Here is a 71632-nt window from a genome sequence, read left to right on the forward strand (position 1 = left end):
CCATCCTGAAGCTCAGGTACAGTCCAGCTACGTCCAGAAGGCCCCAGAAAACACAAATTCACTACGCAGTTCAAGGGGTGCCAGGCTGTTCCCTGTCTCCACAAACGAGGCAGAGCCTCAAGAGGCAGGTGTGGGTACTTTGCGCTCCAGGTCGGTCGACTCTAGAGTCACCCTGGGATCCTCTCGGTTCCAAGCTGCAGCCTAGCCGCTCTTCCCGCGTGGGGAGAAGAACGCGAGCCGGGGTGGGCACCACGCCGGGTCCGGAAGGGTTTGCTCCGCGGGGACGGGGCTGCAGCCCCTGGCGCTGCGAGACAGCAGCGGCGCAACCACCCAAGTCTGCACGTGGCGCGGCGGCGGCCGCTGTCCGGGGGCACGCGGCTGCGGAGGGCGGCGGGGCGTGGACTACAAGTCCCGGCATGCCTCGGGCAGGGGCGGGTCGGCGCCGGAGCCGAGCCCGGAGGCCGGCCAGGCTCAGGCGTGCGCAGTGGTTCTCGGGAGTGGCTGGGCGGGCCCTCCCAGGCTGTCAGCTGTGGCCCGGGGCGCCCGGGCGGCGGTGGTCGCGGCCATTGGCGGAGAGGCGGGAGGGGCGGGGCCCTCGCGAGCCGCTGTGGGCAAAGCCGTGGGCGCGGAGGCAGGCGGGCGGCCGGCTGGGGAGGCACGGGCCGGGCTGCTGCGTTCCAGCCTGGCGATGGCAGCGGCTCCCCTGAAAGTGTGCATCGTGGGCTCAGGGAACTGGTGAGCGGCGGCGGGCCGGCGGCGCGGGCTCCGCCTCCAGGAAGCCCCTCTCCCGGGCGGGCTAGGGCCGCGCGTCCCCGCCGCAGCGTGGGCACCGGGCACCGCGCGCAGGGAGGCGGGGCGGGCGGCCTCGCGGCCGGGCTGGGCACGGCGCGCCCGGGGAGGCCGCGCCGAGGCACTGGCCCGGGAGGCCCTGGGCCCGCGTGCCCGCGGGGGGCAGCGCGGCGAGAGGGCACTGCGCGTCGGCGGGCACCTGTCTGCGCTCTCGTCACCGCGCGGCGGGCGCACGGAGGCCACCTGCTCGCCACGCCCGGGTGTCTTGCGCACCATTCTGAGAGCGTTCTCCATTCTCCTCGGCGGATCGCCGGGGTGGAGGAATTGGTGGAGACTCGAGCATTTTTACTCTAGTTTCGTTGTTGAGGAAATCAAGGCAGAGGGGGGGGGGCTAAAGGGCGCTTGCCACCCAGGTCGTGGGCGGGACCAGCGTTGCCCTTCCAAGTGCGGGTCTCGCCCACCGCTTCTGATGCGTCCTGTATCTCAGTAAGGTTGTACAGATAAGAAAATCCAAGTTCCAACAGGCCTGGCTCCCGGAGTAGTCCAGCGGCGTTGGGAATTCTCGGGAGGCATATTTGCGAAGCTTCACGTCTCCGTTAGGCTCTATTTGACTTTTCACATTTATACCAGCACTTTGTGACAGGCGCTCTTCTAAGCACTTTGTAAATGTCAGCCCTTTTAGTTCCCTTTATCAAACTTTGCTTCTCTCATATGTTGGGTGAGTGTAGAGGAAAGTGGGGCCAGGTGGGAGGGAGGAAGCGGAATGTAATACAGCCTCTGATATTTTCAGTTACTTTCCCATTGTTGTGAACTTTTTTTTTCCCCCGTACATCCGAGGGACTGGTATAGAATAAATAGTACAGAGTTGTGCCCTTTCAGTCCTTGAAGTAAACCTTATCTGGTTCTCCACTTTTCCATCCCGGCAAGGCCAGTGGCCTCTCTCGGTGCCACCCCCCCCCCCCCCGCCCCCCATCACCCATAGTAATGATTTATTTCATTATCTGTTTCCACCCCTCCCTATCCAGCTCTTGAGGACAGCATCTACCCTGGTGCCCGGCATATGCTAAATAAAAATTAAACGAATGTTTGAAAACTAATTTTTAAAAATGTAATTATATTGATTATGTAATATATTCACATTCAAAAACCAGAAATTACCAAACACCCTGCAGAAAAACCTAGTGAAATATCTTACACTCAAACTTGTTTCCCAGGTTATCTCCTGGAGGAAAATCAGTATTATCAGTTGCTTCTGGCCTTTGTGAAGAGACCCCATCAGATGCAAGTGAATGCTTACATATGGCCCTTTCCTTCTCTGCCCTGCAAATACTAGGGTATTATGACTTTTTCTGTAAACTCCCTTTTTCGACCAACCACAGGGTTCTACGCAACATTTATTGGAGTTGGTACCTATCCACTGCAAAGCTTCATTTGGACTTGCAGGTTGGCTTTGCCAGTTTAGATCCCAAGGTCACTTGAATGAGATTACAGCGGCCCTGTTGGCCATGGGACTGGAAAAGCACTGTTAGCACGTGTTCTTTTGACACTGGTTTCCTCTTCTGTAAGAGGACACAGAACCACGGGTGACAGAGCCTTTTCCTAATTTGCAAGGTGCCGAAGTAGCACAGCTTTGCCATGCTGTGTTTGGGCCTGGAGCTGGAGGAGTGAAGCAAACCTCCTGCCCCCTCCAGCGGGATTTGGCTACCTTCCCACGACTTCACACTGATGTACTTGACTGTTTTCTTGGCCCACTTCAGCCCAAGGAAATGGAGTAGAACTTGGCTGGTGACCTTAGAGCACAGCAATTGAGAAATGTGCCATCCTGATGGTTTAGGCCAGCTGCCCAGCTCCATTAATTATGGGATCAGACAGGAGCATTGTTGCTTCCCTTCCACTGCCCTGGGTGCGGAGCCACTCCAGTCCTAGAGAGAGGATCGCGACCTCCCCGGAGAGATTCAGAAATTCAGGAACTGAAAACAGCTGGCGGAGGCTCCATAGGGCCTGTGGGGCATTCAGCTCTCTCTGGTCAGTAGGCATGTGTTTGCCCCATGTAGGTCCTGTGGCCTTTCCACAATTGTACATAATCCCTGCCTGAAAGGAATTTACCTTCAGGGCTGAGATAAGTTGGAAGATAAATTCAAAAGAAACGTAAAGTGGAATGAAATATCTGTCACAAGGTTAGATGTTACGTTTTAAATAGTGTTTCTTAAAATGTGGTCCAAAGACCACTTGCATCAGAATTATCACCGAGGCTACTACCTACCCTTGATGACTCATATTCCCTGCGGTGGGGACAGATTTTTTTTTCCTTACAGGACTTTAGCCTTTTGCGAATTTTAAAATATTATCTAGAAGATGGACCTGCCCTTCCAGATTTGATCCTTACTTGCAGAATGTGAAGTGGCTTAAGCAGTGTTTAAACTTGGGACTTGGCAGTAGCTGAGAGAGCTTATGTAAGTAAAGGTGTTGTCACATCTAAACCCAGAGCTGTCATCCTCACATTCGAGTGCCTCCCCCACGTAAACGATCATTAATTGCAATATAGACAACGGAAGACTGAATCTAGCTGACTTGACCGGGAGCTTCAGCCAGGAATGACATGGGAGTCACATAAAGGGGTTGTATAACATGCCCCTGTCCTGTCCTTTGGCACCTCCTTTCCTGTAGACAGGTCAGAGACAGCAGGTCAGAGACAGGAGGCCAGAGGCGGATGCAGGGTGGCGCTTCCTGACCTGCATGACGTTGCATGGCCCTGGTAACTCAGAAAAACAACAACAAAACAAAACAAAACAAACCCCAAAGCTTCCTAAGTTCCTCCAAAGATGAAACAAAGTTTCTTTACCAGAAGGTTGGGAAAATCACCCAGACACAGGGCAAGATTCGGTGCTAGAACTAAAACCTCAGGGCTGTATTTACACCCAAACCTCTGGGTGGTAGGGAGCATGTGTCCAAGTCCCAAACCTCCTTTGGAGGCAGTGTGGTACAATGAGTGGTCTAAGGAGGGGCTTGGGATTCCCACTCCTTGGGTTTCAGTCCTGGTCCCCTATTTGGCAGCTGTAAGGTCTTGAGCAAACTGTGTCTTCGAGAATCCTTGGTTATGATATTGGTAGCTGCTATCTAGGATTTTGGTCAGGATTAAATGGCATGACTCAGGAAGAGTACAGAGAGACTGGCACTCAGTAGACGTCAGCTACCGTTATCACTGTGTTTATTGGATCAACCTTGACCGGTACCATCATTAAGTCACCAAATGATCCGGTTGGACTCTGACCAAGAAGCAGAGGCAGAGAAGGGAGAGAAGGTAAAAGACAACGAGCGTAACTGATATGCAGCTGGAGGAATTTGATGAGTTATCTCTTGCCCTTGTTTTCACCATCACCCCACAGCTTGACTGAAGGTCAGGGAGAGCTTTGGCCTACTTTGGACTGAAGACTGAAGCTGAATGTGTGTGACTCTATCTTTTTTTGGTCTGCTGGAACCATCTGGAATGTAGCTCTGTGGCCCTTAGCCCACTTCTGTCACCCTTTGGTCTGTGTTACTCAGTTTCTGTGCTGAGTTTTGCTACATGCCCACTCAGAGGCCATCTGAGTGGCTGTAAATTAGCTCCTCTGGGGTCAGAAATAAGCCCTTCCCTGTCCACAGGTGGCACTGATGTGCCTCTCTGCTTTGGAAGCTGGAGGAACAGTTTAGTGACAGGCTGGGTGGGAGTTGAACTGAGAAAAGATCCAGAGTTCCTCTGTGAACCAGAGTAAGAAGTTTGTACGGCTAAAAAAGAGAAAACCCTGATACTTAATCTCCTATTTCCATCACCTCTTAACTGAACCCTGTTCAGTACAGAAGGTCCCCAACGTATGATGGTTTGACTTGCACTTTTTCAACTTTATGCTTTGTAAGTATTCAGTAGAGGGGTGCCTGGGTGGCTCCGTCGGTTAGGTATCAGACTTCAGCTCAGGTCATGATCTCACGGCTCGTGGGTTCTAGCCCCGCGTCAGGCCCTGTGCTGACAGCTCGGAGCCTGGAGCCTGCTTCGACATCTGTGTCTCCCGTCTGTCTCTGCCCCTTCCCTGCTCATGCTCTGTCTCTCTCTCCCTCCCTCTCAGAAATAAATAAACATTAAAAAAAAAAATATTTATGAGTATTCAGTAGATACCATCCTTTGAATTGTGAATTTGGCTCTTCTCCAGGGCTGGCGCCATGCAGTGGATCCCCTGGCATGGTGCCAGGCAGCGGCTACAGCCCCCGGCCAGCCACCGGTCACGAGGGTGACCAAGCAGTACGTGGACAGCCATTCTGTATCCACATGGCCATTCCGTTTGTCACGTTCAGTGCGGGGTTCAGTCATTTACTTGAGCTAGTCAACGCTTCTTTGTGAAACAGGCTTTGTGTTCGATATTTTTGCCCAACCACATGTTAATGGAAGTGTTGGGGGCTTGTTGAAGCTATGGTGTTTGAGAGGTTAGGGATACCAGGTATTTTAGGATATTTTAAACTTACAATGGATCTATTGGGACATAACCCCATCATAAGCTGAAGAAGATCGGTATAAAAAATCATGGCTACTTGTTAGGGGTGTGTCAGAAGCCCTCAGTTCTCTCTGACCTTTCACCTCTGCCAGCCTTATTCTATTCCGCTTCCTTCCCTCCCTGGGAGGTCATTTTCTGTATGTCAGGTGTGTGCATTTCTTCATTTAAGCCTCCTAACAAGTCTGTGCAGTACTATATTACCCCTATTTTAGGTGACAAAATGGAGATCAAGAGAAGACCATTTGAGGTCAGTGGTTCATAAGGTGGAGTTGAAGCTTCGATGCTTAATGGCTGTGTTTCCATAAATTCTTGTCCTTTTCAGCGAGAAGCATTCGTGTACCTGAGGACAAACCTCACTGTCGTGGAAATATTGACTATCTCCTATCTGACCCTCCCAACAAAAGTTAATATAACAGTATTCCAATCAAGAGAAATCAAATTGGGGGTGCCTGGGTGGTTCAGTCGGTTGAGCGTCTGACTCTTGAAATCAGCTCGGGTCATGATCTCACGGTTGTGAGCTCAAGCTCCACACTGGGTGTGAGGCCTATTTAAAAAACAGGTAAAAAAAAAGAAAAATCAAATTGAGGGGCACCTGGCTGGCTTAGTTGGTAGAACACGGAACTCTTGATCTCGGCGTTGTGGGTTTGATCTCCACGCTGGGTGGAGAGATTACTTAAAAATAAAATCTTCAAAAAAGGAAGAAAGAAAGAAAGAATGAACAGATTGAAACGACGCCTTGAAAACCATTGTTTCCCCCCAGAGCAGGCACTCCCCCTCTTGTACACATGGCAGATGATCATAGTTTACTATTTTTAAGGCAACTCGTCTTCCTAAAATTAGTCTAGCAAATTGTTAGAAAAACCTTACATCTGAGTGAAAAATCTGTCGCTTCCAACTTTCACTCCTTAATCTCTGAGCATTGCCTTGGTGAACCCACTCTCTTTTCTTAAATTTCGGTTGCCATCATTCTCTTTTGGGGCTCAGTCCCTTCCACATTTGGGAGCTGGGAACTCAATCCATTTTTTTTTTTTAATTTTTTTAAACATTTATTTATTTTTTGAGAGACATTCATGATTCTTGGGATCAACAATCCGAACTAAGCTGGGAACTTCTTCTGCTGGTCTAGCCTGGTCTCACTCATAAGGCTGCAGTCCAGTGTTGGGTTGCCTGGAATTCTTGGTTCTAGGTGACGTCCTTTGTGTGTCTGGCAGGGAGCAGGCTCCTGCCAGCTGACAGGAGTGACTGGGCTGTGTGTCTCTCATTCGTCAGCAGGCTAGTTCGGACTTCTCTATTTGGTGGTTAGATTCCACCAGCAGCAAGAGGGAGTTCCTATAATTATGGTACCTCGTGTAAGTGGGACCATACAGTATTTGTCTTTCTTGTAGCTGGCTTGCTTCACTTAGCATAATGTCCTCAAGGCTCATTCCTGGTGTAGCGTGTATCAAAATGTGTTTCCCTTTTAAGGCTGAAAAATATTTCACTGTTTATGTAGGACATTTTGTTTATTCATTCATCCATTAGTGGACACTTGGGTTTCTTCCACCCTCTGCAGATAGTACAGAACCCTGTAAATACTGTGTTCTTTCCTCTACGTATGTACCAATGACAAAGTTTAATGTATAAATTAGGCACATTGAGAGATTAACGATAATAACGAATAGAATAGAACAATTATAACGAGACTGTAATAAAAGTTACGTGAATGTGGTTCATCACTCTCAAAATACCTAAGTGTCCTGTCGTCGCCTTTCTTGTGGTGATGAGAGATGGCCGGCTATCTGCCCACACCAGGGACCTGGCACCCGGGGGGGGGTGGGGGGGGGTGGGGGTAGGGGGTAAGTGAAACCACAGAATGGAAAGGGCAGATGAGGGGGACCACTGTAATGCTGCTCTGAATATGGGTGTGCAGACATCTGAGTGCCTGCTTTCAGTTCTCTTGGGTACACACCGTGAGGTGGAAATGTTGGATAATACACTAATTCTATTTTTGGTTTTTTGGCCAACCACTGTGTTGCTTTCCATAACAATTGCCCTGTTTTACATTCCCGCCAGCAGTGCACAAGGGTTCCAATTTCCGCACGCGTTCACTAACATTCGTTATTTTCTGGGTTTGTTTGGGTTTTTTTTTTCCCCTGTAGTAACCATCTTAATGGGTGCGAGGTGGTATGTATTTTGTTAATTGCCCGTCATGTGGAGTGTACAATTTTGCATTCTTTTTTTTTTTTTTGGTTAAATGTAACATTCTACCTTAAGCTTTTTCTTCGGCCCTTTTGAATTTTGATAGATGGAAAGGCTTTTTTTCATGTTTCCCCCCTCCTCTTCTTTGTGAAGTTGTTCACATTGATCTTTTTCCCTCTGTGGTTTCTTCCTTTGATTTTAAGCTTAGAAAGCTTCCCTATCCAGAGATCAAATGAACATTCACCAAGTTGAATCAGTTTTTAAAATACTTCATTTTTCACATTTGCATCTAATACTCTGGCATTTGATTGTACTTTAAAAAGCCCTTGAACGCAAAGAATTACACAAAATGTTAACAGTAGTTCTCCCTGGGTGGTGAGATTATTCATAATTGTCTTTTCATCTTTCATGTATTGCTTTTATGAGTATAAAAGCAGATGTTATTTAAAACAAAATTGACCACCCTTTTCTGTTGGTTCCATAGTTAGGATCAGCTCTAGAAGAGACTGGGGCATGGAATGTGGAAAATCTGGCTGAACCCTTGTTAATTCTTCTCGCTGGGCCTCAGTTTCCTTAGTAAAAAGAAGGAGGGACTGGAGGGTCCTTTCTGGCCAAGAAGGATTTTGCACTCTGTGAAGAATTCTGTCAAGTTTGCTCCTAACTTGATAGGTGGCCATTCCTTGGCTGATGGAGCACATCCCCAGCCTGCTGAAAATACTCAGCTCTTTAGAGAAGAAGGGGCCAGAAGGCAAGAGAGTGAATGCCAAGGGGTCAGGTGGGCATGCCAAGCTGGAGGTTAGGACCTCCAGCAGGTGGGTGTCTATCCAGCTGGGACCCAGGGAGGGAGAGCAGAGTGTTGAAGACATGGCCTGGAGCGTGACTCTTGGTCTACCTGGGTGGTCTCTGAGCTTTGGTTTCTTCATGTAAAAAATGGGGATAATAATAGATGGATATTGTAATATATGTAATACATATACTATGTAATAATCATTATATATGATGATAATATCAACTTCCTCAAAGGGTTGCTGAGGAATGAAACATAATATGGGTAAGATGTTTAAAGTAGTGCTTTGGTGGTAATATTGCAGTATATAAATGTATCAAATCAACAAGTTGTACATCTTAAACTTACACAATGTTATATGTCAATGATATTTCAATAAAAACGGCAACAAAAACCAGTGCCTGACATCTGGTAGGCCTACCCCTTTCTGGGCTGGCCCCCACCCCTGCCCTCTGCACCTTCTCCTCCCTCCCCTGCAATGCCACCCTCTCCCTCCCTTTCTCCCCCACTGTCTCCTCCCCTGTCTCTCCCTCTCCTTCCTTGACCTCTCCCCTTCCCCCTCTCCCGCTCTTTCCTCCTCCCCCCTCCTCCTCCTGTCCCTACTAGTGTTGGTTCCAGGGAAAAGCAGAAGATAATCTCTGGGCCCCACCTGTTCCTGCACCTTTGCTCCAGGGCCTGGAAGGCTCCGCACCTCCCCACGGTGAAGCCCTCTCCCCGCCGCAGAGTTCAGCCCTAGTTGTGCTTCCTCCCAGCTCTCCCTGACCTCTCTGATGTGTCACCGCGTCATCTGCTTAGCCACTTTGGTCACCGTGGCACAGTTACTCTTCTTTGTGCGCGTGCCGCAGCGACGCCAGTTTCCATTCACCACTCTCCAAACTCCCTGAGGGTGCGGACTCGCCTAGCAGTGTCTACACTTGTTAGGTGTGCACCGTGCATTTTCAACAAAGGATGGCTCTGCACCAAGGCAGATATAAAATGGCGGAAGGCGTGGGCTTTGGAGACAGATCTGGATCAGAACTGCTGGCTCTGGATGGGCAGCGTAACCTTTGGGTAACTTACTGTCTGATCCTCAGCTTATTCACCTGTGAAGTTAAAGGGGATAATGAGGACCTCTCTTGGGGCTGCAGTAAAGATTAAAGGGAGATCTTAAGTCCCAGTAGGTAGCAGGCACAGGAACATCCCTCCTCATGCGTGTCCCTTCTAAACTCATTTGCATAGCATTGTAGAAGTTGCAAATCAGTCTCCATGATCTATCTTTCTTTCTTTCTTTTCTTTTCTTTTCTTTTCTTTCTTTCTTTTCTTTCTTCCCTTTCTTCCTTTCTTTCCTTTCTTTCCTTCTTTCTGTTTATTTATTTTTGAGAGTGGGGGAGGGGCAGAGAGAGGAGACACAGAATCCGAAGCAGGCTCCAGGCTCCGAGCTGTCAGCATAGAGCCCGACGTGGGGCTCAGATTCCGTGAACCACGAGATCATGAGTTGAGCTGAAGTCGGTGGCTTAACTGACTGAGCCACCCAGGCGCCCCTAGTCCGCACAGTTTCGCGGGAAATGTGACTTTATACATCTAGGTAAAGACTCAGGACTGGCCGCAAGCAGACCTGAGTCCCTCTTCCAGTTCTGCCAGTACCTGGTTGCATGATAGAAGGTCAGAGTGACTCCCATCCTCCCTGTCTTAATCTTCAAGGTGAAAAGTTTGGACAGGATTAAACTTCTGTGTTGCAGGCTCCACCCTTATGGCTTTGGCTCTGCTTCACCCCTGCGTTATTTGCTTATTACACTTTGTTTAAAAGTTGACTTTAACGGAAAACCTTCTATCACTACTGTAAATATCACAGGTAGGAGGTGACAACAACCAGTAGAACGAGAACAGAACAGCGTTACGGATTTCTTGCCAAATGCTACTTCTCCCCTGCCAAGGCTCAGAGTCTGAGGCACTTGGCGACTTTGTGAAGAAGGGAAACTAGCACATGCTAGAGAGATGGGGACAACACAGCAGCGCTTAAATGAGACATTCTGCACTCTCTCAGAGGGCCATAGGAGTTGAAAGGGCACAAGTGAGTCAGTGTCCTTTGGTGGCGTGTGTGGGAGTAGCACTCAGCCAGCCGGGGGTACCCCTGTTCCTCACCTTGGAAGACACTGGACGCAGTCATAGACCCCGGAAAGGACCTGGAAGGTCGCTGTCCCACCTGTCGTTTAGGAGACGAATGAGCCGGGCCAGGTGTGGAAATGGCCGCCTGCGCCCTTGACCCCTGCAGTGGGAGATCCGTGCCTGGCTATGCTTGTGCCGTGGCACAACACTGAAACAGGGAGAGCTCCGCCAGTGTGGCTGGGGAAGCCCCGCTCCAACCACAAGCAAGCCACGTACGAACTAACTGCCTTCGTGGACTATAGCCAGTACTTTAGTTTAAGCTCAGTTCTAGTACCTGTGAGTGTTTTGGGACCGGCTCTCTGCAGGCCAGCTCCCTTTTTGTTTGTTTCTTCGTGTGGTTTGTTGTGTGTTTTTTTTAGAACAGGGTACGTCACTTGCAATAGCCTCCAGTCCCTTCCAAACGCTCAGGTTCCTCCAGACCACTTCGTTTGCTCTATTTGATCCTGTTCCTTCATGTTGGTGGGAAGTAGGGGGCGCCTGGGTGGCTCAGTCGGTTAAGCCCGTGACTCGACTTCTGCTCAGGTCGTGATCTCACGATCCGTGGGTTCAAGCCCTGCGTCAGGCTCTGTGCTGACGGTGCAGAGCCTGCTTGGGCTTCTGTCTCTGCCCCTCCCCTGCTCATTCTCTCTCTCTCACTGTCTCTCTCTCTCTCTCTCTCTTCTGAAACAAATAAACATTAAAAAAAAAAAAAAAGTAGTAATAATACCTATGGAATGAACAAAGCTAGTATCCTTTCAGAGTCACAAAGGAGTTTGGGGTGTAGATTATACATACTTCCTTTTTAAAAAAAAAACAGCTTTTTTGAAGTGTAATTGATACATAAAAATCACTGGACATATTGTGTGCAGTTTGATGGGTTTGGAGATATGGATATACCTGTGAAACCACCACAAATCAAGGTGATAAGTATCTTGGATAAAAATGAAAATTACAAAATAGAAAATAAAAACAAATGATAAACATTTATTTCCTAAAATAAAAAGCTTCTGACTGCCCCCTTTCCACATTTTTGGTGGTGAGAACACTCAGTATGATGTCAGCTGAGGGTTCGTCATATATGGCTTTTGTTATGTCAAGGTGGATTATACTTTTGGTGGTTTTGTAAACAATACTGAAGAAAGGTGGACAGCAGGGGCACCTGGGTGGCTCAGTCAGTTAAGCTTCTGACTTAAGCGCAGGTCACGATCTCATGGTTCATGACTTTGAGCCCCATGTCGGGTTCTGTGCTGACAGCTCAGCCTGGAGCCTGCTTCGGATTCTGTCTGTCTGTCTCTCTCTCTGCCCCTCCCCTGCTTGCACTCTGTCTCTCAAAAATGAATAAATGTTAAGAAAAGAAAGCTGGATAGCAAACAAAATATTTGGTTCAATGTGGAGATTTTACCAGATTATAAAAGAGCTTAAAACAATAAAATACCGTGTTTTAAGTACTGATCTTAAAAACAAAAGCAGATTATTGTGTAAGTTAATCAGAAAGAACAAGACGAGGCCTTACAGACACCCCAGAATGTTTCTGTTCTTCTTACTACATTTGTCCTTGAATTAAACTCCATGCTTCTTCCCACGATCCCGATCACCTTCCCTTTCCTAAGATAAATGGATAAACCAAGCTAGTTGTTCTCAACTTTGGCTGTAAATTAGATTACCTGGGAGCTTTAGAAATCCGGAGTCCCGGGCCACACCCCAGACCAATGAAACCTGTACTTCCGGAGTCAGATCGGGCCTCAGTAGTTTTTAAAGCTCCACGGGGACTGACGGGGCCGCCAGCCTGGAGAACTGCTCTGCACCACAGGCCCCGGACTTTGGTGCTGCCCTCCCTCACAAAAGAAAGCAAAGCTCTGTAGCTTTACCTGTGAAATTCTTACTCGAGGCCAGCAGGACAGTTTGTTAGCTAAATACCTATTAATCCGATTCTCCTGACGCTTTGTAGAAGAGAGGCCAAGATTCTCCCCACGATCACTATCACCCTCATGCTAATCTGGGAAACAGCTGCTCGTGAACTCCCGTGGCGGTCACAGCTCAGGCTCACAGAGGCGTTCCTGGGCATTGAGTAACTCCCACAAGGTCACAGAGAGCAAGTGTGATTCTGGGCAAGTGAGCAAACTGACACGGGGCATTGGGCACTAGGAATCCAAATGTAGTAAATCCGGCGGGAAAATAAGCCAGAACCACTAGATCCCTCTGTGTGATCTTACTGGAATACATTTGCTCCTGTCTTTACAAACTCCTCTTGGGGAAACCAAGCATCTGCAGCCAAAGGCAAACCTGTAGCATCTGCTGAAATGAGTTAGTTCCGAAAATTCAAATGACTGTTGCAACTGTTAAGCACTAAGCCCATCAGACCATGTCTGTACATCCTTTGGGGTTCACTGGTGCTGAAAATGACAAAAATAAGTAGGGAAACTCCAGTTACATCACACGCGAGGTCATCCAGGGATCTTGTTCTGCCTCCTCCCTGGTCTCACCAATAACTTCATCCAATCACCCATGCACTCATTCATCCCCGTTATCACATATTTACTGGGCGCCTACTGTGTATAACACATTGGGCTAGATGCCAGTGATTCAGTAGAGAAAAGGTGATGTGTTCTCTGCTCTCAAAAGCTTACCACCCACTCAGAGAAGTGAACGAGGTAGAAGGACTTGCTTCCCGCACCAGGAAAGTGACTTTCTCCGTTCACAGTCATCCCGGCCGAATCAGCCGCCCGTGGCCCACTGTGCACTCAGCGTCGTGAGATGGGCACAGAGATGCCTGGGCTGACCAGGAACAGAGCTGCTGCGGTGGCCACCAGCCCCAGACCCGTGTCCGTTGTCCAGACGACTGGTGTCAGCTAGTTGGAGTGCCTTCTCTTCCCCTGTGGCAAAGCCTGTGGGATGCCAATTAGTTACCAGAATGTGCTTGGGGAACAGAGATGCAGGATAAACCGGGAGTTTGTTGGGCGAGAGGCCGGCTGGGTGGACGTCTTCTGGGGGGACCAAATACCCAGGCATCTGAGCCTCGCGCCCTTGCCCTGCTCCTTTTCTGGAAGTCACTCAGGTCCTTGTCTTTCCATTACGACTGTAACTTAGGCCTTTGCACTTCACCAGAACACAATTTGTTCTACGGTAGCTACATTTTAATCTCGTGATGGATGTGAAACAGAGCCTGGTAGCCTCGGAGGCTTGGGGTACACTCCAGGTTTTATTTTTATGTCGTCTTCTAGGTGGGTTTCTCTTCTGCCTGTGATACTGTCTTCCAAGATAGGTTGATGCTTACTAGTTTCAAGGGGTGCTGTTTTTGACCTTGTACCAAATGCTGGGGTCTTTTCTGATCACGGGGGGTGGGGAGGGTGTTCCTTCCAGGTGAAAACAACTACGCTTCCAATGGCTTGTGGCTGATAGGACATCGCCTGTTAAGTTATAAACCCAGTGCTTGAATCAGAGTCAGAACAGGATTCTTCTCAATTATAATTGAATGCTTTATCTCTTCTGCCCAAGTGAGTTTAATTTCTTTCTTCTTCACTGTTTCTTTTGTAGGGGTTCAGCTGTTGCAAAAATAATTGGTAATAATGTCAAGAAACTTAAGAAGTTTGCCTCCACAGTCAAGATGTGGGTCTTTGAAGAAACCATTAATGGGAGAAAACTGACAGACATTATAAATAATGACCATGAAAATGTGAAATATCTCCCAGGACACAAGCTGCCAGAAAATGTGGTAAGACTTTGGGATAGATAGTACTTTGGGTCAATTCTGAAAGTTACGCTTGGCTGAGTTCGCACTTGGGGCTTGGGGGAGTGGGAAAACTATTTCCTCCCTTCCTCCTTTGTTCCTTTCTACCACCAGCTTCTTGGCTTGGTCAGTTTTGGTTTGCCTGACTCTGAAGATGGGCTTTCTATTCGTTTGCTAAGGCTGCCGTAAGAAAGTACAATAGGAAAGGTGGCTTAAACAACAGAAATTTATTTCCTCACAGTTCTGGAGGGTTCAAGTCCAAGATGAGGGTGTCGCCAGGCTGGTTTCTTTTGAGGCTCTCTGACTTGGAGATGGCCGCCTTCTTCCTGCACCTTCACATGGCCTTCCTTCTGTGTGTCTGTGTCCTAACCTCCCCTTCTTACGAGGACATGAGTCATGTTGTATTAGGGCCCACTCTAGTGAACTCATCTTGATGTAATCACCTCTGCAATGACTCTGTCTTTAAATATAGTCATATTCCCAGCTACTAAGGTTAGTAATTCAACATATGACTTTTGGGGGGAGGGGACACAGTTCAGCCCATCGCAGGCTACTCTCTTGGCATTCAAAGTGTCGGTCCCATCAAAGATGGAGCTAACAACCTTTGCCTTCTGCCACTTGTGATGCCCCTGTCCTGATATTCCCTTTCTAAGTACATAGACTTGAGTCTGCTTGTGAGGACAGCTAATGCAACGGTCTGTAATTAAAATTAGGGTCAAGGCCTAAATTACAGAAGGAGATTGGAGAAAATAGAAAATTGTAAGACTGACAGTTTAAAATTCAGGCTTATTAGGCTGAGAGGGAAAAATACAGGTTAATTGCCTGGCCTCATTCCAGGGACTTGGAGGAAATGGGGGGAGGAAGAAATGAGCAAGAGGAACAAAAAGCGTGCACTGTGCTGCTAGCCTGAGATGCGTGGAATCTGTGAACTTTGTTGCCAGATTCGCCCCTTGGTGGTTTTCTGCAGTAGTCTGAAAAGCAGACCATTGTGACTGCCCGATTCCTATCTGCCTGATTCTCCGGTTAACTGGAAAAACTCTACTTTGTTAATGAAATACTCCTCCCTACGTATACTTATCAACATTTATGCGCATGTACAGCTCTTGCAAAGCACAGTGACAGTTGTCAGAGACGGGAAGGGGGAGAAGATGACCGACCAGACCAACCGCAGCTTTCCTCAAGGAGCCCAGCAGGGGGACAGATTTGTAAACTGATACATGCCAGGAAGTTTGGAGATGCAAAGACCTTGCTCACTAAAGATTGTTGTTTGGCTTGTTTTTTTTTTTTTTTTTTTTTTTTTTTTTTCCCAAATGTTTATTTATTTTGAGAGAGAGAGAGTGCAGGAGCTCAAGCATGAGTGGGGGAGGGGCAGAGAAAGAGGGAGAGAGAGAGAGAGAGAGAGAGAGAGAGAGAGAGAGAGAGACAGTCCCAACCAGGCTCTGGGCTATTAGCACAAGGCCCGACGAGGGGCTCCATCTCACGAATCGTGAGATCATGACCTGAGCGGAAATCAAGACTCAGATGCTTAACCGACCGAGCCACCCAGGCGCCCTTGATGTTTGGCTTTTGGTTATAGGGTACACTGCTATTAAGCACTGTGCTAAGTAGTTTATATATCTTGTCTCATTTAATGCTCTCAGTAACCCTCTTAGGTTGATACTATCGGTTTTCCTATTAGAACGATGATGTTGACTTTATGGCGGAAGAGACTGAGGCTCAGAGAAGTTAATGAACCTGCCCAGGGTCACATGGCTAGAGGCTAGGGTTTGATTCCTGGTGGACGCATCCTGTTGGATCCATTGTCTTTTGGACAATGAGAACTTTCTGCTCCGTATCACTACGCTGGGGCCGGGCAGTTATTGGTGTTGTTGGCAGGGAGAGAAAGGATCCCTACGGTTCTGAGCTCAGAAGTTAAGTTGTCCAAATATCCGAGGGGAAGAACAAAGGGAGCCTCTGTTCCCACTGCCGTGAAAGGCCTCTGAGGTCATCTCTGACCCATGCTTGGAGGAGGAAATTCCCGAGTTTCATTTCTCATTCTTGTCAGATCGATGGTTCCTTCCCTTCTGTAAACCACATGCTTTATCAGTACGTCCCGTCCACTGTGCTTTGTGCCAGGCCCTTATGTACCTGTTCACTCCTGAGTGCATGAACCTGACTTTCTAGTTTTCTGTTTTTCCGCAGTTCCTGGTGCAGTGCTCAAGGAGTGCTGGGGAGGGGAACCTGCCAAGTAGGTCTGTGAAGCTGAAGCCCTTACCTGGGAGCGTGGGAGCCAGGAGGGAGGAGGAGGGGAAAGAAGTAACCTAGAGGAGTCAACAGCCATTGCCACTCAGAGCCCGACCCCCACACTGACTGACTCCACCACCCACCCCTGTGCCTGTGTGTGGACAGAGGGAGGAAAGGAAGTACCAGCTGCTCCCAGGACTCTGTTGATATCTGAAGCCCTGTAAGTTCGTGAAAGTGAATGTATCCATTCTCTGGTATGGACATTGGCACGGTTTCCAGCGCTTTGCTGTCATGGCCCGCGTTCGTAGGGGTGGCGTCGCAGGGTCACTGGGAACACACAACTATAATTTCACCACATCACACCACTGGTTTCCAAAGTAGTTGTACCAGTCTGGACTCCCTCCAGCATGTTTGAGGATTCACATTTTAAAAGAATGTTTGTTTATTTATTTTGAGAGAGAGAGAGCGTGTGAGTGCAAGCGGGGGAGGGGCCGAGAGAGGGAGACACAGAATCCGAAGCAGCCTCCAGGCTCTGAGCTGTCAGCACAGAGCCCGACGAAGGGCTCCAACCCATAAACTGTGAGATCATGACCTGAGCCGAAATCGGACGCTCAACTGACTGAGCCACCCGGGTGCCCCTCATACATCTGCAGTTTTGACAAGTTCCCAGGTGGTGGTGATCTGTTGCTTCAGGAACCACCCTTTGGGCACCACCAGTCTACATAATAAGTTCATATTTACTGGTGTAGTATTGGGGAATCCAGGCGGTTAACGGCTGTGTTTCTCTAGAAGCAACCTTACTTACCAGCAGTGCATATTTATGTAACACTCTTCAGATAAGGTTGTCTGTATCTGAGGATCATTTTTCTGAATGTAGAGCCAAGGACGTAAATTTCACTTACGATCTTGGCCAAAATGCAGATTAGAAGAACAGGAGGGAACCATAATATTTTTGAACCTCTGCTGTGTGCCAGCTACGACTTCGCTATGTGTGTTACTCACATGCTGTTGTGTTTAACCTAAATACTCGCTCCCTCAAGAATGTAGGTGGGTTCCCTGTGGGTGTCCGGTTAGCTGACCAGAGATCAAGCTAGGCCAGGGTGTCCATATACTGGCAGTGATAACTAATCCGGGGGGATACAAGAGAACCTTTAGGCTTCTCCACATACATTTTACCAGCTCGGTCTTAAATGATTTTATATATATATATATATATATATATATATATATATATGTACATATATATATATATATATGAGATATGAGATATATATGTGTGTGTGTGTGTGTGTGTGTGTGTGTGTGTGTATAAAAGCTTGGACCAAGAGCCCTGGATCCCTGAAAGTCTGAACATTAAGTGGACCAACCATGATGCCTTGGTTCTGATTTGATTATTTTTCCTCCTTACCTAGGTAAGGCAAGCCCTTTTGTTCTGAGTTGTCTTTCTGAATGTATTTCAGGATCTTTAATGGTGGACACCCCCAGAAAGATTTTGACAGAAAGCCTGTGAACTAGGTCAGCATTTCTACAAGTGTCTTGATTTTGTTGAGAGGAAAAGATAGGCAAAGTCTTAGCTAAAGGTTTTATTCTGCAAGAAGGTATTCCAGTTACCAGGCTAGTTGAGGAGAGCTCTTTTTTTTTTTTTCTAATATATGAAATTTATTGTCAAATTGGTTTCCATACAACACCCAGTGCTCTTCTCAAAGAGGAGAGCTCTTTTGATACTGTGCAAGAGGAATAGTGTTCTGTGAATGGACCATGTGAACCATACAAATATAACTCGCACTACACATTGCTTCTGTGGGCTAAACCCTCAGCACTCCACCGAGGAGAGTGAAGGAATGTCTGTACGTGCTAAGTGAGCCCCCAGTCCCATTGCTCTAGAGACCCATCGCATTCCCAGCCAACTACAAGTTGTTTGATTTATTCAAGAAGGAAATGTAAGAGACAGAAAGAAATCCAGACCAGCTGGCAGCTTCCTTGCATGTCTTTTAACAAGAGACACAGGGATGGGTGGAGTCCTTAAAAGGTAAGAATTTGGAGCATCTGGGTGGCTCAGTCGGTTGAGCATCCGACCCTTGATTTTGGGTCAGGTCATGATCCCAGGATTGGGGGATCAAGCCCTGCATCGGGCTCTGCGCTGAGTGTGGAGTCTGCTTAAGATTCTCTCTTTCTTGAGCCTAAATGTCCATCACCTGATGAATGGATAAAGAAATTGTGGTTTATATACACAATGGAGTACTACGTGGCAATGAGAAAGAACGAAATATGGCCCTTTGTAGCAACGTGGATGGAACTGGAGAGTGTGATGCTAAGTGAAATAAGCCATACAGAGAAAGACAGATACCATATGGTTTCACTCTTATGTGGATCCTGAGAAACTTAACAGAAACCCATGGGGGAGGGGAAGGAAAAAAAAAAAAAGAGGTTAGAGTGGGAGAGAGCCAAAGCATAAGAGACTGTTAAAAACTGAGAACAAACTGAGGGTTGATGGGGGGTGGGAGGGGGGGAGGGGAGGTGATGGGTATTGAGGAGGGCACCTTTTGGGATGAGCACTGGGTGTTGTATGGAAACCAATTTGACAATAAACTTCATATATTGAAAAAATTAATTAATAAAAAAAAAAAGATTCTCTCTTTCTTGGGGCACCTGGGTGGCTCAGTCAGTTGAGTGTCCGACATCAGCTCAGGTCATGATCTCACAGCTTGTGAGTTCGAGCCCTGTGTGGGGCTGTGCTGACAGCTGGGAGCCTGGAGCCTGCTTTGGATTCTGTGCCTCCCTCTCTCTCTGCCCCTACCCTTCTCATGCTCCATCTCTGTCTCTCTCTCTAAGATAAATAAACGTTAAAAAAAAAAAAAAAAGATTCTCTCTCTCTCTCTCTCTCTTTCTCCCTCCTCCCTTCTCTCCCACTCTCTCTCTCAAATTAAAAAAGAAATAAGGTAAGAATTTGTGGGGAGCAGGTAGATTTTTCTTTTTTTTTTTTAAAGCAGGTAGATTTTTTGATAAATAATCTCTTTCATATCATTTTGAAGTGCTGTCATTTATATTACTTAATTTGAAAGGTCTCTGTGAAATATCTGGGCAGGAAAAGTGATTTTTATACCCCTTTGTATATGGGGTGATTAAGGTCAGTGAAGATACATCACTTGTCCAAGGTCACACAGCTGATCATTTGCAGATATGGGACTCAAATGTACATCTTTTCCATATTTTCTCTTTGGTTCTGGTGTCTTTTCCATTTCACCATGTTGGAAAATGCCCTGAAAAGGCAGACACGGAGGTGTGTGCACATGTATGCATGTGTGTGTGTGTGTGTGTCTGTGTGTGTGTGTGTGTGTATGTTGAGGATGGATGGGGAAGAGGAGGATCAATGGGTCTAGAGAAGAAAAAAGATTTAAACTAAAATTCAGGCTGCCAGGCGCTGTATGAGGGCGTACAGATTAAAAACCCCCTCCTAAGAAAGACTGGTAACCCTAGGCGGAGTGAAGGACCGGAGTTTTTACAAAGGCTGGGAGGGCACTGGGTGGGACCACAGGCAAATAAATGTAAGAGCATAAAGTGCTCTGTCAGTCAAGGACAAAGCAGCTGGGAATTGGCATTCGGAGGCTAATGGGATTGATCAAGAAATTGCTCTTTTGGAGGAGGTAGAATCTCCAAATGCAAGGGAGCTTGGTCTTTGGCCTGTGTAACTGCAGGGGCTGCTGGGAAATGTAGTCTCTAGCGAGGTGACTAGTGACCAGCTTCCAGCTCTGTGATTATGGAGGAAGGCAAGAAGGAATTTTGGTGAGGAGCTGGCGGTCTCCATCACAACGCCCAAACTAGATTTCCCAGGAGGCTTAGCCATCCCGAATGACGCTCCTGTGGCCCGCAGCACATCCTCAGAGAAGAATCTTCCTCCAGTCGCTTCGTTTGGGGAACCAGCAATGCTTAATGGGAGTATCAGTTACAGTCCGGTTCAGGTACATGTGACAGAAGACCTATCATAGCAGTGACCTAAGGAAAGTAAGTACTTGCTTTTTCCCGTCTCGTGTTAAGAGATGTTTATCGTATTAGTGATGTGTTAATGGTGTCAGGGACTCTTGTGATCCTCCTGTTCTGCCATCGCAGCATTTGGTTTCTTCCTCATCGTCCAGCCATCTCTTCACGTTCCCCCCTGACAAAAGGGATTTCCCAGAGGTCACAGTGCTTCCACTGACACCCCGTTGGTCAGAACCTAATCACACGGGGCACCTAGCTGCAAGGGAAGCTAAGGAATGTAACCTTTCTGGGCATTTATGAGCCTGGCTCCAAACTCAGGCTTCTTGTGCTGAGGAAGAAGGGGAGATCAGACATCGGGGAGCAGTGAGCAGTCTTCTGCTAAGGGATCACGTGGCCCCATGTCCCCGCCGGTCGCCTTTACTTCCGCTCGAGTGTGTGTGTGCGTGTGCGGGCGCGTGCATGTGTGTTTCTCTGGCTGTGTCCAATTCTAAAATCCATCTTCATATTCATCTGAAGGGAAGCAATCGCCATAATAGCTGATGGGGATGGAGCGGGTACCAAGCGCCCAACACTTACTATTCACCACAGCACTCTCAAAGTGCCTCACCTAGGAGACTGGTGCGGGACTATTTATAGAGCTATGGTCAGGGTCGAGGAAACCAAAAGGTCTTGCTGGAGCGCTCAGAGTTTAGCAACAGCAGGAAGTCATAACCACCTCTGAAAGGGCGAGGGGGCAGAGCGGTCTCACCAAACCAGCCTGGCCAGAGCTTAGGGACATGGAAGAGGGACTGCCTGCCAGGAGGTTTAACTAGAATGAAGCCAGGGCAGGAGTAGCCCCGGGAGGCTGATAAATACCCTGACCTGTCTCTCCTCCCAACCTTAGATCTCCTGACGGTGCCCCACTTTGGCTGAGGCCAAGTGGAAGGCAGAGAGCAAGGGCCTCCAGGGAAAACAGTCCACAGAAAGCAGCCTTCTGGGGTGGGGGTGGGGTGCCTGGGTGGCTCAGTCGGTTGAGCATCTGACTCTCGATTTCGGCTCAGGTCGTGATCCCAGGGCTGTGGGATTGAGCCCCGGGTTGAGCTCTGCACTGAGCATGGAGCCTGCTTGGGATTCTCTCTCTCTCTCTCTCTCTCTCTCTCTCTCTCTCTCTCTCTCTCTCTCTCCCCCCCCCCCTCCCCCGCTCATGCCCTCTCTCTTTGAAATTAAAAAAAAAAAAAAAAAAGCAGCCCCCTGGGGAACAGAGCAGGGCAAAGAAAGGCAGAAAATGGAACTGGGGGAAGCAACCCATACAGCATTATTATGACTCCCTTTTACAGGTAAGGAAATTGAGGCATGAAGAAGGTAAGTCACTTGCCCACCTGCTAAGCAACAGAGGGAGCACCCCCCTAGCTTCAGATGGGTGTCCTGAAGGAGAAGGCAGAGCGCAGGCCCGCGTGCCTTTCCCGTCTGTCTGCGCGGCACTCTGCGCACAGTAGGCATCTGATAAACGGTCAGTGGATGAAATCATTGGGCGAGGCATATTTTGGTGTGGGAGTAACTGTTTCCTCCTCACCGCTGCAGATTGCTGTCCCAAACCTCAGCGAGGCCGTGCAGGATGCAGACCTGCTGGTGTTTGTCATTCCCCACCAGTTCATTCACAGAATCTGTGATGAGATCACCGGGAGAGTGCCCAAGAAAGCCCTGGGAATCACCCTCATCAAGGTAACGTGCCTCTGACCCCAGGCAGGGAAGGGGCCGGATGTCGGACTTGGGTTACAGGGGAATTTCACATCCTCTCACGTCCATCTGTTGGAAATAGGATCTGAAAGGGAGGTTATGGCAGTTTTTTGTTTTCTTGTGTTTTTGTTTTAAAGATGCCTGGAAGGGAATCAATAACACATCCCAGGAGGCTAGCTGAGCTCAGCGTTGGGGGTGGGGCGGGGGGCGCTCTCGATCACAGCGGGTTTTAGCGGTGGCAGTGATGTGAGGGTGAGCTCCTCCTGATGAACCTTCCTGTCCAGGACGTGGGTCTCTGCTGTGTTCTAGAAATCACTGGTGGTTTGTGTTGCTGGGAAATTAATCCTCATTTGTTTCCACTCCTGGATATATTCCCCAAAGAGGGAGTTTTTAACTAGAAGTCCACAAACCACCCCCAGAGGTCCACAGACAGAATTCATGTGGGGAGGAAAATTACGTTTTTATTCATTTTAACCTGTGACTAAAATGGGCATTTCTTTTGGTTTTGAATGCCAGCCACAAAGCCAGGTTTTCGGTCACAGTGGCATTAGGCAGTGCCTGTGGCCCTGCTCTCAGTAGAGGTCACGGGTATTTTCCTACCACTGTACAATGGCTTCAGCTATCTCCAGGTGTCATTTATGCTGATCACTACCTTGAAATTACGGTAATTGTTAAACCTGCCGCATCATCTTTCTAATTGCGTTAATAAAATAGCATGTATATTACTTTGTCACAAATTTGGTTTTGTTTTTTTAACACTTTGATAACTAAATTTCAACGTAATTGGCTTCCTGGGTAATCTCCTGCATTTTGCTTTATGCATATCAGATTCTGAGAATGAGTCCATAAAACGATGCGGGGCCACATGGTAAAAGGTTAGGAACCTCTAGAGAGACTGTGTTTTAGAGTGGTTCGTGGATGAATGTTCATGAAAGCAAACTGGAACAACTCACACGTCCGTCATCAATAGAATGGATAAATGAATAGTGGTAATACTCCATGGTGGTAAATAGGAACAAACCAGAGCATTCATGTAACCACATGGATGAATCTCTAAACTAATAATGTAGCACCAAACAGCACATCACAGACCAAAGGTACAGTTGCACTTACAGCCTTTCAAAAGCAGACATAATGGCCTCACATATTTAGGGATAGCTTTATGTGGCAGAATGGTCAAGAACAGAAGGGAGCAGAGTATACAGCCTTCAGGATAGTAGGGGTGAGGACCAGTAGTGAGAAGGAGGATGAACTTGGGAAGGGACACACAAGGCTTCAGTGGTGTAGGTCATGTTCTGGGTGGTTACGTGTGTTTATTTTCTTTGCGTTTTATTGTTACTCTTTTAACACTGTATACATGGTGTGTATGTTACTCTTGTAAGCGCTGTTTTTTTTTTCACATTGCATACGCCATTGGTTGCCTGAATCTGTTACTTACAAAAGTGACCGTGTCATCCCTCTTTCGTTCGGTCGTTTGTTTTCCCCTAACTCGTTGACATCCTTACAGGGCATAGACGAAGGTCCTGAGGGGCTGAAGCTCATCTCCGACATCATCCGGGAGAAGATGGGCATTGACGTCAGCGTGCTCATGGGAGCCAACATTGCCAGCGAGGTGGCTGCAGAGAAGTTCTGTGAGACCACCATCGGTGAGGTTGGCTGCAGGGCGGGGAGGGGCTGGGAGCCCAGACATTCGGTGTTTTAAAACATACATTTTCGATTTCTGTTATTTTTTGTAGCGGACTCTTCCTTGCCCCCATAACATTCCTGAAGTGAATATTCAGTGGGGTGGGGGTTTTATACAGGGAGGCCATTCTGGGCTACAAAAATGTTTCACCAGCCTCCAGAATGAAGGAAAGCCAGGAGGCCGTTCTGACCTGCCATGATCCAAAAATGCAAAGTTGCTTACACAGACAAACAGGTGATTACATCCATGGTGGGGCTGTCCTGGCATTAGAAAACCCAGATTTTTTTAATTCACAAATGCCAGTATCTGGATCCTCATTGGATTCCACTGCTCAGTTCGACAACCCATATACCAAAAATTGGAATGATAAAAATTGGTGGGGAGAATCCCTGTTTTCAGGTGAATAGTCCAAAGCTCAGTGAATAAGTTACCTGCCCCATGGTCACATAACCAGTAGAGAACCCAGGCACGAATTTGGCCGTCCTGTTTCCTGAAATAGAAAGCTCTTTCTACTCTTCTACAACATTGGGGTTGTGAAGACTTTCACTTCTTTTTAAAAGGGCTTTGGAATTCTCAGGTGCCCACGTACCACATTAAAGGACTCGTAGAAAAGTAACAGGGCCGGATTTGCAGATGCCTTGCGCAAATTTAAGCTTATCTACCACTCCAGAACTTAATTCAACCCTTGTCAAACATACCAGCAATGTGAATGATTTCTCCGTGTGGCTTTGTAAAAGGAAGCTCTGAGAGGGATCAGGCATGGGAAAAGATAGCTCCAGATTCTTTCTTTTTTTTAATATGAAATTTATTGTCAAATTGGTTTCCACACGACACCCAGTGCTCATCCCAACAGGTGCCCTCCTCAATGCCCATCACCCCCCCACCACCACCTCCCACCCCCCATCAACCCTCAGTTTATTCTCAGTTTTTAAGAGTCTCTTATCGTTTGGCTCTCTCCCTCTCTTAACTTTTTTTTTTTTTTTTTCCTTTTCCTTCCCCTCCCCCATGGTCTTCTGTTAAGTTTCTCAGGATCCACATAAGAGTGAAACCATATGGTATCTGTCTTTCTCTGTATGACTTATTTCACTTAGCATAACACTCTCCAGTTCCATCCACGTTGCTACAAAAGGCCATATTTCATTTTCTCTCATTGCCACGTAGTACTCCATTGTGTATATAAACCACAATTTCTTTATCTACTCATCAGTTGATGGACATTTAGGCTCTTTCCATCATTTGGCTATTGTTGAAAGTGCTGCTGTAAACACTGGGGTACAAGTGCCCCTATGCATCAGCACTCCTGTATCCCTTGGGTAAATTCCTAGCAGTGCTATTGCTGGGTTATAGGGTAGATCTATTGTTAATTTTTTGAGGAACCTCCACACTATTTTCCAGAGTGGCTGCACCAGTTTGCATTCCCACCAACAGTGCAAGAGGGTTCCCGTTTCTCCACATCCACACCAGCATCTGTTGTTTCCTGAGTTGTTCATTTTAGCCACTCTGACCGGCGTGAGGTGGTATCTGAGTGTGGTTTTGATTTGTATTTCCCTGATGAGGAGTGACGTTGAGCATCTTCTCATGTGCCTGTTGGCCATCTGGATGTCTTCTTTAGAGAAGGGTCTATTCATGTCTTCTGCCCATTTCTTCACCAGATTGTTTTTCAGGTGTGGAGTTTGGTGAGTTCTTTATAGATTTTGGATACTAGCCCTTTGTCTGATATGTCATTTGCAAATATCTTTTCCCATTCCGTCGGTTGCCTTTTAGTTTTGTTGATTTGTTTCCTTTGCAGTGCAGGAGCTTTTTCTCTTCATGAGGTCCCAATAGTTCATTTTTGCTTTTAATTCCCTTGCCTTTGGAACCAGATTTTTATAGATGTCTGCAACTTAGGACATTGTTACTTCTTTTTCTTTTTCTTTTTAAGTGCATAGACATTGTGGAAAATAGGGATAATCAGACAAAGAACTCACAAAAAAAGGATATGAAATATAATAACATATACCTAAAACAGGGAGGAGAGGAGAGAAGAATGGGTTCAAACTTAAATGACCATAAACTTAACATAGACTGCCGTATGCAGATGTTATATACAAACCTAATGGTAACCATATATCAAAACCACGAATACATATGCAAAGAATAAAGGGAAAGAAATCCAAATATATTACTAAACAAAATTAGCAAAACATGAAAGGGAGAAAAACAAGAAAGGATCAGAGAAAATCTTCAGGAACAACCACAAAACAAGTAATAAAATGGCAATAAATACATATCTATCAATAATTACTTTGAATGTAAATGGACTAAATGCTGCAGTCAAAAGACATAGGGTGTCAGAACGGATAAAAAAACAAGACCCATATATGTTGCCTACATCGATATGCAGATCTAAAGACACCTGCAGACCAAAAGCACGGGGATGCAGAACCATCTATCATGCAAATGGATGTCAAAAGAAAGCTGAAATAGCAATCTTATACTGGACAAAATAGACTTTAGAACAAACACCCGTAGGAGCACCTGGGTGCCTCAGTTGGTTGAACTTCAGACTTCGGCTCAGGTCATGGTCTTGCAGTTTGTGAGTTTGAGCCCCACATCAGACTCTGTGCTGACAGCTCAGAGCCTGGAGCCTGCTTCGGATTCTGTGTCTCCCTCTCTCTCTCTGCCCTGCCCCTCCTTGCATGTGTGCATATGCGCTCGCTCTCTCTCTCTCTCTCTCTCTCTCTCTCAAAAATAAAGAAACATTTAAAAAAACATTTAAACCAAACACTGTAAGGGGTACCTGGGTGGCTCAGTTAGTTGAGCATCTGACTTCAGCTCAGGTCATGATCTCACTACTTGGGAGTTCGAACCCTGCATCAGACTCACTGCTGTCAGTGCAGAGTCAGCTTTGGATCCTGTGTCCCCCTGTCTCTCTGCCCCTCCCCCACTTGCATTGTCTCTCTCAAAAAATAAACATTAAAAAAAAATCACTGTAGGGGCGCCTGGGTGGCGCAGTTGGTTAAGCGTCCGACTTTGGCTCAGGTCATGATCTCGCCATTCAGAGTTTGAGCCCCGCATCAGGCTCTCTGCTGACAGCTCAGAGCCTGGAGCCTGCTTCAAATTTTGTGTCTCCCTCTCTCTCTGCCCCTCCACCGCTCATGCTTTGTCTGTCTCTGTCTCTCAAAACTAAATAAACATTAAAAAACAAACAAAAAAAAACCACACACACTGTAATAGGACACAAAGAAGGACACTATGTGTCATAAAGGGGACAGTCTAACAAGAAGATACAACAATTGTAAATATTTTTGTACCCAACGTGGCAGTATCCATATATAAAAAACAGCTAATAACAAACAACTAATTGATAATGATACAGTAATACTAGGGGGCTCTATCAGTCCACTTACATCAATGGACAGATCATCTAAACAGAAAATCAACAAGGAAACAAGGCTTTGAATGACACACTGAAACAGATTGATTTAACAGATGTATTCAGAACATTCCATCCTAAAAGAGCAAAATACACATTCTTTTCAAGTGCACATAGGACATTCTCCAGAATAGATCACATATTAGCCCACAAAACGGGCCTCAGCAAATACAAGAAGGTTGATATCGTACCATGTACCTTTTCTGCCCACAACACTATGAAACTAGAAGTCAACCAGAAGAAAAAAATCTGGAAAGACCACAGATACATGGAGGTTAAATAACATACTACTAAACAAGGAATGGGTTAACCAGGAAATCAGGAAATGAAAAAGTATGTGAAAACAAATGAAAATGAAAACACAAAGGTCCAAAACCTCTGCAATGCAGCAAAAGCAGTTCTAAGAAGGAAGTTTATAGCAATACAGGTCTACCTCAGGAAGCAAGAAAAATCTCAAACAACCTAAACTTACACCTAAAAGAGCTAGAAGAACAATAAACAAAACCTAAAACCAGCAGAAGGAAGGAGATAATAAAGATTAGAGCAGAAATAAATTATATAGAAACTAAAAAAAAAATCGGTAGAACAGATCAATGAAACCAGGAGCTGGTTCTTTGAAAAAATCAATAAAATTTATAAACCTCTAGCCAGATTTATCAAGACAAAAAGAGAAAGAACACAAACAAAATCACAAATGAGAGGGGAGAAATAATAGTCAACACCACAGAAATATAAGCAATTAGAAGAGAATAGTATGAAAAACTAAGTGCCGACAAATTGGACAAACTGGAAGAAATGGGTCAATTCCTAGATGCTTATAAACTATCAAAACTGAAACAGAAATAAGTAGAAAACTTGAACAGACCAATAACCAGACAAGAAATTGAATCAGTAATCAAAAAACTCCCGTGGGGCACCTTGGGTGGCTTAGTCAATTAAGCCTCCGACTCTTGATTTCTGCCCAGATCATGATCTCACAATCACAAGATAAGGCCCTGCGTTGGGCTCCACACTGACAGCATGGACCCTACTTGGGATTCCTTCCCTCTCTCTCTGTCCCTACCCCCGTGTGTGCCCTCTCTCTCTCTCTCTCTCTAAATTAGTAAATAAACATTTAAAAACAAAACCCACCTCCCAACAAACAAAAGTCCAGAGCCAGTTGGCTTCAGGCGAATTCTACCAAATATTTAAAGAAGAGTTGATATCTGTTCTTCTTAAACTACTCAAAAAAAAAAAAAAGAAATGGAAGGAAAACTTCCAGATTTATTCTATGAGGCAAGCATTACCATGATACCAAAACCAGATAAAGACACCACTAAAAAAGAATTACAGGGGTCCCTGGATGTCTCAGTCGGTTAAGCATCTGACTTCAGCTCAGGTCATGATCTCGCAGTTCATGAGTTCGAGCCCTGTGTCAGGCTTTGTGCCGACCACTCGGAGTCTGGAGCCTGCTTTTGATTCTGTGTGTGTGTGTGTGTGTGTGTGTGTGTGTGTCTCTCTCTCTCTGTTACTCCCCTGCTTGCACTCACTCTCTCAAAAATAAATAACGATTTTAAAAAATTGAAAAAAGAGAGAACTACAGACCAGTATCCCTGATGAACATAGATGTAAAAATTCTTAAGAAAATACTAGCAAACCAAATTCAACAATACATTAAACAGATTGTTCACCATGATCATGTGGGATTTATTCCTGGGTTGCAAGGGTGGTTCAATATTTGCAAATCAGCCAATGTGATACTTCACATAAGTAAGAGAAAGGATAAGACCACATGGTCATTTCAACAGGTACAGAAAAGCACTTGACAAAGTACAACATCCATTCATGATAGAAACCTCAAGAAAGTAAATTTAGAGGGAACATACGTCAACATAATAAAGGCCATATGTGAAAAACTCGCAGCTAACATCATCCTTAATAGGGAAAAACAGAGCTTCTCCCCTAAGGTCAGGAAGAAGACGAGGATAAGGATGTCTACTCTCCCAACTTTTATTCAACATAGTACTGCCAGTCCTGGCCACAGCAGTCAGACAACAAAAAGAAAAGGAATCCAGATCTGTAAGGAAGAAGTAAAACTTGGACTATTTGCAGATGACATGATACTCCACCAAAAACCTCCACCATGAGCTCACATGAACTCACTAAAGTCACAGGGTACAAAATCAATGTACAGAAATCTGTTGCGTTTCTGTACACCAATAATAAAGTAGTAGAAAGAGAAATTAAGAGAGCAAGCCCATTGAATCTCATTGCATCAGAAATAAGATACCTAGGAGTAAACCTAACCAAAGAGGTAAAAGATCTGTACTCTGGAAACTATAAACCATTGATGAAAGAGACTGAAGATGACACGAATAGAAAGACATTCCATGCTCATGAATTAGAAGAACAGTATTGTTAAAATGTCTATCCTACCTAGAGCAATCTACACATTTAATGACATCCCTGTCAAAATACCAACAACATTTTTCACAGAACTAGAACAAAGTACCCTAAAATTTGTATAGTGCCACAAAAGACCCTGAACAACCAAAGCAGTCTTGGAAAAGGAAAGCAAAGTTGGAGGCATCACATTTCCAGACTTCAAGTTTTATTACAAAGCAGTAGTAACCAAAACTCTATGGTACTGGCACAAAAATGGACACATAGATCAGTGGAACAGAATAGAAATCCCAGAGATAAGTTCACAATTGTATGGTCAATCTTTGACAAAGGAGGAAAGAATATACAAGGGGAAAACGACAGTCTCTTTAACAACTGGTGGTGGGAAAACTGGACAGTTATCTGCAAAAGAATGAAACTAGACCACTTTCTTACACCAGGTGCAAAAATAAATTCAAAATGGATTACAGCCCTAAATGTGAGACCTAAAACCATAGAATTCCTAGAAGAGAGCACAGGCAGTAATTTCTTTGACATCAGCCATAGCAACTTCTTTCTAAATATGTTGTCTGAGGCAAGGAAAACAAAAGGGAAAATAAACTACTGGGACTACATCGAAATTAAAAGCTTCTGCACAATGAAGGAAATAATCAACAAAACTAAAAGGCACCCGACTGAATGGGAGAAGATATTTGCAAATGACATATCTGGTAAAGGGTTAGTATCCAAAATATGTAAAGAACTTCTACATCTCAACCCCTCCAACACAAATAATCCAATTAAAAAATGGGCAGAAGACCTGAACAGACATTTCTCCAAAGAAGACATCCAGATGGCCAACAGACATGAAAAGACACTCAACGTGACTAATCATCGGGGAAATGCAAATCAAAACTATAGTGAGCCACACCTCACACCTTAGCCACATTTAGAATGGCTAAAATCAACAACACAAGAAACAACAGGTGTTGGTGAGGATGTGGAGGAGGGAACCCTCTTGCACCATTGGTGGGAATGCAAACTGGTGCAGCCACTGTGGAAAACAGTATAAAGTTTCCTCAAAAAGTCAAAAATAGAACTACCCTATGACCCAGCAATCTCACTACTAAGCATTTACCCCAAAAAAAAATACAAGAACATATGTTTATTGCAGTATTATTTACAGTAGGCAAGATATGGAAGCAGCCCAAGTGTCCATTGGTTGATGAGTGGGCAAAGATGTGAGATATCTATATATCTATATCTATAATGGCATGCAGTATTACTCAGCCACGAAAAAGAATGAAATCTTGCCATTTGCAACAATATATAGAGAGTATAATGCTAAGCAAAATATGTCAGAGAAAGATAAATGCCATATGATTTCACTCATATGTGGAATTTAAGAGAAAACAAGCAAAGGGGAAAAAATGAGAAAGAGAGACAGATCAAGAAACAGACTCTTAATTATAGAGACCTGATGATGGTTACCAGAGGGGTGGGAGGATGGGTTATATAGGTGATGGGGATTAGGGAGTGCATTTGTGATGAGCACTGGGTGATGTATAGAAGTGCTGAATCACTATATCGTACACCTGAAACTAATATAACACGGTGTGTTAACTATCTGGACTTAAAATAAAACTTTAAAGAGAGTTAAAAACAATAAGAACATTCAGCAAATCTTAAGGAGTTACAGCGACTTACCCAAGATTATACAGTTAGTCATCGGTTGAGCCAAGATTTGGATCGGGACTGTCTGACTCCAAGCTCGTTCTCTTTAGATACATGTAACAGTGTCCTTTATAGTGGGTTCCTAACTCGCCAGTAACTCAGGATCATTCCTGGGAAGGAAGATACAAGGGTTCATCTAATCTCTGGGCCCACCTCTGGAGCTCCTCTGCACGGAAGGGGGCTAGTTCTCTTCACAGACAGATCCACAGGGCCTCTGGCAGTTACAGGCTAGCAGCACAGGAAGGAGCTTCTGGAGTCCTTCAGTCCATTCCCTGCTTGGTAGATGAAGAGTGAGTTACTTACACAAGATCACCTGGGCAGAAGGGAATAGTCTCGAATCTGCTGTCCACCTAACACTGCCCTACTGGAAGATACTGTGAACTTTGCTGGTTGATCTAATTTATTTAGCAAATAGTTTAACAGATTGGAGCCATTTATATAAAATCGCGAGATCGATCGCTTTTAATCAAATACAGTCTGACACAGTATGAAGTAGCCAAGGATAGGTCTGTCGTGCAAACATCCTGCAGCCTTAATCACCAAATGGCCAACCCCTCACATTTATCACAAGAAGCATTAAACTTATATGACCTATTTTCTGTGCCAACACTGAACAGTAAGAAATTAGGGAATAAGGTAATCTGTCTTGTCACAGGAATTGTTCATATGAAAAAGGAAAAACGTGAAATTTCCACATGCATTTGCCAGACTGAAAATGTGGTAGCAATAGCATCAATTAAAAAAACAAAAAAAGATTGTGATTTTCCTCCTTCTTCCCAAAGGGAATCCCTGTTAGCAGTTTCTAAGGATCCTTCCAGGAAAAAAAAAAAAAAAAAAAAAAAAAAGTCAATATGTAGGTTTTATTCTTTCAGTATTAATTCTTTTATCCATCTGTGATTTTGGTGTAGCCTGTGAAATTATGTCATTCCTTTTATTTAAAAACAGTTGTTTGTTCCAACTCAGTCCTGTTTGCCAATAATAAATCGGCAATCAGTTTTGGCGATCAGTTTGACGTGGAAATGTTGGGGTTCAGGAGCAAACAGTCAAGTAAGAATTCTTGAGACATCTTTGGTGCAAATAGGTGGTTTTCTTAAAGTAAATAAACATTTAAAACATTTTTAAAAATGGAAAAGATCATTTAGTACTGCTGTCTAATAAAATGTTAGTCATGAGACCCTTTAGATGTGTAGCACTGGGCCATATGCTTGAAGGATGATTAGTAACATATATCTTGGGGGGATAGAGATAAAGGAAGTTTCCAAAGGAATTTTCTTTTTGTGTTTATTTATTTTGAGAGAGAGAGAGAGAGCTTGAGCAGGGGAGCAGCAGAGAGAGGGAGACAGAGAATCCCAAGCAGGCTCTGCACTGCCCACACGGAGCCCGATGTGGGGCTGGAACCCACAAACCGCGAGACCATGACGTGAGCCAAAACCAAGAGTCAGACACTCAACCAATTGAGCCACCCAGGGGCCTCCCAAAGGAATTTTTATATGTTAAAGTAGACTTACAGGATCCTGGAAGTCAGGATACTGTTAAGCTAAGATGGCCTTTTGCCCTTAGCGAAGTATCGACATCAAGGCAGCTGAGTCCCTAGAGGAAGGTCACTCAGCCCCTCTCAAGGACTTGTCAATGGGCTGCAAGTTGTAAGGAAAAGTTCATTTTTTTCTTTTGCCTTTGTCCCCCACATTAAGTTGGTTGCAAATGGCTAGTCGCCATCATTCTTCTGTAAGGCTGAGATGTCCTCTCCAGTCCTTGATTGAAACCTGTGTCTACCTATAGATTTTAGCTAGAATTTTTACATACCTCTAAGCCCTAGTCATTGTAACAAAGCTTCTAGTTGGGTACATTAGGCTCTTTTGGTTTGTAAAATCAGACAAATGCACACAAGGTTGTGTCTCTTTCCCTCTGTATTCTATTTATCCAGTGTGCCCTCTGCCTTCTCTCTGGATTGGATAATGGTTGGCAAGAGTGACTTGAATTAAATTAAATTAAAACACTGAAAGGAACAGAGAACATAAAGGTGATAATGCCTAAATTATCTTATATAACCTGAATTAACCACGAGGAAATAACCAGACAAGCCCAAAGTAAAGGATGTGTTACAAAACGGTTCGTTTGCATTCTTCAAAAATGCCAGTGTCATGAAAGAATGAAAGGCTAAGGAGTGGTCCTGGAGTAACGGTGACTCAAGATATGTGACTACCAAATGCAGTGGGATCCTGGGTTGGGGGAGGGGGGAAAGATGTCATGGCTGCCAACCTTGCAGTAATTGGCGAGATTCGAATAGAGGAGTTGCATGTTAGATAATTGTATCAACATTAACTTCCTGCATTGGATGGTTGCCACGGAGGTTAATCCAGATCTCCTTTCTTGATAATATTAGCAACCAACTCATTCTTAGCTATGGTAGATTCAGGAGTTTTAGCCCCCTTGAATCTTCTGTGGAGGAAGATGGAAAAAACAGCCTTGTTTTCAGGATCTTGTAAAAATACTAACCAGCACGCTGAACTGTGGTGCCCCCTTGCGGTGAGAGTTCCCTTCATTCTTGGGACTGGCTTCACAAAACTCTTAGAGACTTACCGTCACCTCACGAATATTTTTCGAAACCTATTATGTATCCAGCATCTGCTAAGTGTCAAGGATTCATAAGCTCCTTCTGGAGCTTCCAAATACACAAACAAATATGGAATCACAAACCGCAAGAGGGTTTTGAAGGAGACTTTATAAACAGGCTGATTATCTCTAAAGCTTGGCATGAAACAGAAGGGAGATATCCCTGTCTTTTGGTTCATACTGAGTTTGGGGCAGCCCTTCTCCATGGCTGTTGGGATTACCCGTTCTGGTCTGGGTCCCTGCTTGCCTTACCACTACTTAGGACTGGTAATAACACAGTGCTTTCCTGTCTGGGACTTAAAATAATAATTTTCTCGAAGTTACATCTGACAAAAGGTGGGATTGCTGTAAACCAAGCCCACTTCTCTAAGGGACACTGTATGTAATTTGCAGCCACAGAGGAACCGACAGACCCCACCTGTACCAGTGGCACGTGGAGAGCACCTTCCTCCCTGCCTGTCTTGTCTGTCACATTGCTCACAACAGCACCTCGCTTCCAGCCGCAGACAGCTGGATTGTAGTGACTTGAGCGAAGGGCTCGTCTGTGATGCTTAACGATCGTCCTTCATGCTGGAGGCTCTGAGCCGTGGCCCACGGTGAGGGACACAGGAGAAAGACCGTGATGATGTCATGATGTGGAGGCGGGGGGGGGGGGGGTCGAGTTTACCCAACCCAGGTGATGAAACAGGATGGCACAGAATCACCCGCGTGGTCTGCTAGACTGTTTGAAAAAGGAAGACGACCGTTTGCTCAAACTGACACAGTTCTAATATTTGGAGAACTCAGCTAAATCATAGATAATAGCAATGCTTGTGGAATAGAAAATGTGTTTCTGAGTATTGGGTGTAGACATTTTAAACATTTCATTGTGGGAAATTTATTTAAACAAAACAAACAGAAGGAGGCAGAACGTGGTCATGAACCCCATGTAGGCGTCCCTCACCTTCCACTCCCCCCTGGATTCTTTTCACATATTAATTATGGATGTACTCGTAATTGCTGACAATCACTTCTTTTCTGCATTGGAAAAATACAGCTCTGTGATTTTTTTTTTTGTTTTTTTTTCTGCTCTATCCACCCCCCCCCCCCCCCCCCCCCCCCCCCCCCCCCCGCCACACTCAGGAAGCATAGCATAGAGACTCAGAGCACCTGGGGTAGAATTGGGCTCTGTCTCCTCTGAGCTGTGTGATCCTGGGCAAGTTGGTAAACCTCTCTGGGCCCCCTGTCTGTAAACGGGGAGAATCAGCCATAAGCATGTGTCAGCTATCCCCATCGTCATTATATAGAACCTCTGTGTGCTCTAATAGGCTGTTTTCACACCCGCTTCTTATTTAACCCCACAGCAGTCCTGAGAGTGCCCTACGGTTCACTCATGAGGGAATTGAGCCTGCAGGAGGTTAAATCAGGAGTTTGCAAACTTGTCTGCAGGAGTCACCTGGGGCCCTTCACAAGTTACTGATGCCTGCTGCCCTGGAGACTGATTTAATTGGCCTGGGATGTGGCCGGGGCTTCGGTGCAGTTAAAGGTCCCCAGGTGATGGTAATGTGCAGAGACCCGCGTGGGACCGAGCTTGTGGACCTAGAGGCGGGCGGAGCCCAAATCGGATAGTGCTCAGTGAGCTTTCCGCCGTCTCTATGTGACTTGAGAGCCAGGACTTGGCTGGGAAGTTTTATGATCTGATTTCCAGAGCCTTCCCAGAGCTGAGCCCCACGCCGCACCCTCACCCATCAGAGCAGATTTCACACCAGGCTTTACGTGCAAAGTTTTGTTTGAGTATTAATCCTGAGTTCCTAAACAGAACATGAGAAAGCGTCCCTCCCATTCCAGGCACGGACATGGCGGTAGCAAAAGCAAGTACTCTTCTGAATGCATTTGTATCTTCCACTATTTAGTCCATGAACACAGTTGTTGGCGTCTGTATGGGTTCTCTCTCGCCATCCTGATGCTAAGTAAGATCGCAGAATCTCGGTGGCCTAGAGCATAGCTGACACCCGTGGTCCCCTGGGGGTCGGCTGCTCTCAGCTGGGTGTTTCTCCGCTCCTTGTGTCTGTCATCTTCCTGCTCGGCCCAAGGGGCTAGCCGGGGAATGTTCTCACGGTGAAGGCAGCGGTACAAGGAAACCAGCCCCACTTCTGCACAAGCCGACTGCAAGACCTCCTGCGTCACGTCGGCTAGTGTCCGTTGACCACAGCAAATCACATGACCAAGCCCAAAGTTAAGAGGTGCGGAAATATGTCCCACTTGCTTTGAGTCCAGGCACTTCGTGTGGTCAAGCCTAACATTAGTGGAAAGGAATGCACTCTTCCCCGTGGAAAGGACGGGGTGGGTGGTTTGAACACAAATCTGTTACAGATGTAAACGTAGACGTTGGCCCATAGGTGTTTGTGGTAGCAGAAAGTCGCTAGGTATTAAACATTGAAAGATACTTAGATAAAATAGAATACACTTCCCCAGGAAAAGAGAAAGCTGCTATTTAAGATGATGTAGAAACTATGTCAGTGAAAGTTATTCATGCCATAAAATGGAGAGAGCAGATTATGAAACCACATATATATTATGTTGCCAATTCGGAGAAGAACTATGTCTATTCATATTTCAGGAACTTAAAGATGTGTGCCAAATTGTTAATGATCATCTGGGGTAGAATTATGGAATATTTTTATTTTCAAGTTCTATTCTTCTGAATTTGCTACATTTTCTGTGATACATATACATATCGTAGTAAGAAAAACATTTTAAACCGGGTTAGATGGGGAAGCTAAGATTCCGCATTCCTCTCAATTGCCTTTTTTTGGTAACCTTTCCATAGGCAGCAAGATAATGGAGAATGGCCTTCTCTTCAAAGAACTTCTGCAGACTCCGAATTTTCGAATTACTGTGGTTGATGATGCAGACACCGTCGAACTTTGCGGTGCTCTGAAGGTAAAGTCAGCCTTGTTATTTCTGCTCGAGGAGCTAATTGCGGCCGGCCACTGTTAGCGGTGTTGAATCTGAGCCTGAAGAGTGAGCTCTGTGTTCATGCCTGCGCTTCAGCGAAGAATAGTGAATTGAGAGCCTTGTGTATCACTTCCGGCCTTGCCCCAGCCTTTCCTGGGTGGTGGGAAGTTCCTCTCCCACTGGGGTTTGCTTTTACTTGGAAATCTGGGGAAAGTGTGGTGTTTTATTCTTTGGGAAACTGGCAGCATTAATATTTAAAAAGGGTGGAAAGTCTCTTGATTGTAGAATTTTACCAGAGACCAAAGCATTCCATTAATTCATATATTTCTCTCCTATGTTGTCTTGAGCCGGAAAGGGACTTCTTGCCTCTGGATTATGCTACTCGGTTGCTTTGATAGTTTGGTTGGTTGTTGTTTTTAATGGAAAAATAGTCTGCTGCTGACAAAGGTTTTTCCAAGAATGGTTTAAAAAGATTTTTTTTTTAATGTTTATTTATTTTTAAGAGAGAAAGAGACACAGAGCATGAGCGGGGGAAGGAGTAGAGAGAGAGGGAGACACAGAATCCCAAGCAGGCTCCAGGCTCTGAGCTGTCAGCACAGAGCCCGACGCGGGGCTCGAACCCACGAACCCACGAACCCACGAACCGTGAGATCATGCCCTGAGCCAGAGTCGGATGTGTAACCGACTGGGCCACCCAGGCGCCACACGCAGGGTTCTATCTTTGTCCAGAAAGGGAAATGGTCCAATTACATAAGCAGCTTCTACTGGCCAGTGGCCTGGGAGGGTAAAGGGAAGGGTTTCCACAGGGGCTCCTGACTTGTTCCGCTCTGCCTATAAAAGTCTCGGTCGTGGGTCCCTCTCTCGCCTGACTCTGGGAAACAGCCAGTGTGGAGCTGGCTGGCCTTTCTGATCCTTCTCCCCCTGGAATCAGCTGCTAGAGCTGCCTTCTCAAAAAAAAAAAAAACAAAAAAACCAAAAAACCTCAATGTGAATGAATACCCCCCCCCCCCCCAGTCCCTTTTGAGCCATTTCTTTTGTAACAAAAGCCGCTTTTCAGGAATTTGAGCACCTCGGGAAGGAAGTCACGCAGTCTGGCATTCATCCGCCTCCCTTTGGCAGGTAAAAATGGCTAAGACTGAAAGAACACTGAAGAGACACGAAACCAAAGACTGCCTTCCCGCCCTCTCTCTAGATCGAACGTACCTCCTTTTTGTCTCATCAGAATTTAACACCACTTTCTAGAATTAATATCCTGTGTGTGTGTGTGTGTGTGTGTGTGTGTGTGTGTGTGGTCACAGGTCCTTACACCGTGAGGATTTTAGGAACGAAAGCCAGCTAAAGACTGGGGCTCCCAGGCAGCACAGGCCCCTACTTCTGGATGTCTGCGTGGGGCATCCTTCCCGCGACTGGCGGGCCCTGTTACACAGTGAAGACACTGGCCTTGGCTGCTTGGTTTATTTTTGTTGGTTGAGATTTTTATGTGTTTTTAATAGTCCTTCATTAAACTAATGACCAGTTGACAACAGGGGCCTCGTGAACGCCTAATTGCTCAGCCCCAGCCTGTGTTGCTCCAAAATTGTTTTTAAGCGACTGGATGTTTCTGGTGGTGAATGGAGAAGCTGTGAGATCCTGCCCGGGACAAAGGGTGTTTGGGGGGTGGAAACAGAAAGATTCTAGATTGAGGGCTCTGGAAAAGCTTCTGCTAATGGGACCTCATGCTGGTCTTGTGTCTGAGCTTAGACTGGCTTTTCATTTTTGTTGGCAGGAAGCCGGTAAGCGGATCTGTGCCTGCTACCAGGACAGAGAGTGGTTCGTGGGGGGCAGAGACAGATGGGGTTGAGGACCATTCATCATGCTTCCTCTGGCTATCCTTTGAAACAGGATCAGTTACCATCATTCCCGTCGGCTTGCATCAGAGCTGGGATTTTTGGAAACCGAGAAACAGGCACTTTGGCGGTAATTGAGGCTAACCATTTGGTCACACAGATAAGGAGATGGCGATCCAGAGAGAGTAAATCACTCAAACGTAGCGAATATTGGCACAGTCGGAGTGTGGAAGCGGGTTCCAAGCATCTTAGTCTGGTGTTCTTTGGTTACGACATACAGCCTGACGTTTCTGGTTTGTGTCCAGTTGAATAGAATGAATCCCTCCCTTGTCAGAGGCTGCCAAAGCAAGGACAGATGGACAGACGTTTCTTTTATTACATAATTGATGATGTGGAAATGTTGGGGTTCAGAGCAAACGGTCAAGAGAGAATTCTTGAGACATCTTCGGTGCAAAAAGGTGGTTTCATTAAAGCACGGGAACAGAACCCCTGGGCAGAAAGAGCTGCACTGGGGCTGTGAGGGGTGACTGACTGTCTAGTTTCAAGTGGGGAGGGGGTTAGGGATAGGAAAAGTCTCTAAGGAATTTTGGAAGCAAGGTTTCCAGGACCTTGAGGGGGCCAGCTGTTGTTAGGAAAATGTCATTTACTCCTGCCTACTAAAACTTTAGTCGTGAGACCCTTTAGATGTGTATCAGGGGCCATATGCTTGGAGGATGATTGCTAACATATATTTGGGGGTAGAGATAAAGGAAGTTTCCAAAGGCATTTTTATATGTTAAAGGAGACGTAGGATCCTGGAGGTCGGGATGTTGTGAAGCTAAGATTTGCCTTTTGCCCTTAGCAAAGTATCAACATCCAGGCAGCTGAGTCCCTAGAGGAAGGTCACTCTTCCTGTCTCAAAGGCCTGTCAGTGGCCTGTAGGTTGTCAGGAAATTTAATTTTTTCCCTTGCCTTTTTTTCCCCCACATCAATTAATAGTCTGTTGTTTTTTCCTGATTATAAAAGTAGGCACGTTCACTGTTTCACACAACAGATGGATGTAAAGAAAGCAAAAATCACCGATAGCCCCTGCATCCTGAGATACGCACTGTTGATGCTTTGTATACCCTTCCAGTCTTTTTAGTGAGCATACATAGGCGTAGGGCTGCTTTTAAAAACAAAAACTGGGTCTTACTGTTCAAATAGTATCACATGTTTGCCTCTTTCACATTAAATTAACAATCTTCAGTAATCTCTATACTAGCAATCAAAGAAATGTACACTGTCCTTTTTGTGCTCAAAAACATGACATTTGAGCTACAAAAATAAAAATTGAAAACAACTCACTACAAGGATAAAACCAAAAAGAAAATGTAACGGTTTTCTGCAAAATCATATTAGAGCAGTGCATTTTACTGCCTTCAGAATGTCCTTTACCTCTGACCTATATTAATCTCCAGTAAGGCGATATTCTTTTTTAAATATCAGCTTTATTTAAGCATAATTCATGTACATTAAACTGCATCCATTTAAGTTCCTAAGACAGTGGGTTTTAACAGGTGTGTGCATAATCCTGAAAATCACGATAGGGAACAGTTCCATCATCCCCAAGGGATTCTCTGTGTCCCTTTTCAGTCCCCACCCCAGCCAGGCTGTTCTGCTTTTGTTCACTACTGTTTACGTTTCCTAGAACTTTTATAATGGAGTTGTACAGTTATCTACTCTTCTGTGTGTGGCGTCAGAGATGCTTTATCAGGATTGGGTTTCATTAGCAGAGAACCAAAATAATAGCGGCTGAACGCCATAGAAGTGAATTTCTTTCTTATGTAAACATCCTCAATCCGAACGAAAGCTCCTTTCCACACAATCCTCAGGGAGCCAGGCTCCTAACAGCTCACAAGGATTGGCCCTTGTCTTCGTGTTTTGTTTTGTTTAAATTTTTTTTTAATGTTTATTCATTTTTGAAAGACAGAGACAGAGCACAAGCAGGGGTGGGATGGACAGGAAGGGGGAGACAGAATCCGAAGCAGGCTCCAGGCTCCGAGCTGTCAGCACAGAGCCCGACGTGGGGCTCGAACCCACGAACCGCAAGATCATGACCTGAGCCGAAGTCGGACGCTCAACCCACTGAGCCACCCAGGCGCCCCAGCTTGTCTTCATGTTTTAAAATGGTAACCAGAGGGGTGCCTGGGTGGCTCTGTCGGTTAAGCGTCCAACTCTTGGTTTCGGCCCAGGTCATCATCTAGTGGTTTGTGGGATCCAGCCCCGTGTCAGGCTCTGTGCTCTCTGTGCTGACAGTGTGGAGCCTGCTTGGGGTTCTCTCCCTCTCTCTCTCTCTCTGCCCCTCCTCGGCTTGCGTTCTCTCTCTGTCTCTCAAAATAAATAAACATTAAAAAAAAAACAACAAACAAGGTGACCAGAGCTCTAGCCATCACATCTGCAGGAGGCAGATGGTTTCATGTGAATGAGCAGTACCTCATCGTGTGACTACACCTAGCTGCAAGGGACGTCGGGTCCCCTGGTTAGCCACGTATTTGCATCAAAGTCAGGGACGCTGTGACTCTGGAGGAGGAGAGTAGGTGGGGAGATAAACCCATAACCCGTGCCACAGCCACCTGACACACCCCTACTGCTGGGCGTGCAGGTTTCTTCCAGGGCTTTGGCTGTGATAAGCCATGCTGTGCTGCACGACCTCGTGCCTAGTGCCGGGGCCACTGCTGGGCCACTGCTGGGCCACTGCTGGGTCCCGCTAGCCACGTGTGGCCATTTGCATTTACATTCGAATTCGTTAAAACTTAAAAAAAAAAAAAATTAACGGTTCAGTTTCAAAGACTGCGGCCCCACACGAGTCTTTGGTGAGTCCCAGTGGCTCGTGGCTACCTGGTGGGGCGAGCAGACGTAAGGCATTTACATCACTGCAGAAATTTCTAAGGCCGCGTCTCATCGGGGTGCCCAGCCTGGCGGGCTACGTGCGTGCGGGGTTGACACCTCAGCCAGGCCGCCCTACGCAGAGCCTAACCTGCCAGTCTTGCTAGGGGTAGGCCCACACTGTGCAGTCAGAGCTCTCCCTTAGGCCCAAAGCTCCGGTACCTGGCCTCAGGCAGAATCGGGTGGAGTGTTGGGGGTACGGGAAACAGTGACCGCTGCCTGCGTTTCACCGGAGCCCTGCGTCCTAGGTGGGGAGCGTGTTTGCATAGCCTGCGGGCGGCCTCGGCCGGCTTCTCCACTTTTATGTTCTTTGTGTGGGAGGCTCGGAGTGGAAGGAATCGAGTCCCATCCAACCCGCCCTGGCTCCGAATTGCAATGATGGCACTTCAGGGCGAATGATTGCCTCCGAGCGTTGCCACAACCCAGGAAATGGGGAAGGGCTTACGCGCGCGCCTGTCTTCTGAAAATCATGGTATTTTTAGCTCCAGAATAGTTTAAAGCAGATTTAAATGCACAGTGGATAATGATAACTTTCACAGCTGAGTGATCTCAGAGGACATCTGCTCGGATGCTATTCAAACACGATCTGACTGGCTCAGTGTGTTTATTTTTCTTTTGACAGTGATAAGTGGTGGAGGGGAGAGAGTGAGGGTTTCAAGATCCATCATAAGGCGATTAAACTGGATCGGCGCCCAGGGTCCCCTTAGAAGGGAGGAGTTTACCCTGCCGTGGTCTCCTGCTCTTCCCCCCCCCCCCCCCTTCTAAAGTGGGGAGGTCAGCCATCTGGGGGAAACTGAGGTGATCCTGACCTGTGTGCCCTGCGGGGAAGGGGGTCACAGAAGGGCCAAGAGGCCGGCTGCAGTCCCAGGCCTTGGACACCCTCATTTGCTTTTTCTCTGGGAGCAGTGACACGAAAGGTCAGAAGCATTGCTCTGGAGCTCAGGGCTCATCCAGTACAGCTCCTGCTTGGATGCTTCCAGTGACCGAGGGCTCACTCCTTTACCTCCAAGTCTTTTAGATTTAGTGAGGTCAGCTCTTCTGTTAGAAAGTTTTTATCTTGAATCTGAGGTGGCCCCTCTGTGCCTTTCATTCACTGACCCCCCCAGCGGCCCAGTGTGATCTACCCCCTGGAGAGAACTCTGGGGCCAGGCTGCCTGGTCGGGCAGGTACCCACTGTGTGACCTTGGGGGAACTACTTCCCCTGTGTGTGGGTTTCCTCACCTCTCTCTTTGCATGATAATGGGACCCGCCTAGTAGGAATGTTGTGACAATTAAACCAGTTAATACTACAGGAAGCACTTAGAGGGTCGATAAGATTAAGTGTTGTTTTTGTTATTTCCTTCCATAAATCTTTTCTTCTCCTAAGCCTACCCTGTTTACTTCCTAAGCCTTCCCGAAGGCCAGAGAGGCACTCGCCTTTGACACCTGACTGGCTGCAGAGGTTTCAGGAAGGCCTCTGACCCTAGGTGGGGTGGGTTAGCCACACCCTGGAAGCAGTGAGGCCCAGGGAAGAGAGTGGGCCTGAGGGGCCGGACGTAGGGCCTGTCTTCCTGGGAAGCCGCTGAACCTCCCTGAGCCCGCCAGGGGGCTGGGTACACACGTGTGAGGGCTCCCCGGAGGGAGAGTGCCGGCGAGACTGTGTGCACAGGGGCCTCGCCGGGGGGCACTTCGTAAATAATCCCTCTCTCCTCTGTGTCTAGGAGCCCCCTGGTGGAAGGAAGCTGTTTTATCTCCTTCGATATATAGCCTCGTATTGTGGTTGGTCTGTCAAGTAACCCCCAGAATGGGTCCCATCGTGGCGAAGGGGGCACAGGAGACAGTCGAGGGGGCGTCGGAGAGCCATTTTAACAGTCTAACCATCTGGATCCTTGACATGTTGCCATGGTAACTTCAATAAAACCATTTGGCAGGCTCACCCGGCAGTTGGCCTCACGGCCTGGTGGTCAGTCCTCCCACAGGTCCCCAGGTGTCTCTTTGCTGCCTCAGCACTGTCCCACTTATCTGCAGCCCCAGGGCAGGCCACAGCCGTACCAGCTTTCCTGGAGGGATGTCACCACCTTAGAAAGGCCTTGAAAGATCTTCTCTAAGCCCCGAATTTTGATACTGAGGCCAAGAAGGCTCAGAGAGGTGGAGTCATTTTCCCAAGGTCACACAGCAGAGTCAGAACCAGAGACCATCTGGATATCTGTGCGTGTGCTTTTGGTGCCCCCCCATGGCTTGCTTAGTCCGGCTCCTCTGCCAGGAGGGGTGTCTGGGTCTGTCTGGACCCAGCCCTGGGTGTTCTTGCCATCCCCGGCTCGTCTTTGCACAGCGCCCCGCGTAAAAGGTTAGGGTGTTGTTTTGCCCCTCCGCACCTCAGGGCTCCTCTCACACTGCCTGTCCCCTCCTCTCTTCCGGATGCTGCCAGACCCTAGAGTGTGCCACGCCAGGAACCGCCCACGTCCTGCGTCAGTGAGCGCACACAGTGGTACTTGGGGAGAGATGGCTGCCGTCGGGACCTCACGAAGCCTGCAGTTCACATTGCCTGTGTGGCCGGAAGGGGTTGGGAGGCTTTTGCAGGGTCCGGACAGAAGTCGGTAGCTTTTGAAAACCTGAGCGCTCTGCAGAAGACCCGATTCCTCGTCAGCTCTACCTGCAGCTGTAGGAAGCGGGGTCTAAATGGAGTCGGGCCTCTGTAGGGCGAGACCGACCCCCCTGGAAGCTGCTTGGTTGCTCTGTCCGAACAGCTCATAACCTCCCGGGGAGGCTCTCGAGAACACAGAAAGTGCGAATTCATCTAAAACCTGCACGTGTTCCTGTCGGGTCTCTGATCTTTTTATAACATTTTTTTTATTGTTTATTTTTGAGCGAGCGCGAGAGAGAGTGCGAGCAGGGGAGGGGCCAAGAGAGGGAGACACAGAATCTGAAGCAGGTTCCAGGCTCTGAGCTGTCAGCACAGAGTCTGACATGGGGCTCGAACTCATGGGCTGTGAGATCATGACCCAAGCTGAAGTCAGTCGCTTAACGGACTGAGCCACCCAAGCGCCCTGTGTCAACTTTTTAAAAAAAATGTTTATTTATTTTCGAGAGAGAGACGGGGACAGAGGATCCGAAGCAGGCTCTGTGCTGCCAGCACAGACCCCAATGAGGGGCTCGATCTGATGAACCGCGAGATCATGACCTGAGCCAAAGTCGGGACGCTTAACTGACTGAGCCAGCCAGCGCCCCTATCGTCAACTCTTTGAGGACAAGCTTTGGGTCTCATTCTGTCTTTGCAGCTCCTCCCTGGGGGCGCCCTCAGCCCCCACGTCCTCCGCCACCAGGGCCCGCCCCCACACGGCATGCTTAATACACATGGGTTGAAAGGAAAATCAGATTTTCGGTACCTCTTGCAGAACATCACTTTCTGCCCAGGTTATAATTATCGTCGCGCGTTTTGTTGTCCCTAAATTAGGCCAGAGGTAGGCAAACTTTTTCTGTAAGGGCCACACAGGAAATGTTGTGGGCTTTGGGGCCCCTATGGTCTGTGTCGCAACTACTCAAATCTGTTGTTAACAGCGCCAGGGCAACCACAGGTGGTACACAAATAAGCAGGGGTGCCTGGCTTCCAGTACGACATTATTTACACAAACATGCAGTTGGCCCTTCGTTTGCTGTCCCCTGGACCAGATTATCCGCTTCTGGAGAGGCAGGTCTGTGTCTCATCTGCCTTGTGTGGGGCGAGTTCATGCAAGAGCGGGGGCCCCACGAGTGCTTGTGTAGGGATAATTGCATGAGGCAAAAGGCTGAAACTTGACCGGCACATACGTAGACCTACGGACCCAGCAACTCCGCTGCTGGGTACACACCCAACCGAAATGCCCGCTTGTGGTCACCGAGGGATATGGGCCAGCGTGGCCACAGCAGCACCATTTGCCGTGGCCCCAAACTGGGAACTACCCCAGTGCCAAGGGTGGCTCAGTCGGTTAAGCATCTGACTTTGGCTCAGGTCGTGATCTCGCGGTCCGTGAGTTCGAGCCCCGCATCGGGCTCTGTGCTGACGGCTCGGAGCCTGGAGCCTGCTTCGGGTTCTGTGTCTCCCTCTCTCCCTGCCCCTCCCCTGCTCATGCCCTGTCTCTCTCTGTCTCTCAAAAATGAATAAACATTTAAAAAAATTTAAAACAAACTGCACTGTATTCACACGGTGGAGTGCAGTACAGCAATGAAAATCAGTGTACTGTAGGTAAAAATACAGCTAAATCTCACAAACATGATGTCCAACTGAGACAAAGACACAAATGGTTACATACTGTGCGGCTCTTTTCACATAAAATTTCAAGACAGGTAAAGCAAATCTATGCTGGTAGAAGCCAGGAGACTGGCTACCTTTTGGGGGTGCCAACTGGAAGAGGGTGTGGGGGTGGCATTCTGGGGCACTGGTTCCGTTCTGTTTCTGGATCAGGGTTCCGGTTACAAGGCGGTGTTTGGTTTGGGAGCATATCATCGAGCCGTGTGCTTGTGACCCGCATACCTTCCCGTATGACCGTTCGAGCTGAATAAGGCATTTGGAAACAAAAAAGACAAAAAGTCAGTTTGTGCAAACAGTGTTTAGCCAGAGACTACGAGCAACCGTTCTAGCTCTCTGGCCGATGTTCCTCAGCTGCTGTCTCCTACTAACCCCAGACCCGGGCTCTTGGTCCTACGAACGGGAGCACAGAAGGCTGGTCCCTCCTTTCGTCTTTGACAGTCAGGGCACAGGAGCCGACGCTGGGGACGCTGGGGCGGAGCGTTCCGACCGCGGGCCCGGGGCCCCTGCCTCCGCCTCTGCCCCCACCTTCCCAGCCCCCTTGTCTGCGGCGGGTGTGTGACGGGCATGCCCCGGCTTCCCCGATTCCTTCCAGAACATCGTAGCCGTGGGCGCCGGGTTCTGCGATGGCCTCCACAGCGGAGACAACACCAAAGCGGCCGTCATCCGCCTGGGGCTCATGGAGATGATCGCTTTCGCCAAGATCTTCTGCAAGGGCCAGGTGTCCACGGCCACCTTCCTGGAGAGCTGCGGCGTGGCCGACCTGATCACCACCTGCTACGGAGGCCGGAACCGCAGGGTGGCCGAGGCATTTGCCAGAACCGGGAAGGTAGCCCCTGGCCTGCCCTCGCCCACCCCTCCTCCCTCACTTGAGACTCTTGGGCCGGGGCGAGCCACAGTGCAGCGGAGATAGAGCCCAGCATTTGTCATTTGCTGGGCGTGTCCTGCCCGTGCCTGTCTCCTTTCCCTTAAGAGTACTGAGGCCTTAGCCCTGTAGCTTGTAGGTCTCTCTTTCCTTGGCTCGTAGGGCGGGATCGCAGCTCCCTTCCCCGGCTCACCTCTTGAAAGAAGGGATTCTCTAGGCTTTACCATAGCGTTTGCATCCTTGTTTTTAAGACCATTGAAGAGTTGGAGAAAGACATGCTGAACGGACAGAAGCTCCAGGGACCTCAGACTTCTGCTGAAGTGTACCGGATCCTGAAGCAGAAGGGGCTGATCGACAAGTAAGTACCCCGCAATGTCCCTGTGACCAGAGGGGGGCCACCCCCTGCTTCCCTCCTGACCGCCAGCCCGGCCGGCGCGCACGGGCACAGCTGCTTGACAGGTGCGTGCAGAACCCCCCTGGATTAGTTCCGTCCTTAGCGTGACGCGAACTTCTTCCTGCCCTGGAAAGGAGCGCTGACACGGACCCGGGCCCCACCTCAGGGAGCAGAACTCAATTCTGTGAAGCTCGTTACAAAACATGAAGTTTGACGTTCTGCTTTTTCCTGCAGGATGTTTGCCAAGAGCCCCGTGTCCTAGGTTTTAAATTAAAAAGAAAATGTTATAAACAGATGTAGTCTTGAGGGGCGCCTGGGGGGGGCTCAGTCCATTGGGCATCCGGCTCTTGATGTTGGCTCAGGTCATGATCTTACAGGTCTGTGAGTCTGAGCCCCGCGTTGGGCTCTGTGCTCACGGTGTAGAGCCTGCTTGGGATTCTCCTCTCTCTCTGCTCTTCCTCCCTCTCTCTCTCAGAATGAATAAATAAGATTAAAAAAAAAAAAAAAGATACAGTGTTGTTAATAAAATGCCAAACAACTGAGAAGAGAAGAAAGTGGAGGTTACTCCGGAATTCTACCCCTAGAAGTGCCCTGTGTTCAGGCCTGGTGAGCAGCTTTGCAGTCGCTGGGTCCTCTGTGACCCTTCCGAGCTGCGAAACTATTCAAGGTGGGCTTGAATTTGCCGCTCCATTTGCCACTCGATCGAGGCAGTAAATCCTATAGCACCACAAAAGCTGCCCCCCTCTCCGTGGCCGCCCTGTGGCCTACCTGCCACGCAGCCCTTTATCTTGCTGGTTGGCTGAACCTTCATCCCTAACCAGGATGCCAGCTGATACTAGACGCCATCTAATAACTGCGCACATGGACGTATGTACGCGCATATTCTGTGTATCCTGAACTCTTCGGGAGGGAGGGGGGAGGCCTGGTCGCCCGGAAGAGGAGGGGGCCGGGCAACGGTGAGGCTGCCAATCGTGGCCAGTCTGGAGCACACGCTTCTCGCTGAGCCGGTGGTGGTTACGGACGTGCGTGCTGGTGTGTTTCCTTCATCCTCTTCATCCAGTCCGGATATCTGCTGTTCCCGACCACACACCGTTCCCTCCCCTACGCCCAGCTGTCCTCTCTGGACCAGTACAAACTGAGCAGCCTTCGCGCTCCCCACGAACAAGTGGAAATGAAGGAGGACAGGGCATTGGTCTTCCTTCTTTAATTTGCATTTTAGTTCTCTGAAATGGCTTTTCAGAGCGGCCCGGCAGGGTTGGAAGTCACAAACAGGCCTCCGGAGGTGGAGAATTACCTTTAAATCGCGACTAAAACGAAGATCCCTCCTCCGATGTGCCCGGGTTTTCCTTACGTACTTAACTGCACACAGTAGTGTGTTTGTGGCGGGTCCACTTTGATGACCGTTAAGTATTTATCAGGCATTTTTTTTTTTAAGTCTTAGGAAAATACTTGGCTGTTGGCGGATGATGATTATCTCCCAGTCACGGTTTTAAAGTGGCATCTGTGTGCTACCGTGGGGTGTATTGGATGGGACCCTATCATTGGACGAGTTGGCCGGGGTTACGTAGGGAATGGAACTGGCATTCTGGGATCAGTACCTGCCTGTTTGAAAAAGCACGTGTAATCAAGCAGGCGACACTCACCTCTGAGCGGATGCCCCTCCCCTGTCCTGTCCCATTTTCGTTCTTCTGATTAGAAACTGAACAGGCCTGAGCCTGGGCTTAATGAGGTCGCTGCCGGGTTCTAGGGCACAGCACGCTCCCCCCAGGCCGCAGTGCAGATCCTGTGGGGCCCTCCCTTCCCCTACACCGCCTCCCAGAGCCGCTCAGGCCGAGCCTCCCTTCTGCTCTCTGTCCTCGACATCACCTCTTACCTTGATTTTTTTTTCCCTTTTTCATCCCAGCCATCACCACCTGGGTCTTCCTCCCTTTCCTTCTCCTCTCCCTTCTCTTCTCCGTGGCTACAGAAACAGCAGTGAGCCGGAGGGCAGCATTTAAGGCCCCCTTGTGGCTTACGAGCCAGGTGGTCTTGGGTAGGTCATATTTTTATCTGTCCTGTGCCCCAGTTTTCATTATCCACCGAATGGAACCGGTGGACCTGTGATTGCCACGGTGCCTTCTCCCTGGAGTGTTCACATTCACAAGCTTCCTGCACATCCAGAGCGAGTCCTTTAGGTTGGCATTTGGGGCAGCCTCTCAGTCGTGTTCCAGCTGTACTTTCTAACCGTCCTGTTAACCCCTACGACCCCTTCTTCACTTGAAGCAGACCTCCCTTTGCCCCAGACACCTCCTTCTCGGACTTCTGTGTGCGTCTGTCCTCCTGCTGTCTGCTCTGCCTGGACGGCCCTCCTCGACGTCCACGTCAGCCCTGACCATCCTCGGGGTGGCCCGGGTCTGTCCTCGGAGAAGCCTTCATCCATATCCTCTAGACACAAATAACTTTCCCCGCTTTGAACATATTGTTTACACCGGCGGCCAGCAAACTTGTTGTGCAAAGAACCACATAATAAATATTTAGTCTTTGCAGCTTGCATATAGCTGTCTGTCATATATCCTTTTTTTTTCCTTTTACGCCCTTTGAAACGTGTAAGAATCGTACTTAGCTTGCGGGCAGTACAAAACAGGCCACAGAGCAGACTGGCTTCTCAGGCTGTGACTTGCGGGCCCCAGGTGTAGACCGTACCTCTGCTCGTGCTGTGGGCTTATTACATAAATGTACAGTTTCACTTTCTTTCTTCAGATTTGGAGGGGGGGCAGGGAGCACATGCTCTTGTTAAAAAAAAGAAATTTGATGCTTTTTAAAAAAAATTTATTTAGAGAGGGAGAGAGAGAATGTGCACACACAAGTCGGGGAGGGCCGGAGAGAGCGGGAGAGACAGAATCCCAAGCAGGCTCCCTGCTCTCACACGGAACCCGATGCAGGGCCTGACCCCGTGAGGTCATGACCTGAGTGGAAACCAAGAGTCGGACACTTACCGACTGAGTCACCCAGGCTCCCCAAGCATCTGACTCTTTTTTTTTCTCGTTTTCCTTTTTTTATTTCATTGGATTTAATTCTTTTCTTTTTTTAATATAATTCACAAATTGGCCAACATACAGTGTGTAAAGTGTGCTCTTGGTTTGTGGGGGTAGATTCCCGTGGTTCCTCGTTTCCATACAACACCCAGTGCTCATCCCAACAAGTGCCCTCCTCAATGCCCATCACCCACTTTCCCCTCTCCCCCACCCCCTATCCACCCTGAGTTTGTTCTCTGTATTCAAGAGTCTCCTATGACTTGCCTGCCTCCCTCTCTGTTGGTAACTATTTTTTTCCCTTCCCCCATGGTCTTCTGTTCAGTTTCTCAAGATCCACATATGAGTGAAAACATACGGTATCTGTCCTTCTCTGACTGGCTTATTTCACTGTGCATAATACAGCATCTGACTCTTAATTTCAGCTCAGGTCATGATCCCAGGGTCGTGGGATTGAACTCTGTGCTGAGCCTGGAACCTGCTTAGAATTCTCTCTCCCTCTCCCTCTGCACCTCCCCTGCAGACTCGCTCTCTCTCTCTCTCTCTCTCTCTCTCCTCTCTCTCTCTCTTTCAAATAAAACTTAAAGAAAGCCAAATTCTGGAACAAGGCACACAGTGAAAAGTGCCTCTTGATCCCCACCTTAGCTGCAGGCACTCTCTGAATTTTTAGTATCTGCTTCCGTTTCTGTAATGGGTGCTGTGCTCCTCGTTCGGCCCTGTCCCTTGCTTTTCTTCACGTTAGGATATGATTTGAAGATCGTGCCCCATCCACACCTATACATCGCATTTAATGGCTGCAGAACAACCCACTGTGTGGGAGAACCACGGTTTATTTAACCTGTCTCCCCTGGATACATAGTAAAGTTGTCTGGGTTTTTCTTCTGCTGTCAGCTTGGCTTTATTAAATTTCCTGTGCGTGCATCTTTGTGAGCATGTGTGAGTGTAACGTGTTTGTATTCGTTTGTGAGGGCTGCCGTTACACAATCCCACAGACCGTGAGGCTTACGCAGCAGAAATTCGTTTTCTCACAGTTCTGGAGGTTTAAGATCAAGGTGTCTGCAGGTGCCTTCCTCGGAGGCCTCTCTTCTTGGCTTGTAAATGGCCATCTTCCCCCTGTGTCTTCACATGGTCTTCCCTCTGTCCATGTGTGAGTCCTAATCTCCTTTTTTCACAAGGACACCAGCCATACTGGTTTAGGGCCCACACTTATGAACCCCGTTTAACTTAATTACCTTCTCATGGGCCCTCTCTCCAAATATAGGTACTGGGGATTGGGGTTTCGTTGGATGAACTTGGGGACTGTAAGCACAATTCAGGCCAGAACAGTGTTGTAAGCTCCTTGATGGCTGGGGCCTTATTTATTTTTTATTGTTTTTAAATGTTTTATTTATTTTTGAGAGAGAGAGAGAATACAAGTGGGGCAGGGGCAGAGAGAGAAAGGAACAGAGGATCTGATGCAGGCTCCATGCTGACAGCAGACAGCCCGATGAGGGGCTCAACATGGCGAACCGTGAGATCATGACCTGAGCCGAAGTTAGACACATAACCGACCCAGCCACCTAGGCATCTTTTTTTTTTTTTTTTCTTTTTTTAAGTTTTATTTATTTAAGTGATCTCTATACCCAGTGTGGGGTTTGAACTCAATGACCCTGAGATCAGGAGCCAGCCAGGCGCCCCGGGGCCTGATTTATAACACCTTACAGCCTGCACCTGGCTGAAGCCTGACACTTTGTAAGCCCTCAGTATCCATTAGTGGGATGGCTGATTGATCGGCTTATGTCGATATTTTTCTGTGAAATATTGTCTTTTTGCCCTCCTTTCACCTCTAACCTCATTTAGAGAGTTCCCCAAATGGATCTAATTGGCCTTGTAGCGTTTTCTGTTATAGAAAATAGCATTTAGACGGTCAGTATGGCCGAGGGGTTGAATGTTGGCTCCAGAGTCAGAAACTGTGCCTCAGTTTCCTTGTCTATGAAATGGGGATAATGTTATTATCCACCTCACAAGGTGGTTGTGAGAATTAAAGAAGTTACTTGTCCATAGAAATTCTTTCCCCCATACTCCATATATCTTGTTAACATCCCATCTACATAATCCATTTTGGAAGGTGCTGGTTGTGAAACTCAGGGGTACTTTTGGCTGCAAGAGCAATGCCCAGTTAAAAACGCCTCGAACATGGGGCACCTGGGTGGCACAGTCGATTAGGTGTCTTTGGTTCAGGTCATGATCTCATGGTCCATGAGCTTGAGCCTCGTATCAGGCTCTGTGCTGAGAACTCAGAGCCTGGAGCCTGCTTGGGATTCTGGTCTCCCTCTCTCCCTGCCCCTCCCCTGCTCACACACACACACACACACACACACACACTATCTCTCTCTCTCTCTCTCTCTCTCTCTCTCTCAAACATAAAAAAAAAATTTTTTTTTCAAATGCCTCAAACAATAGGTCTATTTTCCTCATAGAACAAGGATTTTGGAGGTGGACGTTATTGGTGTTGGCACAGTGCCTTAAGATTAGAATCTCAGTAAACAGATGAACACAGGGAAAAGGAGGGAAAAAATAAGATAAAAACAGGGAGACAAACCATAAGAGACTCTTAAATACAGAGAACACACTGAGGGTGGATGGGGGTGGGGGGATGGGCTAGATGGGTGATGAGCATCAGGAGGGCACTTGTTGGGACGAGCACTGGGTGTTATAGGTGGGGGATGAGTCACTGGGTTCTATTCCTGAAACCATCATTACTCTATATGTTAACTAACTTGGATTTAAATGAAAAAAGATTAGAATCTCAGTGATTCCATTGGCTTTCTCTCAAAAGCTCAAGATGGCGGCAGCAGTTTCATGCCTCACACACTCACACAGCTGCACTCAGAGACCCAGGGCAGATGCAGTCCTGGGGCGCAGAGTTTCCCTCCAGTGCCTCTCGAGGAGAGGAGTGCCTTCCCCAGAAGCCCTTCGCAGACGTGTTGTCTTGCTCGCTAGAACTTGCTTCATTCACTAATTCTAGGAGAAGGAAAGGCTGGGAAAGTGAGCACTAGGCTACTGGCAACGTTGGTAAAGAGAGAAGGGGGTTGGGAATGGCTTTGGGTGGCCACTCGTCACCTGCCCCCGTGCTTTGGGGACGCACAGTTTCTCATCATAGGGACGGCAAGACTAAGCCGTGGAAAGAAAAAAGGGGCAAAAATTTGCCGGCTCTAACTCCCGTTTGTAGTAGTTCATTCAGTAAACACTCGCTGAGCACCTGAGTAGCCCCTCCCCACCAACAGTGCGCTGAGGATGCAGAGGTGAACGAAAGAGCCTGGGGCTCTGTCCTCTGGGAGCTTGCTAGGACGCGGTGGCCATCTTGTGACTGTGTGTAGAAGCTGTCACTTACTGCATACCCACCGTGCACACTGCACACATTAAACAGAAGTCACGTAAGACAACAGGTCCGGCCCCATATCACATTGCAAACAGGGCGAGAGGGGTTGTGAAACTTGCCTAGAGCTCCTAGGCTACGGAGTCAGATTTGACTCCAAAAAAAATAACAAAAACATTCTGTGCCAGTGATAGACGTATGACCTATCAGAGCTGTTTGCTCTTCTTAAATTAAGTTGTCATTAAAGGATTCCAGCTAGATCATTTTCAGAATGGCCTTTAAGACTCTATTGATTCTGTCAAACTCACTTTGGGCTGTGAGCGTGTGTGTGTGTGTGTGTGTGTGTGTGTGTGTGTGTGAGATTGAAATTAACTGCTTCAAGCCTGATTGAAATTAACTGTTACTTCCTTAGTGATACCTGCCGTTAAAAAAAATCCTTGCTGAGGGGCTCCTGTCTGGCTCAGTTGGAAAAGCATGTGACTCTTGATCTCGGGGTTGATCTCTTCAAGCCCCATGTTGGGTGTAAAGATTACTTAAATAAATAAACTTAAAAAAAAAAATACTGGTATGCCTGGGTGGCTCAGTCAGTTAAGCATCCGGCTCTTGATTTCGGCTCAGGTCACGATCTCCTGGTTTGTGGGATTGAGTCCTGCGTTGGGCTGTGCTCTGACAGTGTGGAGCCTGCTTGGGATTCCTCTCTCTCTCTCTCTCTCTCTCTCTCTCTCTCTCTCTCTTTCAAAAATAAAAAAATAAACATTAAAAAAATAAAATAAATTAAAAAATACTTGCTGAGCCAGCTGTACCCTGGGGATAATGCGGTCTTTTCTCACAGTGGTTTATTAGCACAAACCTTTATACCCTCGGCCATTTCAAGCCTTCCTTTGTATTTGTGTTCACAGCGCCGGCTTCCAACTTGAGATCAGTGCTTTGCTAATTGTGGGTGCCCACGTTGATTTTTGCAGGAGTGTTCCAGGCCTGAACTATTTCTGGTAACGTGTGGGCTGCCTCATCTCTGTCCTTGGGTGATCCCCTTTGGAGAAGGGAGAGCAGTACCTCCTTGCAAGTTAAAATTTATTCTCCCGCCTTTTAACACAGTGACAGAAACTTGGACTCGCTCCAGACTTGACCAAGAGCCTGAGCTGCACGTAAATGACCACAGATGGCCCTTGCGAGGATGACCATGACTCCTCTGTGGACCGTGCATTCCAAACAAGTCGGCAGAGGGTGGTCTGGGTCGTACCAACGAGAGCCGCAGTGCAGAGGCTCTCTGCCGACCAAGTAACGAATGTGGAAGGCGTTCACTGTGTTGTCCAGAGAAGCACGCCTGCCTGCGATCTGTTAGGCAGGAGAGGAGGACGACTTTGTCCAGGGGGGTAAGCCAGATGGCCTAATTTGTCGTTTCACATTCTTTTCTCCCAACCAGGTTCCCGTTGTTTACAGCCGTGTATCAGATCTGCTACGAAGGCAAACCCGTGCAAGAGATGTTGTCTTGTCTCCAGAGCCATCCAGAGCACGTATAAAGTGGCTCGTGCGGTGTGCTGGGGACCGTGCTGCCTTTCTTGATCAGTCTTTTTCGTTCAAATGGAAACTGGGACTTGGCAATACGACGTGCGCTTGACCCTAATCCCATCATGAGTGTGTGTATGAATTTTTACCGGTTGGTGTTTGAATTGCCAGAAGCAGTTCGGCGGCTAAGATGTGTTGGGCCACAACTAGACGCATGGGTGAACGTGCGTGTCTGTGTTCGTTTCTCATGCCGTGGATGTTTCTATGAACCAAAATTAAAAGTCCTTTTTAAAAATTACTTTTGAAAATTTCCCACCGTGGTAGCTTTGCAGATGGGAACTATCTCAGCTAAATTTGTTTACATTGTATCCATATGCATTTGAGTGAAGGGATTTTGTTTTTTTTCCTCATCATCTTCATGTTAAGACCGAACCAGCATTAACATGGTAGAATGGAAGAGTGAGCGTGTTCAAAGATCAACATACTGTAACTCAAACTCTAGCTCAAAGCCAGCATAGTTAACTACTTCGATTGTGGGTTGATTTTCTTTTGACAATGAGATACTTCTGATGAGGTGATCCACGTAATGTATCTCCCCCTTGCTGCAGTTCTCTGCATTTTTAGCCCCTTTTCTCTTCACTGGCTGCCAGAATGTGCTTCCTTTCGTAAAGGCTTAGCGGTGGCGGAAGGCAGAAAATGCATCCGGGATTTTCCTGCTGTGACTGACACGTTCTTCTGATTAATGACCCTTGTTTGATGCTTTTTGTTTGGCAGACCTTTGTGCAAACATTTCCTCTAAGCCTCACAGATCCACTGAGAGGGGGCTTCTGTTATTCCTCTTTTGAGTTGCAGTCCTGTGCCCTGGTCACCTGGCGAGTGGGGGCCGAGCTGGGAGTCAAGTCCAGCGTCCCCCCCACCCCCACCCCAGCAAGGTGCCCAGACCTCAGGCATCACCGGGCTGGAAGACCTCCAGCTAATTGGTTGTGGCAGATGCCATGTGCAGCCTTTGCTGAGATTCTAGCAGGGCTTTCTGCCGCTGACATTCGCGTGGGGCGTTGTCTAGATGCATGCCACTCAAAGCGCGGTCCTCATCCCATCAGCTTCACTTGGAGCCCCTTAGAAATGCAGGTTCCCAGGCCCCGCCCCAGGCACTGAAGCGGGGTAAGGTATCTATGCTTCAGTCTGCCTTCCATGTGTTTCTGATGCTCACTACAATTTGAGAACCACTACTTGAGAAATCCCACCCAGATCGGCACTTCTCAAAGCATGCTCCACGGGAAATGAGCGTCCTGGGATCGCGGGTTGTTCAGGAGTTCCCTGGCAAGGTCAAGCGTGTTTGGGGAAAGCTGCCCGTGCACATCCCTCTTGAAGGTGGAGAATGCATGTCAGTGTATCAGTGGAACTTCTCTAACCCGGCAGGTCTCGAACACATTCTAGACTATGGAGCTGTTTTTGGCAAAGAAACTTGCCGAGTTTTCAAGGCTGAGGTTCGAGGCTGAGGTGACCTGAGGACAGCCCCAGTATACCCTTCACTCCCTGCAGAAGTTAGGATGAATAGCCACCTACCTGTGGTGGTGTTAGCCCCGAGCTTTTACAGTTCAGGCCTGCCGTGACTCTTGGATGAAGCTTTATTTAAGGTGACACTGTCAGTACAACAGGTAGATGTCAACCTCGCTGAAACGCACATTATGTCAAATAAGTGCTTTTAATTCTAGAATTAGAATGGGAATCACTGTATCTTCTCAAATGAGACTGATTTCAGGATAGCATCATAGTTACCTTACATAGCACTTGGTAAGTGTTAAGGGAACATATGAATGTCACTTACATATTCATGGATTTTCAGTCACTTTGTAGGATTTTGACTTTTTTTTTTTTTTCTTTCAGTTTGGGACTTTTTCCCTTCTATACCTGAAATGACCGTAGGATAGATTTTTGTGGGACTTTTAAAAACTCAATCCAAAACATTTTGGGGGGCATTTTAAATCCCTATACACAGAAGTATATGAAAGCACACAAAATCTACAAATGTTATTGATTTTAGTGCCACTGTTAAGTCAATCAATTATTGCTTGTCTCATGATTACTCTTTTTTAAAATTTGTACATAGGTAACAAAGAGTTACTTTTTAAGATACGTAAAGGGCTGTAAGCTAATTGTGGTGTCTATTAAGTAGGATAATTAGATGTGAGGAGTTAGGATTTTGTCTTACGTATATTCTCATCTGCATTTGGCTTCCTAATCTGGGTTTTGTACTTGATAGTTTTTTTCTTTACGAATGTTCTCTCACTGATCTGAAGTCTGCTGACTGTACCTCTTGAACATACTTACAATATTCTGCACATTATGGAAAAAGACAAATTTTATAAGTTTGTGCTCTGCTAACTAGATATTTATTACTCTACGAGTTATCTATTTTTGTAACCACCTGTGGTCCATCATTTATTTTAATTCTCATTTCTTACTAATTATGGTAATAGGGAGGGAGACATCTAGAAGAAAAGCTTAATTTGTTCAGCCAATCTGTGAATGTAAAAACTACACTGTTGCCTTGCTATAATCCAGCCTACTATAATGTGGAACAAATATCTGTCTTGAAATCCATCCTAGCAGGTGGAGTTCAGCTAAACTGGTTTATCATTCAGCTCGTAACTAAAACCTGGCCCCATGGCATCGGCCCGCAGAGGGATGAGGCGCCCGTGTACAAAGGGATCTTTCGTTTTTCCACCACTTCTAATCCAAGAGCCTTTTACTTACGTGCGTACTGTATCTGTTTACAGACTGTAGGTGGATATAATTTAAAAGCTTGATTTAATAAACATTTAATGACCCAACCTGTGCTGCTGGCCCTTTTTTAAAAAATTGGCTTAGTTAAGAGTTTTATTTATTTAGGTCAGCTCTTTTTTTTTTCCTGAATTGTGTTGCATTAACAATAATAAAAGGGTAATTTCTAAAACGAAGTTCTCATCTCTAATCCCACTCCTCAAACACATCGATTTCCATTTGCCTTTGTTCCTTCCCATTGCTTGGTGATATTTTTATATAATCATCATTGTAGGGGAGGCCTTCTAGTTCTAGCCGTGCAGTGGACTAATAAATTTGAAATCCCCCCCCGCCCACCACCTCAAATACCTACAAAAGCTAGGAATATATAACCAGCATCCCTTTTATATGCAGGGCTGATCTCACTAGAATGTAAGGGAAATCCCCAGGAGGCTGAAATAATTAGGGACGGACAGCTAGAGCAGTAAGGTGGCTCTCTGGCTTCCAGGGGAAGGAGGGGGGGTGCTCTCTGATATCGAAGGGTTAGGGTTGTAAAGCTTAATGCTAGAACTACAGCCTTCCATGGGCTACACTGTCAGGGGAAGAAACTGGCTAAGAAAACCCACCCGTAGGCACAAACAAGGAAGGTGTTGCACGTGGAGAAAAATGTCTCTGCTGAAAACTTGTAACCGTGAGCCCAACACCACAAACGGGTTTGGGGTTTGAATTCTGATACCCAGGAAACCACAAGCAAAATGAAAAACAATTGGAACGTGGGCCCAGTCATGCCAGTAGGTAAGTGGCAGAACCAAATACAAAACCAGCACAAACACCCACTCTGGGTCCCAGCCGCATAGGCTTCGCACAAATAAGTCTCACTGCAGATGCACTTTAAAAATTATAAAATAAGGGGCGCCTGGATGGCTCAGTTCGTTGAGCATCTGACTTCAACTCAGGTCATGATCTCACAGTTCATGGGTTCGAGCCCCGCATCGGGCTCTGTGCCGTCAGCCTGCTATGAGTTCTGTGTCTCCGTCTCTCTCTGCCCCTGCCCCACTTGTTCTTTCTCTCTCTCTCTCTCTCAAAAATAAACATTAAAAAAATAATACTAACAAGTGTTGGCCCGGGTGTAGAGAAAAGGGAACCCTCACGCACTGTTGGTGGGAAGGTAAATTGGTGCAGCCACGGTGTAGGGCTTTTGAAGAACCATGGAGGGTCCTCAAAAAATTAAACATAAGAGTCGCCACATGTTCCAATAATTCCACTACTGGGTATTCACCCTCCAAAAATGAAAACACTAATTTGAAAAGATACATGCACTCCTATGTTTATTACAGCCTTGTTTACAAGAGCCAAGATAGGGAAGCAACCTAGAGGTCCATTGGTAGATGCATGGATAAAGAAATGTGGTGTATGTATATGGATGGACCCACAGGGTATTATGCTAAGAAAAGACAAGTACCATATAATTTCTGTTATATATGGAGACTAAAAAAACAGAAAACCAGACTTCTAGATACAGAGAACAAACTATTGGTTGCCAGAGGGAGGGGTGGGCGGGTGGGCAAAATAGGTGATGAGGATTGAGATGTACAGACTTCCAGTTATAAAATAAGCCCCAAAGATTAAAAGTACAGCATAGGGAATATAGTCAATAATACTGTAATAACATTGGTGACAGATGGTGACTGCACTTAAAGAGTTACAAAATATCTCATTATGAGTGAAATTCAATAGATTTTCTTAAACAGAAGAATTAGATGCTCAAGGTTTCAGATAATTGAGCAATATGGTAGACGCTCTGAACGGTAATTTTGAAAGTAAAAACATAAAAAGAGAAATGAAATATTAAGGACAAATTACTACAGAAAACAATAACCCCACTAAGCAGACTTGAAAACAAACCTATTAGAATGTGTAGAGATGAGGGGCGCCTGGGTGGCTCAGTCGGCTAAGCGTCCGACTTCAGCTCAGGTCACGATCTCACGTTCCGTGAGTTCGAGCCCCGCGTCGGGCTCTGGGCTGATGGCTCAGAGCCTGGAGCCTGCTTCCGGTTCTGTGTCTCCCTCTCTCTCTGCCCCTCCCCCGTTCATGCTCTGTCTCTCTCTGTCTCAAAAAAAGAATGTGTAGAGATGAATGTAATTTAAATGACATCACTGGACAGATTAAAGATTAGATTTGGCAGGAACTAGAGATGGAATTAGCAAACTGTAAAAACAAACCCAAAGATGTGAACGGAAAGCAGCAAAGCAAATATTCAGGAACTTAGGAGATAAGTAGAGGACAAGAAGACCCAGCACACGTGTGACAGTTCACAAGAGAACGGCACGGTTTTTGAAAAAATAAGGGCTGAAATTTGTCCAGAATTAATTGTATGCCACCAAGTGTGTGTAATTTGCCGTAATGCATTGCCATTATGATTTCACCACATAATCTTTGTAAATTTTTGTGACGGTATATAAAGTAAGTTGATGGTGAACTTATTTATTTATTTATTTTTTTTTTTTTTGAGGAAATAAGTTAGGTTAGGAGACTCTAAGCATAATATTCTACCAATTTACTGAAGGTATAAGTGATTCGAGTTTCTGAAGTAAGCCATGTTACCTTTGGTTTGGACGGAAGGTCCAGTGGTACTGGAGCAAGCGGGAATGATATGTCTGGTTCAGGATCACTTGCAAAAGTCAGCGAAAAGCAGGAGATCGTTAACATCAAAGGAGAAGAATCGGATGATCCCATCAATAGTTGCTTGTGACAGAGATAATTCTACATGTTCACTAAATTAATGATTTTGTGACGTACACGGTTAAAGTATATTTCTCAGCGACCCAACAGTTTTAGGTGATTGAGTCCTGGCCACTGGCAAGAGGAAAGAAAAAAAAAATGCCACCTTTGGGGGTCGGTTATGTTGTTCGATTCTTTGTTCTTCTTGTGTGCTGATTGGTTATCAATTTCCAGGATGACCCGCAAGCTATATGTGGAAGATGATAGGGTGTCTTTCATCCTGGATCCTTCCATGGAGAATGTTCCCCCACCCTTGGTCCACATTGTATTATAACAGGTATAAAGATAAAAACTCACTGCCGTATTACACCCCTGAGATTTAGGAGCTATTTGTTAATAGCAGCTAGCATAACTTACCCTAAGATGTCACTAAAAAGACGTTTGAGGAGGTAAGAGCCAGAGCTTGCGGAAATATCAAGAAATTTGGGAGAATTTATCCATTGGTCATTACAGCATCATGGTTAGTATCCATTTGGGCATCTTTTGCTTGGACACAAGATGCTGTGCGGGAATGTGGGTGGGTAAGCCTGTGGGTGTGTCTGTTCCTCTCCTCCACAGAACTAAACTAGCTCAGTCCAAGACTCGGTGTACATAATCATCCCTCCTTCTCCAGAATCAATGCCAGCACGGTCCAGGATTTATAACATGCTCGTCTTTAACACTAGAGTGTCCTACTGCCCTTATTTATTTTTAAATAGTTTTGAATTGGTATCACAGCCACTTAGTTCAAAAATAAAGTCTGTTGCCCATTTCCCAAGTAGTCACTGTTACTAGTTTCTAATATGCCCTTCTAGAATTTCATTTTACATAGGCAAATCTATATTCTTATTCCCGTCCCCATTTTTCTACACAAAATAGGGCTTACTAAACACCTTGTTCTGCATCTTGCTTTTTTTGTAGAACATTGTCTTCACAGTCTTTCACATCAGTTGCTTATATTAAACTGTGTTTTAAAAAACTTTTTATTTTGGGGGGTCTGGGTGGCTCAGTCGGTTAAGTGTCCGACTTCGGCTCAGGTCATGATCTTGCAGTTCGTGGGTTCGAGCCCCGCATTGGGCTCTGTGCTGACAGCTCAGAGCCTGGAGCCCGTGTCGGATTCTGTCTCCCTTTCCTCTGCCCCTCCCCCACTCAAGTTCTGTCTCTCCCTCTCTCTCTCAAAAATAAACATTAAAAAATTAAAAACATTTTATTTTGAAATAATTACAGATCCACAGTAAGTTGCAAAGGTAGTACAGAGAGATTCCATGTCCCCCTCACCTAATTTCCCTAAATATATCAACATGTAGTTTCAAAAAGTGTAAATTAAATTAATCGTGTAGCAAAGCACATTTAGCACTCTTCTAGTGTTTCGTATATATGAGTTTATTTAATCCTGGAAATGTATCATCCCCCTATACAGAGGGGGCAACTGAGATACAACGAGGCTAAAGGACTTGGCAAAAGCACAGAGATCATCACTGACAAAGGCAGGATTTGAATTCAGGCAGCTTGGCTTAAGAGTTTGTGTTCCTAACACCCTACATCACCCCTTTTGAGCAATGGCTGTTCATGGGCAAAATCAAACAAGTCTTTCTGCAAACTTGCGTACACGTCCTATGTTCATGTATGTATGAGAGTTTAAAACGTAACACTGTTCTAAAACTTTTTTTTAGATTTTATTTTTAAGTAATCTCTTCGCCCCAATGTGGGGCTCAAACGTACGAGATCAGGAGTCATACACTCTACCAACTGAGCCAGGCAGGCGCCCCTAAAACTTTCTTTTATAGTCTTAATATTGAAGAATACGACTCTCCCATATCCTTTAAATATCTGCATCCTACTTTATTTATGACTATTTCATAATTTATTACAATGAATATTTAAGTGGTTTCCTCTATTTCTCTTATTACAATAATTGCTGCTGTAAACAGCCTCGCACATGAACCTCAGCTCACTTATATGAGTAAAATCTAAAGGAGAAAGCCCTAAAACCGGAACTGCTGGCTCAGAGGTATGTGTGTTTTATGTTTTAATGAGCACTGCCAAATTAACCTTCAAAAGGGTGACTTCAATTCATGCTTCTGATCTCCCTCTCTTTTCCTAATTACTCCTCTAACCTCCATCAGATCCCTCCAGTAGGGATTCCCTCATAATAGAGACCTAAAGCGAACCCATAAATCCAAAAAACATGAAATTTTGTATTTATCAAGAATTCAGAAGTCCTTCCTACCGGTTTCACTGTAGAAGGTAAAATTTGGTGTTCAAAACAGCAATTTTATTAAAGTAGCCATCTTAACAGTTGTGATAGTTGGTGGTACCAAAGGTTGATACAGGCACAGGATGGGCCGTTAAGTTAGCCATTTACAAGCAATGTTGAAAGAAGAAATATTAATACAGTTTTTAAACACCACACATTCACTGTTTAAGCCAAACTCCGGAACGCTCTTGTGAAAATACAAGCTGAAAGGGGTTAAGACGCTTGTCTGAGGAAATTCCGGGTTCCAGGGAGCTATGACCCTCCTGTCCACTAGAGGTCACTCTTTGGGAAGGACTTTTCCTAGGCATTTGGCAGCCTGCCAAAAAAAATGGCATCGTTCATTGTTCTTGGGACTTTTGGTCAAGTGTTTGGAAGGCCATGCATTTCTTTTTTTTTTTTTTTTTTTTTTTAATGTTTATTTTTGAGACAGAGAGGGACACAGCATGAGCAGGGAAGGGGCAGAGAGGGAGACACAAAATGTGAGGCAGGCTCCAGGCTCTGAGCCGTCAGCACAGAGCCCGATGCGGGGCTCGAACTCAGAACTGTGCGATCTTGACCTGAGCCGAAGTCGGACGTTTAACCGACTGAGCCACCCAGGTGCCCCAAGGTCATGCATTTCTTATGAACTAAGCCGAGTCTGTGCTAGGCAGTTGTCCAGTGTCTATGTTTCATTCCGACTTTTAACTCAAAACCGACCACAAATTTTTATGCACAGCGGTTTTGTCTACACCCTGGCCTTCTATCCACTTACACATCTGATTAGATTTTTTTGCTTCTGGATCTCTTTCCCTTCCAGGATGTTGGATACCCATATATGTCTGTCTTTTAAAATTCCCGTCTTCTTCTCACTCACGTTTTGATACCCACATTCTGACAAAAGCAAAAATATCTGCTTCCTGCTTTTTGTTTTCAGGAAAGACCCCAAGAACATTCTTGGGGAAATATTTCTAAAAAATGCATCTTCCATGCTTTAAAGAAGTTTCAGCAAGGAGGGTGGTATATAAAGAAAAAAAACCTCTTTGCGTCCTGATCTTCCCTCTGGTTTGCCTGTCTGTTATCTTTGGAGATGGCATAATTTTCATTTAGAGGCCATTTTTTTTTCAGGAAGCTAGTGAAATTGAAGCACCAAGAACCCGTACTTTTACAGGTTCTTTCTATGGCCCTGTGCCTTTGTTTTCTTAAATTTGTATTCTTTTTTTCTTTCTTTTTTTAAGTTTATTTACTTACTTTGAGAGAGAGAGAGAGAGCTGAAGGGGCAGAGAGAGAAGGAAAAAGAGAGAATCCCAACCCATCAGCACAGAGCCTGATATGGGGCTCAAACTCAAGAATCGAGAGATCATGACCTGAGCCAAAATCAAGAGTCAGACGTTTAGCCGAGTCACGAGGCGCCCCTGTATGCTTCTTCTTAAAAAGAGATCACCTCTTGCCCCCCAAGTTGTTTTTTTTTTTTTTTTAATTTTTTTTTTAACGTTTTATTTATTTTTGAGACAGGGAGAGACAGAGCATGAACAGGGGAGGGTCAGAGAGAGGGAGACACAGAATCTGAAACAGGCTCCAGGCTCTGAGCTGTCAGCACAGAGCCCGACGCGGGGCTTGAACTCACGGACCGCGAGATCATGACCTGAGCTGAAGTCAGACGCTTAACCGACTGAGCCACCCAGGCGCCTCTTGCCCCCCAAGTTGTGAAAGCTTCTGGCCCCATAAAACGAGTCCACCTCCCACATCAAGACTTTGGAGTCAGGTGGGGATTCAATTTCTGGACCCGTGTGACTTTGGACAAGTTGCTTCACCTCCCTAGGCTTCAATTTTCTTATCTCTGAATAATGTCAGGTCTCTGGAGAAGTCAGAACACATGTACTTTGCTTTTCACAGTTCCCTGAGCACATTAAAGAACTTTAAGAGGAAAAGAATCTGGGGAGAAAAAGACAAATCCATATTTGGTTTGAATTGCTTAGGGCCTTCTGTGGAGAGATGCCTGGGGGCAAGAGAACATTCTGGACTATGGATCAAAAGGGAATGAGGAGCAGGGGTGCTGTTTGGGCGAGGCACTCATGAAGTCAGAGCGGATTAAGGAGGTATCCGTGAGATGTGGAAGGAAGGGGAGGCCCAAGGCCCAGAAATAGCTAAATAACATAAGACTGGACAGAAGTTCACACTTTATTCCTTTGAGGAATTTACAAATCTCACACCCCATTACTCAGGGTTTACTCATTCAGGGGCCCGTTGTCATTTTCTTTCTAGCTTTATTGAGGTATAATTGACAAACAACGGTTGTGTGTATTTAGGTGTAAATGGCATGATTCTCTGTACGAATACATTGTGAAATGATTACCACAACCAAGCTAGTTAACTTATTCAGGATTTCATATAGTTGTTACCTTTTTATTGTAGTAATGGTGATGAAAGACCCTAAGATCTACTCTCTTAGCAAATTTCACCTATATAATAGAGTATTAGCAACTATAGTCACCTGCTGCCGATCCCCAGAACTTAATCGTCTTGTCACTGAAAGTCTGTACACTTTTTAAAAATGCTTATTTATTTTTGAGAGAGAGAGAAAGAGAGAGAGAGACAGAGTGTGAGCGGGGGAAGGGCAGAGAGAGAGAGAGAGGGAGACACAGAATCCAAAGCAGGCTCCAGGCTCCGAGCAGAGCCTGATGCGGGGCTCGAACTCACAAACACTGAGATCGTGACCTGAGCCGAAGTCAGACGCTGAACTGAGTCACTCAGGCGCCCCAGAAGGTCTGTACACTTTGACCAACATCTCCCCATTTGCCCCTCCCCTCAGGCCCTGACAACCACCATTCCACAGTCTGCTTCCATGACCTCGCCTTTTTCAGATTCCACATATAAGTGAGATCATACAGTATTTGCCTTTCTGTTGGCTGAATCCACTTGGCATAATGTCCTCCAGGTTCATCCATGTTGTTGCCAATGGCAAGACTTCCTTCTTTTTATGGCTGACTAATACTCCATTGTATATATACCACATCTTCTTCATCCGTCCATCCATTCACTGGCAAACAATTAGGTTGTTTCCACGTCTCAGTATTGTGGATAATGCTACAATGAACATGGGCGTTGGGATACCGCTTCAAGATACTGATTACATTTCCTTTCAGATATATACCAAGAAGTGGGATTGCAGGATCATATGGTAGTTCTATTTTTATCTTTTTTTTTTGGGGGGGGGAACCTCCATGCTGTTTTTCATAGCAACTGTACATTCCCACCAACAGTGCACGAGGATTACCTTTTCTTCACAACCTCACCGACACATTCTCTCTCTTTTGTAATAGCCATACTAGTCTGCGAGAGGTGCTAGCTCATTGTGGTTTTGATTTGCATTTCCTTGATGATTAGGGATGCTGAGCACCTTCTAATGGACACGTTGTGTCCCATTCTCTTTGGGTTCTGCGGTCAAAAAAAAGTGTGAAAGCCATTGGGAGCCCGTTTAAAAATCAGTTGTGGCAAATGCCCAGAGTAATCACTTGAGGGCAGTCCTGCACAAGGGTTATTCAACCATCACTGAATCAAGGGGACACTAACTGAGGGCGTATAATGTGCTAAGGGAGCTCGTAAGGACGGCACTGGCTGAGTCTGGGAAGTCAGGGAAGGCTTCCCTAAGGAGGTGACCCTTAAACTTGTATCAGGATGCTGTACAATTAAATAGGGGAGGGAGAAGTGTTCTAAGTAAAGAAACAGCATGTGCTAAGGCCCTGGGATGGCAGAGAGCCTAGTGAGTAGGAGACAAAAGGACAGTGTGGTAGCAGCTGAGACAGTGAGCGGGATATAGAGGGACATCAGGGTTGGAGCTAAACTTCTAGATTCTGTTAACATGTATTCAGAAGCTACTGTGTTCCAACCACTTTCCCATAACTTATGTCATTTCAGGGGACGTGGCATTAGATCAGTTTAAAGGCAGAGAGGCACGGCTACCACCAACCTCCTTTTCTCCAGCCTCCTCTCCTTCCCAGAGTGTCCCTTACTCCACTGGCCACTGAGTCTTACCTTTTCTGCAGTGCATAGGTCAATTCTCTCCTTAGGTTGAATGTTACTGATCTTTTTGCGCATGCTTTCTGTCTTCCGGACTAGACTCTATCTCCCTGAGCCAGAGGGTGCTGTGGATACCTCAGCGTGCAGCCCAGAGCTGATGTCTAGGGGGCGCTCTGTTCCCATTGGTTTCTGCCTCACAATAATGTTGACTGCATCACACAAACACGCCGTGATGTGTAGATTTCCATCATGGCTCCAGTTCTGCAGCCCTCCCTGCATCCACGCCCTCAGCCGTGAGGCTTTACACATGGATTCTATTTCCCGCTCCCCGAATCAGTGCTTGGGCTTGTGACCCGCTTCACCGGTACAATGTGGCAGAATGGTGGTGTGTCGGACCCAAGCAATATACGTATTTGTAAACCTGACTTTCTCCTGTACCTTTGCTCTATTTAGTCTCATTTCTATGGGATAATATGAATCATATTTTAAATATTTTTGTTACACAGAAGAGCTCAAGTTCATGTATTTTTAACTGCAGTCTAATTCCCCATATACAAAAAAATAAACCCCAATAGAGTTATCCATTTCCCTACTGATGGTATGTGGGTCACTTGGAGTTTTTTACTAATACAGAAAAAATGGGACAATGTTCCTATGTGTGCCTCCTGTATACATGGGTGAGACTTTCTCAAATGCATATGCTAGTAAGTCACGGGGTACACACACTCCAAATTTGCTGAAGCATCACTAAATCGTTTTCCAAATAGTTTGAACCAATCTATTCTCCAACCAGCTATAATACCTGAGAATTCTCACTGAGAATTCTCACTGAGAATTCTCACTTCTCCGCATTTAGCATCAGTGTTGTCATACTGATTTTTGTAATTTCTTTGCCAATCTGATGGGGCTGAAATGGTATCTTATTGATATATTTTTTTAAAGATTTTATTTTTAAGTAATCTCTTCATCCAACCTGGGACTCAGACTCACAACCCTGAGAGCAAGAGTCACACACTCTACCGACTTAGCCAGTCAGGTGCCCCTAGCTGGTTGAAATGTCAATGTGAGTTTCCCTGATTTCCAAAGAGGCTGGGCCTCTCTCCATGTGTATATTGGCCCCTCCTGTTTCCTCTTTTGTGAATTATCTATGCATATCCTCTGTTTTCCGGGGGGTCGTTTGCCTTTTTTTTTTAATAGACTTGCTCCTACAAGTCTATTTTTAGATGGAGTAGTAGGAGTCTATTTGTATATGATTTTGTATGTTATACATATAAATACACATAAGTATATCTATATAATATAAAGATGGCATATAAAGAATATAATGTGTATTGTATATGTAATATGTAAAGAATATGACATATTCTTATATGTTTGGTTGATTTTATGAACTGCAAAGATCTTATTTCAGTAACTTTTTTTTTAGTTTATCTATTTATTTTGAGAGAGGTGTGTGTGTGAGCAGGGGAGGGGCAAAGAGGAGGGGAGAGAGAAAATCCCAAGCAGGCTCTGCGCTGTCAGCACAGAGCCCAATGCAGGGCCAAACTCACAAACCGTGAGATCATGACTTGAGCTGAAGTCAAGAGTCGGACGCTTAACCAACTGAGCCACCCAGGCGCCCCTTATTTCAGTAATTATTTAACAACTTGAATAAGATAGAGTTCATACATCATACAATTCACGCATTTAAAGTGTATCATCCAATGGTTTTCCAGTAGTCAATTTGGGGACATTTTTATGACCTCAGGAAGAACCCCATGCCCTTTAGCTATTAAGCCCCTTATTTCCACATCTCCCCAGCTGTAAGCCGGAGAGTTACTTTCTGTCTCTGTAAAAATGCCAATTCTGCACATTTCATGTAAACGGAATATAGAATATGTGGCCTTTTATAACTAATTTATTTCAGTTAGCATAATATTTTCGAGATCCATGTTGTAGAATATATCAGAACTTCGTTCCTTTTTATGACTGAATAATATTCCAAAACATACGATCTTTTGTTTACTGATCTTTCAGCTGAAGTACCACTTACTGAAAAATGTAACCGAATATGCAAATTGTTCTTCTGATTTTGGCTTATCTGATCTGATTGCTTACCTCTGTCCTCCTCACACACACAATAAAGGAAAGGTTTTTTTTAAATTTTTTTTTTAATGTTTATTTATTTTTGAGACAGAGAGAGACAGAGCATGAATGGGGGAGGGTCAGAGAGAAGGAGTCACAGAATCCGAAACAGGCTCCAGGCTCCGAGCTGTCAGCACAGAGCCCGACGTGGGGCTCGAACTCACGGACTTCGAGATCGTGACCGGAGCCGAAGTCGGCCGCTCAACCAACTGAGCCACCCAGGTGCCCCAAGGAAAGTTTTTTTGACCAAAATGATGAAAAGGTTTATTACTGACTTTGAACTGTGCTTTATTGGTGAAAATCCTTGGTCCAATCCCCCTCGTTAGAGAAGCAGTTTCTAGGGACCCTTGTTGTCCTAAGTGTGGCCCCTGGACGGACAGCACCGCCTCCCCGGAAACTCTGCAGGAGTGTGTCCTCTCCAGACCTTCCCAGACATGCCTGAATGAAACTCTGAAGTTTAAGGGGATCCCCAGGTGATTCATTTGTCCATTCAAGTCTGAAAAGTGTTGCTCTACACCACCATTTCTTCCCCTGGGTCCGTGTGGAAACCACCTGGAAGGCGGTTGAAGCAATGCCAATGACCTACCCGCTTTGCAGAGGTTCAGATTTCACTGGTCTAGAGTGGGTCCCGACTCCCGGGGTCATTCCACTGAGAAGCCAGGCCTGAGAAGCCCTGACCACACGTACCCCTTAGGAGCAACCCCAGCTTGTTTCTGTAAACCACTTTGATTTAGGAACATTTATTCTATAAGCTTCAAGCCATCCAGATGGCAATTCTGGGGGCGCCTGGGTGGCTCAGTCGGTTAAGCGTCTGACTCTTGATTTCGGCTCAGGTCATGATCTCACGTTTGAGCCCCGTTTCAAGCGCTGCCCTGAGCATGGAGCCTGCTTGGGACTCTCTCTCTCTCTCTTTCTGTCCCCCTCCCTGCCCTTCCCCTGCTCATGCTCTTTCTCTCTCTCTCTCTAAAAAAAGAAAAAGACTGCAATTCTGCTTACCAAAACTGACTGGACGGCTCTCTGAGAAGGGTTCACATGACCCTTTTTAAGGAATTGGAGCGTGACGGCCAGTTCCACCTTCTGCTCTCTGACCTCCCTCCCCGAGTGGATGTTCAAAGCTCTGTTGACAAAGATGGTCTCTGTTTCTAAGAAAACACAGCTGAAGCCCCTGCGAAGGGCGTGCGGCCAACGATGCGCTACCTTTCTCGAGGCTCATTTTCAGCATTCAGTTTACGAACTTGCTCTGCAAGGAATGGCTACTACTTCTGGCAGCGTTTACCCAATAATGGCGTCTCCCTTGCTCCTGCCGACAGATCAAATACAGTAAGAACAAACGTCTCGGGGGGACACCAGGATGTGCCTCTTTTTGAACAAACCCAATCCTGATGTTATTATCTTTGCAAAGGCAGCCGTGGCAGCCAAGAGCAATAAGCAGACCTAGCTGCCTCCGCTCTCCTGACCTCCCCAGGGATCTTCCTCCCGTCACTGGCTTCCTAACGTGTGTCTCTGGCCCGTCTGCCGACCCATCGCGATCTCCTGGCAGTAGCTACAATACAACAGCCGTCTCCCAGGCCGCGGCTCGCGCGTCCACGGAGGGTTTTACCACTCGGCTGGGGGTTTGTCCGCGTCTCCCGGCCGCTCACAATCCTGCCCCACCTCCGTGTCGGGTCGGGTCACGGCCATGCCCCAGCCCTGTGGCCGAGGCCACTTCTCCCAGTTAAAGGAAACAGGAGGGAGGGGAGGGAAGGTATGTTTGTCCTGTACATCCCGCCACTGTCCAAGTCCCAGACACCCGTGGGAGGTCCTCTGAATCTCCTGTCTCTGCTCTTTTTCAGCCACCTCCGCGTTCGTGCCACCTTGACTTACTGAGAGGAGCGGCTGCAAGAATCAAAGGCCCCCCGAGGTTCCTGCAATCCACGCCAAGCACGGACAGGGGTCAAATAGCCTCCTGGGTTCTCTGCACGGGTTGCCGAACTGCTGAGCTCTTTGCCTCGCCCATTCTCTCACACTGGGCCGGGGAGCCCCGCTCTATCTTCCGGCTACCAAGTGCCAGATCTCCTGAGTCTGTCAGCGTTTCCTGATTCCAGCTCCGGGACAGTCCCTGTTACTGAGAGCAGACTCCTTGGGGGTGGGGGTCAGGGGGGGGTTGCATCCAGTAGAGAGGTCTCCAGCCTGGGCAATTCAAGGTAGGAGGCTCGGTTTGAGAGAGGACAGACCTTATGGGACCCGGCAGGTGAAAGCTCTTTCCACGGGGCCGGTTCTGCATCCGCGCAAGCCAGCAAAACCGGCCCAGAGGTGTGGCACCTGCCTGCCATCGGCAATTACTCCTGTTTTGAAATCTGCTAAGGACTTTTGCTGCATTTGCTGGTACGCTGCCTCTCTGATTACCTTACAGGCCGGCGCCGTGCGTGTCCGCACACACACGTCCTTTGTACATAATAGCCTGTGCTCTAGATTTCGGCTCAGGTCATGATGTCACGGTTCGTAAGATCGAGCCCCTCATGGGGCTCTGCGCTGAGTGTGGGGCCCGCTTGAGGTTCTGTCTCTGTCTCTCTCTGCCCCTCCCATGCTTGCTCTCTCTCTCTCTCAAACTTAAAAAAAGAAAAGAAACTTAAAAAAAAAAGTCGATGCTTAACCAACTGAGCCACCCAGGGGCCCCAAAACTGGTTTCATTCTTTAAAATTAGAACTCCAGTAAATAATTCAGTAGCCTGAGCCCGACGTTCCTGCTTCCCGGAGGTGGGAGCACGTACATGATGTTTACTGGTGATTTCCACAGAGGGGTGTTGAGCAATTCGAACAAGGTTTGTTTTCCT

The 71632-nt window shown here is 46.6% G+C and overlaps 1 protein-coding gene across 1 annotated transcript; it reads left to right on the forward strand.

The window, feature by feature from the left end:
• The first annotated feature begins 621 nt into the window (after nucleotides 1–621).
• GPD1L (glycerol-3-phosphate dehydrogenase 1 like) lies at nucleotides 622–57187 on the forward strand. The gene is made up of 8 exons (XM_042955094.1): nucleotides 622–735; nucleotides 13936–14113; nucleotides 21890–22030; nucleotides 23553–23691; nucleotides 36662–36774; nucleotides 46382–46615; nucleotides 46903–47009; nucleotides 54838–57187. Exons 1-8 carry the CDS (start codon nucleotides 689–691, stop codon nucleotides 54932–54934), a joined length of 1056 nt encoding a protein of 351 aa, XP_042811028.1. The 5' UTR covers nucleotides 622–688; the 3' UTR covers nucleotides 54935–57187.
• The last annotated feature ends 14445 nt before the right edge of the window (nucleotides 57188–71632 follow it).

Source organism: Panthera leo, chromosome C2, assembly GCF_018350215.1.
Source record: "Panthera leo isolate Ple1 chromosome C2, P.leo_Ple1_pat1.1, whole genome shotgun sequence".
Taxonomy (NCBI): Eukaryota; Metazoa; Chordata; class Mammalia; order Carnivora; family Felidae; genus Panthera; species Panthera leo.

Coding starts and splice junctions, on each gene's coding strand:
- GPD1L (XM_042955094.1), top strand. CDS start 689: ATGGCAGCGGCTCCCCTGAAAGTGTGCATCGTGGGCTCAGGGAACTG. Junction 23,692..36,661: donor GTTCTGTGAGACCACCATCG/GTGAGGTTGGCT, acceptor ACCTTTCCATAG/GCAGCAAGATAATGGAGAAT. Junction 46,616..46,902: donor CATTTGCCAGAACCGGGAAG/GTAGCCCCTGGC, acceptor CTTGTTTTTAAG/ACCATTGAAGAGTTGGAGAA.